Below are 72,089 nucleotides of genomic sequence, written 5' to 3'. Positions count from 1 at the left end.
TGGAAAATTATATCCCACATTATGTTTTGGAAAGAAGAAGGTGGTCTCATTTGGTTTTCCAGTATAATATGATAGAATATTACCTAGATGAACAATGGATATGGAACTACAAGTTGCCTGACTACATTAAAGACATGGCAAACAAGATAAAAATCATATGGTTTTTTGTCTTTGGGTTGCAAAATTAAGATATCTTTGATGAGTTGAGTAGTACCAAATCATTGAGAACAAATAGCATGAGTGATGCAATAAAAGCATGTTCACAAAAAGGGGATAGGACTGCAATAAAAGCATGTTCACAAAAAGGGGCTTGGGCTTTCTTGGGAACTTAAAGCTACATCAAGCTTAAAGGGAGTGTGAGTGAGTTTCAAAACGTTGAAAGCCTTCTTCTATGGCACTTAGCTAATAAAATTTATTATTACTAGAAGGTGAACAAATCTACCATAAAAGAAGATGAAAAAAGTAAAAGAATTTGCAAGCAAATTTCAGATTATATATTTATTTTTTTGATCATGAAGCTTGCAATTCTAGCATCAGTTTTGGGAAATTAGCACATAGTATTCTAGGATACATGTAGAGACAAAGCAATACTTGATGAAATACTCAATATCAGATCGTAACAAAGCATGCAACCATGCTAACCAACTAATAAATTTGAAAACCAAGTTCAGGCATGCTGTATTTAAAGGAATTAGAGCAAATTAGTGTTGTTTGATGCATGTATACTTTCATAACAGCTTCAAAATTTGAAGGAAGAAAATGGATGTTGATGAGCAGTGTTTGGGTGGAATTAATGTCCTACGGAACTATTAATTGCATACCAATTGTACATACACAGAAGCCAAGTAAAAATGGAGAACTTTTGACTCAAACTTGGTTGCTCATAAATCATTTGGGTGTGGGATCAAAGTTTTATTAACAAAAACAGCAAGCAGGAACCAAAGTTCTAGCAGTGAAGTAAGCCTTCAAATTCATGCACCCACAAAAATTATCTACATGATCATTATAGTTTGTTGCATAAGATAAGTGGAGTTCCAACGTTCTAGCAGTGCAGAAAGGGTTTAAATTCATGTACCCAACAAAATAATATGCATGACCATGATAATTTGTAGTATGAGATGAGTGGAGTTGCAACATGTAGTATTTGCTTAAATCATTTTGATGCAGTGCATTTAGCATTAAGTTACATGGAGTGCATTGAACGTCCAGATAAATATAGGTGCTTTTATGTGCCTTTAGGAAAGTGTGGGATTTTGGTGGTCCTTTAGCCTAATTTGATGAAAAATAATGCCACAAATCATACTAACCCCTCTAGCAGTGATCGGTAGGGTCCCATGGCAAAAGTCCATCATTTAGGGCTTTAAAAAGTCAAATTACTATTTTTGATAATATTTTAATCCTTTTGTAACAGATTTTATATTTATTGTAATTTCAATAATTATTGAGGCATTAAGGTTTCTTTTAGCCTCTTCTATTAAGTTTTATTTTTGCAATTGTAATGGCAGCTGTTAATGAATAAAAATTTCAAAAATTATTCTCTTTTCCTTTCAACTCTTGGCATTCGTGCCTCAATCAATAAGTATTGAAATATTGTTGTCCATATTTAATTGACTCTCATCCTTCTCATAAGCTTATGCTTTATCACATTTTAAACTCCGTTATGTTACAATATGTTTAATTAATATATAAAATTTATTAGAGAAGGTTTCCAAAGCTCACTGATAACTCTTGAAATAAGAAAGCAACATAAAGGCCAGTCTTTCCCATATTGGATGTATAATGCAATGCTTGAAAATGTGGCTTGCACAAAAATCATCCTGAGGGACATTTCACAAAATTTTGGCAAAAACATTTCTATATTCTGAATCTGAATGACTAACCCAACAATAACTTGAAAAAGAAGGCACCGATTTGTTTGAAGGTTGGCTATTAGATTAGTTTTGACCTGCATTTGTATAAATTAAGACCCAGGTAACCAAAAATTTGAGTCAGAGAGAGAGGACATGAATTTGAAAGAGACATAACACACAAGTAGAAAGGCTTCAAACCTTTTTGGAACATTTCACAGATGATGCGTTTTGACCATTTCATGTAAAAAAATTTAAAATTAAAATTTAAAATTAAAAAAACAAAAATGAACTGGGCAGTCTTGACCTTGAGGTTGATTGGATTTTTTATTTTTTTAACACACTTCTTTGCTGGGGACCGTGAGATTAATATACAAAATTTACGATGTTTTCATCAATATATATATATATATATGCATATGAACTCTCCCAAGTGTTTCCCTATATAAACTTTGAACAAATTTTAACTGCTGCTTGGCAATGAGATACAAGTCGAACTAATGACAGTTTGGATATGAACTTAGATATTTGGTATGTATATAAATGGGCCTTGAAAAATGGACCTATAGCCTTGTCAAACTTTCAATTCCTTCAACTAGAAGTACTGGATTTTCATTGGTAAAACGAAGTCCATTACAGCAAAGACCGCGAAAGGCCCTCAGATTCCTCAAATCATGCATGTCATAGATGTTTTTAAGGACAAGCTTGGATATCCGTCATTTAAGTTGCTTTCATTTGCAAGAATTACAGAAATCCTCCCTAATGGACAGAATTCAAATCATCAAAACTCTGCTAAAACATTTATATGATCAGAAACTGAATTTTCTTATCCAATATGACCTTGTAAAAGAAAGGACTTAGTTATTATTTAATTTTTTTGTATGGTTGACTAATAGAGTAAACTTGACCACAATTGTCTAAATCTAGATCCAGATAACCAACAATCTTAGTCATGGAAAGGTCACATGAAAATAGAAAGAGAACTGTAGAACAAGCCACATCATATGTCTCATTCATCATCAAGATTTTACTTACTAATATTATTTATTCAATGCGCAAAACTTTGGTCACCAATTACTTATTATTTCAAAATTGCGGCATTGATTTGTAAGTTTGAATCGCATTATGAACTTTGATCAAAGTTGAAGTATAATTCAATTCCTCAAGTATATTACTAGACCTGTCTTAAGTACTTGAGCTTTGACCAAACAACAGCTTATAGAATTTCTTTTAAGTTTCTTTAGCCAAGTTGTCTAACTGATGTTCTGTTCATATCCTGAATTGAACTTTAACTTCACAAAAAGTTCAAATATTTTCAAATTGTAAAAGGTAAGAGGACTACCTGGGAGAGGAAAATTCAGTTGAGTTACGGATTGAATTTGGTGAACCAAAAAGTTTCCCTGAGTTTATTTTCAAACATCAACTTTCTTTCTGGTTTTTCTCCCTTAGATTCAGAATCAACTGCTAGATTCTCTAGTTTAGAATACATTAACCAATTAATCATTTAAGATATACTACAAAATAACTTTTAGAAAGTGATTCTCAACAACTAAATCATCCGCCATTGTAAATTTTGAGATAAATTTCCCTTTAAATAAGGTTACTCTTGAATCACAAAGACATTATACTTTTTCCTTAACACTGAAGAGAAAAAGCATCATTTAAATGCACCCAAAGAAAGCATGTCATACATATATTAGAAAAATAAGGATATGCAAGAATATATTAATGAACTATATACAAAAACAAACAAACAAGCACAACAAAATCACAAACGAAAAAAAAAATAAAGTACTTGACAATGTATATATCCAAAGAACCTTAACTACTAGAGCTCTCTCCATTGAATTGAAAAAATAATTATAAAAATTGGTTCATCGTTTAATTTACAAATTCAACAAATTTTTTTTTGCAGTTTTATTGCCTCACGATCATCTATCCATCTCTACCACTTCAGGGCACTCCATTATACTCTCTAGAGAAGGTTTGCAACCTTCATCTTTCTGTCTGCCTCTCTCAATCTTCTCCAAAACATCTTCTAAACTATTCCCTCCTCTGTTCCTGAGCTGAAGCATCAACCACTCTAGCTCCTCTTTTGTAGCAAAAATCTTAACCCTCATGTTATTTTTGCCCAAACTGCTTTCCTTCACAAACCCACTTCTCCTCTTTCCACTTCTTCTTGTTGATTCTGCTTCCTCTGTTTTCTGACTCTGTTTCCATGCATTTCCTCTGTTTTCTGTTCCTCTTGTCTTTCTTCTTATTTAGTCATTGGATTACTTGTTTTTGTGATATCAATATGAATTTCTTCGATAACATCTATGAGCCCTTCTACAAAGATTAATTTGCGGAGAAAATTAAATAAAATAAAAGAATCTGTCTGTATGTGCTATGCAGGCACCAAACACTTTTTTTGGAATGAATGGAGAGCTGTCAATTTTGACATGAACTATGCAGTCTCGACACATTAATTTTGTCTACATGTTCTTGATGTAAAATACACTTATCTTTTCTCTGATCATGGCATTGGAATGCCTTGTTTTTGTGATAGCAGTATGAATTTCTTTAACCAGTGGGATCCAACAAAGCTTTTGTTGGAGTTGATTTATATGGTTATCTACAAAATACATGAACTGGAAATATTGGCTGCAATTTGTTCCATGTGTTCCTTCCTGCGAAATATTCTGAGTCTAGAGAAATATTCTACTGCGATATATTCTCATACTACTAAAGAATGACAATTTATTCCATGTGTTCCCTCCTGTTTCTTCTGTGTCCAAGAAGTATCCAGTTTCCTATGGAAAGAATGCCCAAAATTAAACTTAATAAAAACCAACTTCATTAATGCAAGATCTAAAAAAAGGCCTCAATTTCTTCATAATTTGTTTGTCAAACAAGTTATAAGGATGAGAACAACTAAAGCAACAATCATGAGTCTCAGCATGTTCGTTATTTCACTTGCTTTCCTTTTATACCAATTAAGCAGAAATCACATCCAACCTGAACATGAACTTGAAATCATCAAATTTCTGCACGGTCATTTCTATGATCTAAGCTTGAATTCTCAATTAAAGATTTTCCACATGTAATTGAGTAATGGAGAAAGTTCATGAAATAGAAAGAAACATATGTGACACGGACACACCACATTCATCAACACGATCATACTAAAATAAAATTATTAATTATCACCTGTCACTTTGTGTGAGAGCCGGTTTACATAATTTTCGTCATTTCTTAAGAGTTTAAACTTTTGAGCTAATGATAACTTAATATGGTATCAAAAACTAGTTGTCTAACTAATCTTCTGCTTGGATACTAGAGCTGTTTTTTCCTCTCTGTCTTCAGGAGCCTGAGTGATTCAATTTGGTGGAAAATAAGACAGATTTTCTGTGAGCTTATAAAATTAGTACCATTAAATTCCTTTCTACTAGTTACAAAATACTCTGCCTCTCTCATGCTCCCCAGAAAACAGAGATATTATTGACCATTTTCAATGTATATAAATTTAGATAATCTTAGCTTAAGCCGTGCATTTCAGGTCCATAATAGCATTTTTCTATCAAAACTCGAGTATTTTAGACTTTATTCCGAGACGATTTTATTTGCAAAAAGAATCTTAAAAAAATAAAAAAAAAATAACAATATCAATTTTCAAACAACTTGCTTGCAAAATGATTTCAACATCAAAGACTTTCATATACTTATTCCAAATTTGTTGAAGAACTTTCGGCGGAAATAGGATTCTATAAATAAATTAAAGACAGTGGGGATGATGGAAGCGTGGCTGTGAGCAAGGGTAAAGGGGAAAAAGGAAGAGAATCTTCTGCAAAAATTTCGAAACGCGTAGAAAAAGACAGGAAAAGTTGGTCATAGCTTCATTTTCTGATCCAGCTGTTATGCACACAGCTAATAAATAATGGATTTAGAAAAAGGAAGAGAATCTTCTGCAAAAATTTCGAAACGCGTGGAAAAAGGCAGGAAAAGTTGGTCATAGCTTCATTTTCTGATCCAGCTGTTATGCACACAGCTAATAAATAATGGATTTAGAAAAATTATAGATAAAATAAAATAGAGAATGTATTTTAAGTTTTTTATTTTTATTTGTTTTTAAATAGATATACTAATTTTTTAGATAATTAAGAAAAAAATTACTCCCCCCAATAACTTATCTATATACATTATATTATAAACTCTTTTAGTTAAATATAAGACATTATCTCCTTTTTTGTTGATAAAAGACATTATTTAAATTATAGACTTAATTAATTTAATTATTAGATAATATTGTAATTATATATTAAGTTATTAGTGATAACTGTCAAGAAGTGATTAGTGATAATTATTCATATTGATGTATTTATTACTCAATATTAGTTTCCAAAAAAATGTTATAGTTAAATTTTTAATGTACTTAATATTTGCAGGAGCTTCTGGCATTTCTTCCTTAAAAAAAAAAAAAAAAAGATTTGGTATTTTATTGTAAAATAAAATTAACAACTTTTTTGTGTTAGTAAATATTTAAATTAATAAAAAATAATGCCATATTATATTTTTTAAAAATAATAAATTATCGTTTGAGCCTTAACCTACTTTCCTGACTTGGCCCCCGGAATTATGATTCTGAGTTTTTTGATGAGTACTGCAGATATTGATTATGTATTAAACAATTGGCACAGACACCATAAAACGTCAACTTAAGGTGTTGTTTATTAACGTATCTAATTTTTAAAAAATTATACATAGTTTATTTATCTTATTATTATTATTATTATTTATATTGGTTAATAACAGTTAGATATCTTTATTAATTAAAAATAAATAAATACAAAATCAATCACAATATTAGTTTTTAGTTTTTTTTTTTTTCTTCTTTCATATTTGTATTATCATTAACTAATATTAACAAATAATAAAAAATAAATAAATTATATACAATTAAAAAAACTATATAAAAATTAAAAACGTTAACAACCTCAGATTTTTATCCAAATTAACTGGTCTTTGTCTGGTTTTGTAATTTATTTTATCGTTTGTATTGTACATTAAGTTTAAACCAACAAATCACAATGGTATTCCATGTTCATATAACCTTAAAAATAAATAAATGAATAAATAAATAGTGGAAATGTATAATTTTCGTCTGATCTGCCTTGGGCTCCACTTTTCATTTTATTATAATCAGAACCGCGTGACCGTGTCAACCTGTAGTACAAAAGTTGGTCTTCTTTGCGAAAGCTAAGCTCAATTATATTTTTCTCCGATCTAGTTTGTAGTAAAGTACTGTTAACTATTTTCTGATAACTATTTTCGGTGTGCATCTTCACCGAGGAGGAGAGTCTTCGATCTGTCATCTCTGAGTGTATCTTAATATACAAAAAAGCTAGCTAAGAAAACTTTAATTTTCCCATTGACATTTTTCTTTTACTTGTGGATTTTGCAGCTGGTTATAGCAAGAGAAATGGCTTCTTCCTCTCTTTCTCTTGAAGAAAAGTATGACGTGTTTCTCAGTTTCAGAGGTGAGGACACGCGCAATACATTCGCTAGCTATCTTTACGCAGCTTTATCAGCAAAGCAGATCTTAACTTTCATGGATCACGAGCTTGAGAGAGGGGATGAAATTTCACCCACACTTAGCAACGCCATCGAAGAATCTAAGATTTCGGTAATCATTTTCTCGGAAAACTATGCTTCGTCCACATGGTGTTTGGATGAACTTGTGCATATACTTGAATGCAAGAAAACAAGAGGGCAGATTGTTATGCCAATCTTCTACGGCGTAGATCCATCGGTTGTACGAAAACAGAGAGGGAGCTATGGAGCTTCATTTGCTGAACTTGAAGAACGTTTCAAAGATAGAATGGAGAAGGTGCACCAGTGGAAGGCTGCGTTGACAGAAGCATCTAATCTATGCGGGTTGGATTCGAAGGATTTCAGGTGTCTTTCTATTCAACAATCATTAACTACATCTCCCTAAATGAATGAGAGAAAATGAGAGAAAAAGAGTAAAAATTTATAAATTCCTTCTTAAGAAGATAAAAGATATTAAAATAGTATAATAATGATGAAATGCAGTCAATAAAAAAACTCTGCTTTCCTTTCAAATTTGTCATAACCATAGTGAAAATATCTAAATTGCTTGATTCAAATAAATTGATAAACATACTACTAAAGTTGCTTCATTTCTTTTTTCACATAAGACACTTTATATGTGTGTGTGTGTGTGTATATATATATATGTGTGTATGTATGTCAGTTCTATCTTTCTAACAATTATATCTTTTTGGATTATATTTGTAGGCCCGAAAACAAATTAGTTCAAAAAATTGTTGAAGACGTTTCATTAAAATTGCCTAAATATCTATCGATGGATGAGCATTTCAAGGGACGCTTTATTGGAATTGAAAAACATATCGAAAAAATTGAATTGCTATTATCCATTGGCACAAAAGATATTCGCATTATAGGCATCTGGGGAATGGCAGGTATTGGCAAGACAACACTTGCTAGTGCCATATTTCAAAGATTTTCATATTTTCAATTTGAAAGTTACTGCTTTCTTTGGAATGTTAGGGAAGAATATTTAAGACATGGACCAGATCATTTGAGAAAGAAACTTCTGTCTGAGTTATTAAGTGATGAATCTATTCTAAGGATGGATACCCCATTTGTAGCATCATCTTTTATTCTTAAAAAACTCATCCGTAAAAAGGTCCTTATTGTTCTAGATGATGTGGATAATCCAATCAAATTAGAAGCCTTAGTAGAGGGATATGATCACTTTGCACCTGGGAGTAGAATCATTATCACAACTAGAAACAGGCAAGTGCTAACTGCTAAAGAAGCTTGTCATACTTACAAGCTTGAAGGGTTGAATGAGATTGAATCTTTAGAGCTGTTCAATTTTTATGCTTTTGGAAAAAGTTCTCCTTCAGAAGATTATGAAAAGCTGGTAAGCCATGTGATATGCTACGCTGATGGAAATCCATTGGCTCTTAGAGTCTTGGGTTCTTCCCTTCGCTCTAAAAGCACAGATGTATGGGAAAGTGCATTAAGTAAATTGAAAACAATTCCCCACAAGGACATTCTAAATGTGCTGAGAATCAGTTATGAGGGACTAGATAGAGGGGAGCAAAATCTGTTTCTTGATATTGCATGTCTGATTGATCAGCCTTTTACTAGAGATGATGTAGAACACATGTTAGATGCGGGTGGCTCCTTTAAAATAGAATTGACTGTTCTTATTGATAAGTCTTTAATTGAAAGTCATAAATACAACAAGCTATGGATGCATGATTTGTTGCGGCAGATGGGTAAGACAATTGTCTGTGATGAACACGAAGAACCTGGCAAACGTAGTCGATTGTGGGATGTTAAAGATGTTTGCCATGTCTTGGAAAGAAATACAGTAAGTGCTAATGCACCATTGATTTCTTTTAAAAATGACTGGCATTTTCTTGTAAAATAAACACTAAATCCAAAATTATTTCCAAGAAACAAAAGTACCTTTGATTTTCATTAATAGATATCCTTTAATTATATTGTATCATTAAATATGTTGATGTACATTTGATTTTCAGGGAACTGAAGCGGTTGAAGGCATCTCATTCAACATGTCTGAAATTCATAAAGACATAAAATTGTGCCATGCAACCTTCTCAGAGATGTATAATCTACGAATTCTCAAAATTTGTTCTGACAATAATAAGTTCAAACTGTACCTCCCCCAAGGTCTTGGTTCTTATCTTTCTCATAAGTTAACATATCTTCAATGGGATTTATATCCTTTAAAATCTTTGCCATCAAAATTTTCTCCTGAAAATCTTGTTGAACTGGTACTACGTGGCAGCCATGTTCGAAAACTTTGGGACAATCATGAAGTTAAGGTATGCTTAATAAATATGCTGTACTATAATTAGATACTATGAACTTGCTTAATACATATGCTGTACTATAATTAGATACTATGAACTTGCATACTAATTAACATAATCGTTTTTTTCTCCTTCTGTTACAGTCTCTTCCAGTGTTAAGAAGGATCGATCTCAGTTATTCCAAGTTCCTTCTTCAACTACCAGATCTGTCACAGTCTTCAGATCTGGAAAGTATAAATCTTCAATGGTGTACAAGTTTGGTTCAGGTTCTTTCATCTCTTCAAAATCTTGAAAAGCTTACTTATCTAAATCTAAGAGGCTGCTCCAAACTCAGAGATCTTGAAGATATATCAAAGAGAACAGAGGGATACTTGGATGTTGCAAGGCTAGGAGGCGTTAAGAATCTTTGGAAGTATTTCACATATCTCAAAAGTTGCATCCAAAGTTTTACAGGCAATTTATGTCTCTACTCATCTCAAGCTCACATTTCTCAAAAGTTTGCACCCAATATAAGATATTTAGATTTGAGTTGGACAGCAATAGAAACAGTACCCCCATCAATTTGCCATCTGTCGGGTCTTAAAAAATTACATTTGAGTTGGTGCACAAGACTTAAAAGTCTTCCAACTAGCATTTGTCATTTGAAATCTCTTGAATCATTATATATACTTGGTTGTGAGAAACTGAAAACGTTTCCAGAAATCTTGGAGCCCATGGAACACTTGAGAACTCTTCGGTTATCTCTCTCGGGGATTAAAGAGTTGCCAGAATCTGTTGAAAATCTAGTATCCCTCGATTATTTATCTATAGCAGGTTGCAAGGATCTTGAGTTTCTCCCCAACAGTCTATGTAATTTAAGGAACCTTGAGAGCATATGGGTTCGCTTCTGTTCAAAAATTCAAAAATTGCCTTCCCTTCCACCGTCTTTGCGCCAATTGCTGGTGGATAATTGTGAGAGATTGAAATCTTTACCGGAGCTTCCATCGCTGTGTTTTGGTTTGTCTGCAGTTGGCTGCACATCACTGGAGAACATTTCAAAATGGAGGGCTCCACTATTACCCCATCAGGCCGATTACAGTTGGTATTCTGTTCGTTATATTGACTTTTACGGATGTGAAAAATTGGATCAGAATACACACAACACCATGATAGCTAATCGTGCAATAATTTATATTCTGGCTAGTATAAAATCTGGATGGGTATGTATATATATTTCTCTTCATGTGCCGAGATGGTTTATAATTTTTGAGCAAGTTGATTAATTTCCCATGTTCATGAAACAGGGCGTACTTTCTCACAGTTTTTTATACCCGGGAGATGAAATTCCGGACTGGTTCACCCATCAAACTTGTGGGACTTCAATCAATAATATTATGCTTCCTCCATATTGGAATGACGGTGACTTCTTGGCTTTAGCTTTCTGTATTGTTTTTCATTGGAATAAAATTGACGGAAATGAAAAGTTAGATACTAGTTGTAAACTGAATTTCAAAACCATCGATGATGGTAGTCTTTACGAACATCATGATTATATTTCGTCCGACAAGTATAACAAGTTCAGTTCAGATCACGTGTTCATTTGGCATGTACAAAGACGGTCTTTGGAATCTAGCAAAGAAATGAATGGACTAGATTGGCCCTCTACTTGTAGTACTGAGGCCTCTTTCCATGTCTGTCCTGTTTATCCATTTTTAGGCAATGTCAACAACAATGAAAGTGAGTATGGCGAGATTAAGAAGTTTGGGGTTCGGTTTGTATACAAACAAGACATGGAGAGATGTGATGCAGAAACCGAAAGAAAGAATAAGAGAAACTTCAATGAATGTTGTGAATCAAGTGGAAGTGAAGCTGTTGGCTCTCTTGAGGTAGAAGACGATGGTGAATCACATTCTAAGAAACTTAAGCTTATGTGACAGTCTTGAAAATGCAGAGCAATTGAATATTGGGGAACCGAAAAAACAGAACAATGCCATGATACAACTTCAGGACTTGCTTTTACAACATGCATTTTGTAGTATTTTAGTGGCAAGTTATTAACTAATAAGTTAATAAATGTAAGGTAATTTTTAAAGGAAAATTTTGTGATACTCGCCGAGGGAAAATAAAAATATTTTGTTATGAAAAGTATTTTGATGGATTTTTCATGTATGTATAGTGGTGAATTTTGTAGTGTCTTTTTTAGTTTCAGGCTTTGAAGAATATGGGCGTGAGCTATGCAGACACTACTGCGCGTAGCTTCAAATGAATGCTGTTTTGAGAAGTTCTCTTTTCCTATTTTGACATTGGATTACTTGCTTTTGTGTACCAATATGAATTTCTTCAAATGATCTACTTTAACCGACTTTACCTTGTGGCTGATTTCAATCGATCTAGAACCACCCAATTTTTTTTTACTTTATTTTACAGCCACATGTTTTTAACTTTGAGCCTAAGCAATTCTAGATTATTCTGGATATTCAATTTTATATTACCTCCTCCGGTTATAAAGATGTTTATAGGATATGCTTCACCATTAATTTTATCAATCCTATATGTGCAATCCGCAAAAGCTAATAGATGTTTCGAGCTAGCAAATTGATTGCGGGCTTCCCAGTTTCACAGGTGAGGACACCGACAATCAATTTGCGAGCTATATTTATGGAGCTTCTATCTGCTTATAAAATCTCAACTTTCATTGATCATCAACTTAGAGAAAGGTGATGAAATTTCAACCACACTTGGCAAAGCAATCAAGGAATGCAAAATCTTGGTAATCATTTTCTCGGAAAACTATCCTTGGTCTCCATAGTGCTTGATGAACCAGTGCAAATTATTGAATGCAATAAAAGAAATGAGGAGAGGATAACAATCTGTCCATTTCTTTTATGTATATCACTTCATCCAAACACCATGTGGATGAAGCATAGCTAGTTTCTAGAGATAGTTTTCTTTTTTTTTTTTTCTGTTTTCTTTTTTTCTGTGATGATATTGACTTTTATTATGGTTGTGAATAATTGGATCAGACTACACCCAACACCATATATACTCGCTAGCTGATCGTGCAGTAATTAAAATTCTGTCTCATATAAAATTTGGAACAACTATATTTATGTATGTCTATTTCTCTTCCCTTGCTGCGATTTTTATAATTTTTGAGCAAAGTTGACTAATTTCCCAGCTCATGAAACAGGGGCCAAATTTTCCTGATTTTCTCTGTGCAGGAGATGCAATCAATATTATGATTGTATAGCCTGATTTGGTACTAGTTTGCTTACTGGGATTCAACAAAGAGGTTTTTTTTTTTTTTTTTTCTTTTTCTTTTTCGGGGGCTTCTGTCATTTTTCCGTAAAATATACATAAGTAAGCAGACTCCACCAAATCCTTGAGGTTAATTACTAGCTAATTACAATGATGTATGAACTCTCCAAGTGCTTTTCTATACATACAATGCAAATAGGAGAGGCAAGAAGAATAATTAAAGAAGATAATATTAATTTGGAGTTAATAATTGAGACTTTAAAAAAATTTATAAGTAAAGCCATATCATAGGACTGTAAAATATAAATTTCTAATAGACTCGCACGCCCTGAAGACTGCAGTGAGAGAGTGCAATTAACCATGCGCGACCACTTTATCATTTCTCTAAGAATTCCTCAATTGAAAAGATCTTTTGCTTTTCACCCAAAATAAAATAAAAAAATAAAAAAATTGTGTTTTGCATCCGTATTTATCAACCATATATACTCATGCTACGACAATAAGACACATTTTTTAAATTAAAAGAACCAAAAATAAAAAAATATAAAAAAATTAAAAAAAAAAAAGGAAAAGAGAGAAAATTATTCATTTTGACTAAATAGCCTAGAGGGGATCCCAACATATCAAACCCCAACGGTATAAATTATATATAAAACCAACAAGCCCCTGTTTCAAGCTTCACATAGATAAAAGAATAATAATAAACAAAATAACTCTTTTGCCCTACACACATCTCCTAATTGTAGTTGAATTTGACAAGTGGTACAGAATACAGATAAAGAACAAGTCCACTTGAAAATTTTTAATTATGTATTCATATATGTGTATACATATGTATATATTGCTTCATTATATACATAAAAGATAAAATTCAATGATCATTAATGATGGAATTTTACTTAAGGTAAAATAGATCATATTTTAAACTCTGTGTTAAACCATTGGCACTCAATAGTTTAAAATTCCAATCTGGGGCCATATGGGATGCCTTAGATGTTTGAATATAACCTTGATGTGTAAAATAAAGAGGCCCATTAAAGGTCATATGGGCCTCAATAAACAAATCCCACACAACCATGTTGCGTTGAGAAAAGGTTAAAAAATAGACTTCGTATTTATATATATATATATATATATATATGTGTGTGTGTCTGTTACTTATTGCCGATGAGCCGTGCCTCCAAATTAATTTAAAAAAGACAGGGGCCTGGGGTGTGAAATGAAATGTTAAATAAAGCTGCATGGGCATAGCCGCATTGGTCTTGGATGGAATATCATTTAAGTATTGTTCATATTTCTTTTAAAAACAAGAAAAAGAAAAGTAGCGTTCACATTTCCTTAGTCTAATTAATTTAGTAGTTATATAACCTATATATATTTATTTGTATATGCCTTTTTTTTGTCATATATATATATATATGCTTAAGAATATTGTTAATTAGATAATCAAAGAAAAAATAAAGAAAAGAATATTGTAAATTAATAATTAGAGAATGAATTTGTTTAAAAAAAGAAAAAAAGAAAAGGAAATCAATTTCGGTGAGCTCCTCAAAATTTGGAGGTTAATTATATATATTTCCCATTTTTTGGGGCTTTCCACCTCCAGGAAAATTGAGGAAGACACAAGATGATGAGACATTTTTGCTCCAGTGAACTAATATATTTTTCAGATTATTATAATCACAGCCGCGTTACACGAGTCAGCAACTAGTTTAATTACACGTTGGTTTGCTAGTTTATAGAATAAATTTCCAACGTAGTTCGGTTTCACATCTAGGAAAGAGTTTAATTTGTTAGGAAATTAAAATATGGGATATACAATTACAGTTGAAATAGAATTAAAAAAAAAATTATTTGTGAAATATTTGAATAAAATACGTATAAAATAATTGACAATTATTATGATAAAAAAAATATAATAATTTTTTTTAAATAAGAAGAGCAGTTGATAATATTTTATTTTTTATAATGAGAGAAAAATATACACCTTTTTTTACAAAAGAAAAAACACAAATATTTAGAAAAGATTTTTGTATTCTTTCTCTAATACTCGCTCTTTTCCTCCCTGCTTTCTATGTTTCTCACACCAAGAATGGAAACGGCATTTTCAACGTTCACCGCCTTAGTAAAAGGGAGAGGAAGCTTGCAGCAAAGCAATAAATACCTGCACTACCAATTTGACTTTGTCAACATCATTTATGGTCAAAAAGTGGTTTTATTGCAATATATTTTTTTATTTAAAATTACTTTTGTTATGACTTTTTTATTTTATTTATTTCCGTTGATAGGATTCATATTTGTGAATAAGATGAAATTAATAAGAAGGAGGTTAAGAATTGATTTATAATTTTACATGTTGAAATGTTGTAAAATTCTTTTCAAATAATTTTTTTGAGAAAACTATATCTTTTTATTATTTCTGTTTCGATAAATTTGCATTTCTCAAATCTTATTTGTCGGTCTTAAGTTTTTCATTTCAAATTCCCTAACTAACTGTATCTTCAAGTCTTTAATGTAATCTTTGTTGGGCTCTGCTATCAACATGTCAACATACATAGCAAAATAATGAAATCATGATTACCAAGTCTCTTATAGTAAGTACAAGGATTTGAATTAAGTTTGTTTTATCTAAGGTTCATGATGAAAGAATTAAATCTCTTATACTAATATCTATGCCTGTTTAAGACTGTATAGAGATTTGTTCAACCTACAAAACAAGTTCTTCGTTTCCTTTTCTTCAAAACTTTTTGGTTGGAGCATATAAATCTCTTCTTTAAGTTTTCCATGAATAACTATAGTTTTCACATCTAATTGCTCCAAATATAAGTTAAATGTAGCACACATCGCCAAGATTACGTAAAATATTATAAGTCGAACAATAGGTGAGAATATCTCATTAAAATAATATATTTTTTCTTAGCAAATCCTTTCACCACCAATCTAGCATGATACCGCTCCATTTGATCATTACTATCTCGTTTGATGTTATAAATCCATTTGTTACCAATAGCCTTCCTTCCTTGTGGTAGTGGAACAAGATCTCATGTTTTGTTTTTATGAAGAACTTCAATTTTTTCTTGCATTGATAAATTTGTTATCAATAGCCATTTGTTACCAATAGCCTCCTAGAAAGTTGATAGTTTTCCATATTCTATTAGAAGACAGTATGCAATATTTTTTCATTAATATATTCTGAGTGCCAAGCTGGTTCTCTTTTTTCCCTAGTTGACCCCGTCAAACTTGGAGTTACAAACCCAGCTTGCTTCTGTTCTTTGTGTTACGATGCTATTTCAAAAGAATCTAGAAGTTTTTGTTCTTGGCTTTCTTTGACTTAAAATATAATAGTCTCTAGTTTCTCTTTTGAAGTGCTATCATTTTTGTTTTCTTATATTTTATCTTCTATAAATATCACATCTCTGCTGATTATCATCTTCTGGGTAGCGGAATTCCACGGACGGTACCCTTTAACTCCATCAGCATATCCTAAGAAAATACATTTTTTTAAATTTTAGATTCAGCTTTGATGTTTCTTGGCTGTTGTTCATAACATAAATAAGACTTTCAAATGTATGTAAATGAGAGCAATTAGCTAGCTTATAAGTCCACATCTCCATCAGCGTTTTTAGATCAATTGCGGTTAATGGTGGTTGATTGATAACATAATAGGCGGTCTTGACTGCTTCTGCCCAAATGACTTGGTCATTCCTGTAGCTCTCAACATTACTCTTGTCCATTCCAACAAGGTTCTATTTATTCACTTTGCTACTCCATTTTTTCATGGAGTATATGCCATCGTAAACTTCCTTTTGATACCTTCTTATTGCAGAAGCTATCAAATTCTTCACCAGTATATTCTTGTCCATTGTCCACATTCAAACATTTGATCTTCTTCTTAGATTCACGTTTCCTTCGCACTTTGAATATTTTGAAAATTGAAAATATATATGCTTTCCTCTTGATTGGATACATCCAACATATTCAGGAATAATCATCAATAAAAGATACAAAATATCTTGCACCTTCTAAAGACAATACTAGTGATTGCCAAACATCGAAATGGATCAACTCTAAGATAGTTTTGCTTTTAGCATTAGAACTGCTAAATTAATCTGTACTACTTACTAATAAAACAATGCTCATAAAAGGGCAATGAAACCTTTTTGAGCTCTGGAAGAAGTTTTCGTTTAGTTAGATTTTTCAAACCTCATTCTCACATGTGGTCAAGCTTTCAATGCCACATCATGATTGATTTTTCTGCAGAACTTGCCAATGCTATAGATACTTCTCCTTCTTGTTGTGTTTCTCATTTAAGCATGTACAGATTTGCAGCTATCTTTTCCACTTTCATCACCACAACCATTTTTCCAGCTGATCAAATAAGATCAACTTTTGCAAAGTATGTCTCTACGTTTTCATATGACTATTCGTAGACTCTTTGACATACTACCATTTATATTCCTCTTCCTTTTCCTACCTCTCACACTCTCCTCTGCCAATCTTGGAGGCAACACAGCTTTCTTCATAGTTTGTCTTGCCAACTTCAAGCTCTTAATTTTCACTTTCCATAAAGGCCCTTTATCTTCTAACAATAACATTTCAAATTCAATATCTCTCCGAGTTTCATCGCGAGTGCTTGTTTACCCATCAAAATGGATCAAAACCCACCTCCAAAACCATCCATAAAACCTCAACATCATCAATCCCTTGTGAAATACGAGACAAAAGGTCTCATTTTGGGGTTTTATAACGTTGCGTGCCACTATGATAAATACATGCACCCCGAAATTGATATTGGTTATTCATTCTATTCACACAAACTTGATATTTGAGCTCATCTTATCCATCATTGCTTCCCTGTGTCAAGTCCATCTCTGGCTTAAGCTGGAGCCATAGTTCGATGAACCATATCTCGCCATGGCACTATAGGACTTTTGGTCAAGGATATCAAACCTCATGGTCAGCAATATCCTAAGGCTCCGTGTCTACAAACCATCATTAAAGCTCTCGGTGCATGTCACCGACCGAAAGTGGGCTTCACTTCTGGCGATCATGGTAACATTTATAGTGTCGGAGATCATACATGAGATCATGTTTTACTATTTGGCGCATGTGAAGCCAATGTGGGAAGTCATCTGGTTCTCTGTTCTTCATAGGGTTTGTTTGGTGGTTGAGATTTGTTTGAAATAGGGTTTGACCCGAAAGTTCTAGTTACCGAGATTGATATCAAGGTCGTTGAACATTGGATTTGTCATGGTTACGGCTTCTTGGCTTTTCTTTCCACCTTCTCTAGCATAACGCTGATGTTACAACATATAATGAGTATGCGACGGTGGCTGCGTTTGAGAGAAAGAATGTTGGGAGTGCTTTCTCTTTGAAAAAATATTGATCATATGTATAGATCACCAAATTAAAGAATTATATGGTGGGTTATTAGAGAAAAGTTACAAATATAAATAAAAGCTATAAACATTTACCTTAATTATTGTCCACAAAAGAAATTAATTACCAATTCCCTAATTTGTTAATTTTTCAGACTCATTATTACATAAATTTATTTGTATTTTTTTAAAGAAAAAGGACAGTAATTAATTTATTAAATGGCAGCTATTTTTATTTATTTTGATGAAATAATGGGGCAGGAATTGAATAGACTACAACATATCAATTTTTATACGTTTATTTGTTCTCTCTGTAACATGGAAGGGAAATCTTAATAAAGTCAAAAACGTATAGACTTTCTTCCACATGCAAGTCGCATTAATTTCCAACCTAATCACTCTATAAATAAATATATTTTATATATATTTGATATATTCTATAGGTAAATAATTAGTTATTATCAGAACTATATATACCAGCTTCAATGTACCTTTTTCATTGGTCTCTTTCTCTCTAAAATAGAAACCCAACGTCCATCAAATTGTGCATTTTAATATGCACTTTTTAAAATTAAAATGAAAAAAAATAAAAATCAAGGTACTCCTAAAACATGAAAAGAACTAGCAGATCCTGCAGAAGAGAAACAGGGCATTCGGATAAAAGTTGTGATGACAAAAGAAGAAGCAACTCTACTACAATCAAAGTGCAAAGATGGAAGTTCTCTTGAGTTTAAGGATTTAGCCTGCTTGCTCAAATTGAAAATATCGTAGTTAAACATACTTTTTTAAAGATTTTAGACATGCTCCAAATTTGTATACTTTTGAAGTCAGAGAGATAGCAGAGGCTTCATTACCAATAAAAAAAAAAAAAAAAAGTGATAGCGGAGGCTTTTAAGAGCATGATCATGTAACAAGGATGTTTGTTTTTTTTTTTTGGATTAAAAAATCTAATCTCTCTTAGTTTTTCTCACAAATTGAAAATACTAAACATATTTTCAAAAGATTTAGAACGTTCTCAAAATATTTCTGAAGATAAAGAACATTATGCTCACAAAGGATATCTCAAAAAGCATATTAAATGACCTAGGTACACCTATACACAAATTGTCAAATGATTGATATTTAGATCCTCCACCACAATTCTACTCTGCCACCATTGAGATTGAAATTTAACTTATTTTGTGCATTAACAAAATATACTAAGCCCATCAATCTAGTTCAAGATTCAAGATACATAGTTCTAAAGTTGAATATACGGTATAAGAAATTTAATGGAGGGAAAGTAGAAATTGTAGAATTACCTCTGTTGGTTAAGTGATTCAAAGAAGTCAAAGCTTGAGTTATTTTTTTGCATAGTTGCTGTCATCAAAACTACGTCGTTTCAACCTTATATCATTAAACAAAACTGTGAGTTTTGGCTTGGTGGTTTAAAGAGAAGCTGGCAGTCACGTAAAGGCTTTCCAAGAGTCCTAACAGCAATAGAGATATGCAGCAATAGTTCTACAGCAGCAACAGTTCTGCAGCAGCAACAATTCTGCAGCAACCGTTTTCTTTGGTGTTAATATAATTTAAGTTCTTTTTCTCTTTCCCTTTAAGGTTTTCTCTTTAGTATTCTCTTGGGTGAGAGTTGTGAGGTGAGAAAGGTTGTAAAAGGGGATTTTGGGTCTGGTATATGGGTTTTAGGTGGAGCTTCTAAAACAAAGAAAGAGAACTAGATAAGCTGTAAAACACATTCAGTTATAGTGCATTTGAACTCCTTGTGGAGCTCCGAGGACGTAGATTCAATCTTGAATCGAACCTCGTAAACTCTATGGTGTTTTGATCTAGTTTATTATTTAATTTCTTAAATGTTTGTGTTGCTGAAATTGTAACAGTGGTGTCAGAGCATTTTTCAATACATTCAACGATTAGAGAAATTAATTCCTGCCTGCAACGTGTTTGATAAAATTCCTAAGAAGCAACTTATGGGTTCAAAACTTGAACTTGAAGTATTCAATGGCAAAGGGGATTTTCTTCTCTGGAGGCAAAAGATGAAGCACTAGACAATTCCTTCCCTCCAGAACTGACCGAATCACAGAAGAAGGATATGGATGAGATAGCTTATAGCACCATAATCCTCCATCTTGCAGATAGTGTTCTGAGAAAGGTAAATGATTCAGTTACTACCTTTGCTCTTTGGAAAAAATTAGAACAATTATATTCTATAAAATCTCTTCCCAACAAAATATATCTTTTAGAAAAATTCTTTGGATTCAAGATGAATCCTTCTAAGGATTTAGATGAAAATCTAGATGAGTTTAATAGGTTGTGCTTGGATTTAGCAAACTGTAATGAGAAGTTTTCAGATGAGCACCAAGCTGTGATTTTACTAAATTCAATTTCTGAAAGCTACAAGGAAGTAAAGAATGTAATTAAATATGGGAGAGAGGTTCTAACTACTGAAATTGTAATAAGTTCTTTAAGATCCAAGGAATTGGAGATGAAAATTGAAAAACAAGAAAATATACATGGAGAAGGACTTATTATAGAGGCAGAAAAGGTAGTAGAGATTCTGGAAAGTATAATAATAATTGGAGAAGCAAATCTAGAGGGAATAGTAGATCTAAGTCCAGAACAGGAGGAAAAAGGTGCTTCTATTGTTAAAAAGAAGGGCATTTTATCAAAGATTGTTACAAAAGGAAGAACAAAGAAAGCAGAGAAAATAGAGAAAGATCGGAGAAAGATGGAGATGCTACTCTAGCCAGCAATGAGAGTGAAATTAGTGATGTTCTTGCTGTATCAACTGATCAAGCAAGTCAAGAATGGATACTAGACTCAGGCTGCACCTTTCACATGTGTCCAAGAGAGGATTGGTTTAGGAACTACAAAAGGATTAGTGGTGGACAGGTTCTATTGGGAAACAATATGGCTTGCAATGTGGTTGGGATAGGCAATATCTCAATCAAAATGGCAGATGGAGTGGTTAGAATATTTAGCAATGTGAGGCATGTACCTGATTTACAAAGAAATTTGATTTCTGTTGGGGTATTGGATGAAGCTGGATACTCTTGCAAATCTGAAAATGGACAAATGAAGATTTCAAAGGGAGCTTTGACAATTATGAAAGGTATCAAGAGGAATGGACTATATGTTCTTCAAGGGCAAACAGTAATAGGCTCTACGGCAGCTGCAAGTTCAGAAAGTCATGATGAAACACAACTATGGCATAGAAGATTAGGGCACATTAGTGAAAAGGGGCTTCAAGTACTGAACAAACAAGGTTTATTTGGAACAAATAAGATCAGTAAAATAGAATTCTGTGAGTATTGCATTTTGGGGAAGCAACACAAGTTGAGTTTCAAGCTAGGCTCACACAAATCAACCTCAATCTTGGATTATGCATATGCAGATTTGTGGGGACCTTCAACAACACTAACTCATGGAGGTAATAGGTATTTTTTATCTATTGTTGATGATTTCTCTAGAAAGGTTTGAGTTTTTCTTTTAAAGCATAAAAATGAAGCTTTTACAAAATTTAGATTCTGGCATGCTTTAGTGCAAAACCAAACCAGCAAGAAACTCAAAGTTTTAAGAACTGATAATGGTCTTGAGTTTTGCAATTATGAATTTGATAATTTTTGTAAAGAAAATGGCATCTTGAGACACAAAACAATTCCATATTCCCCTCAACAAAATGGTGTTGCTGAGAGGATGAATAGAACCTTATTAGAAAAGGTTAGATGTATGCTCACTAGTTCTAGTTTACCAAAGCTTTTCTGGGGTGAGGCTATTATGACAACAGCATATTTAGTTAATAGATGCCCTTCAACAGCTATTGAGTTGAAAACTCCAGAAGAAAAGTGGAGTGGTCACCCAGGGGATTATACAAAATTGAAAGTTTTTGGATGTACAGCTTATGTACATCATAATGATGGAAAACTTGAGCCTAGGTCTATTAAATGTGTTTTTCTAGGCTATCCCGAGGGAGTTAAAGGATATAGACTATGGGTTAGAGACTCAAAAAGCTATAAAACAATTATTAGTAGAGATCTTTTGTTTAAGGAAGATATAATGCCTTGTTTGAGTGACCAAGTTGCAGATTCTAGTAAAACACCTACTAAAAATATGGTACAGTTTGAGGTGGAACCTTATAACCAGCCAAGTAGTAAAGAAACTCAACAGCCAGTAGGTGAAACAAGTGAATTTCAGCAAGTACAACCGCTGGAAGTAGTACATGTACCTCAAGGAGAGACAACACCTCAACAAAATCAAAGATCTGTCATCTCACAGCAGTATAATCCACTACAACATTACCAACTTGCTAGAGATAGAGAACGAAGGGTGGTAAGAACCCCAACCAAATTTAATCCTTCTGATTATAATATGTATGCTTTGGTTTCATATCAGGATCTTTCAGAAAATGAACCACAGTCATATACCGAGGTAGTAAGAGGTAAACAAGCTAAGCAGTGGCAAAATGCCATGTTAGAGGAGTTAGAATCTCTACATAAGAATCAGACATGGATTTTAGTTCCCAAACCAAAAGATCAGAAGTTGGTAGATTGCAAATGGATATTCAAGGTGAAAGAAGGTATGACAGATTCAGATCCTATAAGATTTAAAGCTAGACTTGTGGCCAAAGGATTCACACAAGTAGAAGGTATAGATTACAAGGAAATCTTTTCTCCTGTGATCAAGTATACAACTATTAGAGTAATACTATCTTTGGTAGCTCATTTCAATTGGGAATTGGAGCAGCTAGATGTTAAGACAGCTTTTTTACATGGAGAATTAGATGAGACAATTTATATGAAACAACCTGAAGGTTTTGAGGTGAAGAATTCGAAACAGGAGCTGGTTTGCCTATTAAAAAGGTCATTATATGGGCTGAAACAATCTCCTAGGCAATGGTACAAGAGGTTTGACACCTATGTAATTAGAATTGGTTTTAAGAGGAGTAGTTATGATAGCTGTTTGTATTACAAAGGTGAAAATATTAATTTTTCAGTTTATCTACTTCTATATGTGGATGACATGTTGCTTGCTGGTCAAAGTTTAGAGACTATCAATCAAGTTAAGGAAGCTTTGAAAGCTGAATTTGATGTGAAGGAGCTTGGACCTACAAAGAAGATTTTGGGAATGAGTATTAAAAGAAACAGAGGAAAGAATTGGTTATTTTTGAATCAGGAAGATTACATTCCAAAAATCCTTTCTAGATTTTCAATTTCAGAATCAAGATCAACAAGTGTTCCTTTGGCAAATCACTACAAGTTATCTGCAAAGCTTTGTCCTAGCACTGAAGAAGAACAAGAGGAAATGGCTGGTGTTCCATACTCCAATGCAGTTGGTTCTATCATGTACACCATGATTTGTTGTAGACCGGATTTGGCTCATACGATTAGTGTTTTGAGTAGGTATATGGCTAATCCAGGAAGAGAACATTGGGCAGCTATGAAGTGGCTGTTAAGGTATTTGAAAGGAACTTCAAATTTTGGTTTAGTATTTAATCATTGCAAAGATGGTGTGGTACTTAGAGGCTTTGTAGATGCTGATTATGGAGGAGATAATGATAGAAGAAGATCTACTTCAGCTTATATATTTACTGTGTGTGACAATTGTGTTAGTTGGAAATCACAATTACAGTCTCAGGTAGCTCTTTTTACAGCTGAGGCTGAATATGTTGCAACAACAGCAGCTATGAAGCAAGCACTTTGGTTGAAAGGCATGCTAGAAGAGTTGAAGTTGTTGGAGCAAAAGGTAGTGGTTTATTCAGATAGTCAGAGTTCTATTCAACTTTGTAATAATCCAGTTTTTCATGAGAAGACTAAGCATATTGATATTAAATATCATTTTAATAGAGATGTGGTTGAGGAAGGTTTGGTAAAGTTGGAAAAGATATCCACAGAAAGGAATCTTGCAAATATGGGAACTAAGGTGTTACCTGTGAGCAAGCTTGAGTTTTGCAAAAGTTTGCTCAAGATTGATACAGGTTGATAATGAAGAAAGTGAGCTGAGAAGCAAAGAAAGTTCAATGCACTTTATATTGCTTGACTTATTTGAATCAAGGTGGAGATTGTTGGTTATGTGATTCAAAGAAGTCAAAGCTTGAGTTATTTTTCTGCATAGTTGCTGTCATCAAAACTATGTCGTTTCAACCTTATATCATTAAACAAAATTGTGAGTTTTGGCTTGGTGGTTTAAAGAGAAGCTGGCAGTCACGTAAAGGCTTTCCAAGAGTCCTAACAGCAATAGAGATATGAAGCAATAATTCTACAGCAGCAATAGTTCTGCAGCAACAACAATTCTGCAGCAACCGTTTTCTTTGGTGTTAATATAATTTAAGTTCTTTTTCTCTTTCCCTTTAAGGTTTTCTCTTTAGTATTCTCTTGGGTGAGAGTTGTGAGGTGAGAAAGGTTGTAAAAGGGGATTTTGGGTCTGGTATATGGGTTTTAGGTGGAGCTTCTAAAACAAAGAAAGAGAACTAGATAAGCTGTAAAACACATTCAGTTATAGTGCATTTGAACTCCTTGTGGAGCTCTGAGGACGTAGATTCAATCTTGAATCGAACCTCGTAAACTCTGTGGTGTTTTGATCTAGTTTATTATTTAATTTCTTGAATGTTTGTGTTGCTGAAATTGTAACAACCTCTCAATGCATGCTCATAATCGTAGAGTCCAAGAGTTTTGAATAAGATCGAGTTCTTTGGCTCAACTCTGATTCCTTACTTGAGAGCTTCTACAATATAACGTTAATCAAACAAAAATTGTTCAAGTATGAAAATCTCTGAAGGTCATAAACATTGGCAGTGACATCTGAAATACATATTGCATTTGACTTCTGTAATTATCAATTCTATTTAAGAAACTTCTTCCTCTGTTCTTCTTCCTATGTTTGCAAATTACTGCAAGACACTGGAGAACATATCAACTTGGAGGGCTCCACTATTACACAATATGAAAATCATTCACCATCATTGGTTCTATCGAGATATTGACTTTTATGGTTGTGAAAAATTGGATTAGAATACACTCAGCAGCATACTTGCCGATCGTGCTGCACTTAAAATTCTGTACCGTATTGGGTCTGGGGCGAGTGTATGTCCATTTACCTTCCTTTTCTGTTTAACAGGATATGAGATGTTTATAATTTTTCAGCAAGTTGATTAATTTCTCATATTCATGATGCAGGGAAAAAATTCTCATGAATTTCGATATCCAGGAGATGAAATTCCAAAGTGGTTTAACCAACAAAAGTGTGGGACTTCAATCAAAATTATGCTTGACCCAAATTGGAATGATTGGAACTTCTTGGGTTTGGCTTTCTGCGTTGTTCTTGATCAAAATAAAATTGACCCTAATATATCTCTTGGTATTGATTGCAAACTCAATTTCAAAACCATGGATGATGATCATCTGCATGAATACGATGATTCTAGGGCTCTTCGGGAAAGTGAGGTTAGTTCAGATCACCTGCTCATGTGGTACGTTCCAAAACCCAGGCTGCAAAGATCAGAAAACATGGTTGGACTAATTGGCCATCTACTTGCAGTACTGAGGCTTCTTTGCATGTCTTGCCCTACAACTGTGATTTTAGAGTAATGGACAAAGTCAAAAACTTGGGAAGTGAGTATGGCCAGATTAAGAAGTTTGGTATTCGCTTTGTATATATAGCAGATTTAGAGAGCTTTGAAGCAGAAACTAAAAGTGGAAATAATGAATATTGTGAAGCAAGTGGAAGTGAAGCTAAAAGAAAAAATTAGAGATACTTTGATGAATATTATGTCTTTCAAGATGAAAAAGATGTTGAATGGCATCCTACCATTGAATCTAAGAGATTCTGATGGTTTATGTATGTCACTGTTTGCAAGTTGCAGAACAATTGGACGCTCACAAACCAAAGAATACAACAATTCCATGATGCAGCGATGAATATGATCATGAAACCGGTTAATCTAAAGTTGTTGGGTCTGATGAATGAGGAGGAAGAAAATCCCAATTCTAATTCAAAGACAACGAAGCATATTCTGTGATTGCTTAAGGCAAACCAATTTAAAATTATTTGTTTTCTTTGCGAGTTAATTTGTAGAAGTTAAAAAGAAAGAAAAAAAAAAAAGAATGTAATTGTTACAATAAGTATTTTAATGGATTTTTCATGCATATATTATATTGTTCATTTTGTTTAACCACAATCTGGCATGTCAATTTTTCTTTTCTGGTTAGGAAGGTACTGTGTGAGCTATGCAGACAATCTTTAGCTTCAGATGAATGGTCGTGTACCTTGGAAAGGTTCTCTGTTCCTCTTCAGAAGAATCATCTGTCAGTCACACAAAAGACCTTTTTGTTGTAAAATATGGTGGGGGACACTTTATTTCTTGACTTATTTCACTTTGACTGGTTTTGTTAATGGTTGTGAAAGCATGGAATGTTTTTGGTTTTTGACGCAAATGGATTCTAGTACTTAGAAAGCAAGTTTTGTGGCCTCATTTTCAAGTTTTTCTTATGTGCCAAATAAAAGTTTTAAGTATTTTTTTCCCATAGCAATGGCAATGGTGCGGTGCTTATGGTCATTTTTGGGGAAGTTAAGCTGTATTTGTTCTTCAACTTTTGTTACTAATAGTACTAAATAAGCAGAAGTAGAAATTTTTAACTATAATCTTATCTATGATTCATGTCTATATATAACTGATTTAGTAATAGATTGCTATGTTGCATTTTATTAGTAATGGGCTCCGACAAAGCTTTTGTTGTAGTCAGTTTATTTGGGTCTCTCATCTGGAATATACATGAACTGGGTAGGAAGCTATGTCTCTGCCCTTAATTATTAATGTGTATGAGTCCTCCAAGTGATTTTCTATATATAGTTTTTACAGGTTTTAACTAATGCTTGACAGAGATTTAAATCTAAAGCATGTCACTGAATATGGAGTAAGTGGTCCTATCCTATAGGCTTTTAAACTTCCCTTAATCTTTCAGATTGTGGGATTTTGTTATTCCTTGTTTTCCTTCTTGTTTCTTTCATATCCTAGAAGTTCTCAGTTTCCCAAGGAAAGAATGCCTTAGATAACAGACCCCTTAATAAAAGCCAAGTTCATTATTACAAGATCTTCAAAAACGATCAGATTCTTCAAAATTTGCCCATGAAACATGCTATGAGGATGAGCACAATTAGGCAACAATCTCCAGCCTCAGCATATTCATCATTTCATTAGCTTTCCTTTTGTACCAATTAAACAGAAATCATAACAAGAGAAAGGTCTTGAGACAAAAATGCAGATCATCAACACCCTGCAAAATCATATCTATGGTATCAGTTTGAATCTTGATCAGTAAGTTAATATGATTTGAATTGTTTGACTTCGATCATAGTTTCTAATTCAATTTCTCAAGTCCATTGCTTGATCTGTTTTGGAGTATCCGACCATATATTGAGAAGAGCTAGAGCAAATTATCTCTTGTGTTAGCTAGCTTACATAGCTTGATCCATTTGTGAAGAGCTTAATTTTTTTAGATTTTTTTTAAGGTAATAGTAACTTTTAATATGCATCAAAAACTAGTTGTCTAACTAATATTGTTTCTAATGAACCTAAACTTAACAATAGTCGAAATCTTATGAGAATGATGAGGTAAGACGAAAGTTGAGTTTTATGCTACTTTTTCTTCTCTGCCTTAAGGAGAACTGAGTTAGTCTGTCATCAACTTCCTTTCTACTTCTTGAGGGCGCATACTCTGCATCTATCAATCTCCCCATAGAAAACAGAGATCTTATTGACTATTTTAATATGTACAGGTTTTGTTAATCTTAGCGTAAGGTCCATTTTAACAACGCCTAGCTAGAACATGAGTTTTGTACTTTTGGACAAGTTTTTCTTTCAAAAACTCGAGTATTCTTAGACTTTATTCCAAATAGAGTCTTATTTAGAAAAATAATTAACAAAGTTGAACAATACCTTCAGCCTCCTCACCTCCATTCTTCAAATCCCATTTATCTGATCTCTTTCTCTCCTTCATTATTCTGAAATATTGAACTCTTTTTTCTTGCTTTCTTCAAAGAGTTTCTGTGGATGAGAGACTTGAACGTAAGAAACCCAATGCCACAGACATTAAATACAGAAAGGATCAGCTAAGAAGAAAACTACCACCAAAGACAAAGAAAGTCATGTTCATGAGTTTAAGGATTTGGCCTTGGAGATTTTATAAATCCCATCGAATCATGTTAGTATTCTGCCCCCCAGCAGTGGCAGTACTAGCTTAGTGATTAAGACTGTACCTTTTTTTTTTTTTTTTTTTTTATTTGCCCCCGGGCACCCCTTGCCTCCCTTAGACTCGAACCCAGCGTAGGTAGCGTAGTGTCACGGGCCTAACTTTTCCAACACTCCCGTGCGGCACTTAGCACCTCCCTTGCTAAGTAAGCCTTGCCCACAAGCTATGAAAATGCGGAAGCTAAGAGTAAAAGAGTAGGAAGTAGGAGAGTTTGAGAGAATATGGAGAATACTTGTATTGCTAGAATTCTTGATGTGCTTGGATATGCTTGGATGTGTTACAAATGAGAGACCAACCCCTTTATATAGAGGGCTTGGCATGTAGGAAAGTTCTAGATATGTACACATGTCACCCATCTAGTTAGGGTTCTAGATTATTCTAGGGTTATGTACAAGATATTTACATGGAGCATTCTAGAGAGATTCTCATCTACATTAGTCTAGGTTTCTCTTGAATCCTCTAGAATATTCCAGACTTCTCATGGATCTTCATGGAGAGTGTAGAACCTTCCGGTTAAACCTCAAGGGTTTTACTCCTTTTTCGCGGGACGTGACACTCTCCCCCACCTAAACTCGCGACGCCCTCGTTGCGCCTTCTTCCTTGCCCGCCGAATGTGATCTTTGAGTTGCCGTTGTGTATCTTCGTGCTCCCCACTTACTTCACCATCCGGCAGGTCCTTCCCCTTCACCAAGTATTTGGTGTAGTTGGGCATGCCTCTATGTTGACCGACTCGATCCGCAGGTGTGGCTTCAACACTCTTGGCGGGTGAGGTCACTATTGTCGAGGGTGCCATTTTTGACTTACCTTTCGCTAGGGCCTCCGTGCCCCCTTTCCTTACAATGGGAAGTGACTCTTCATAGCGTCGTGCCTTCCCGTCATGCACCTCTTTTTGTTGAGGTGATGGTTTGGCTAAGTTCCCTTCCTTAGCCTCTACGTGCTTCCTCTTGTCGTCTCCACGACTTGAAGCCAATGCACGCAAGCTCCCTTGGTGCAACTCCTTTGGCACATCTTGTACCTTAGGAGGCGTCTTGGCATGGCTTTGGGCATCCTCACTAGGCTTTTGGGCAGCAACCAAGTTGATTTGCTCCTCCCCCTCAACTTGCAGTGCTGACAAAACCTTGGCCTCCCGCTTGCTAGCTTGTTCCGTAGGCACCATGCATGTCATTCCCCCATCCATAATGCATAACTTGTTCGCAAATGGGAGTGGGAAAGGGGAGTGGGAAAGCCTTTACTTGGTTGAAGAAGTCCATACCAAGGACAACCTTGTAGTCATCCATGGACACAACCGTTAGATTCAATTGGCCCTCCCAATCGCCGATGGTGGTTTTCACACCTCGAGCAACTCCTTGGAGCGGCTTTGCGTCAGAATTTACCGCCTTGACGAAGCCCCTTCCTTGTGTTGCCTTAATCCCAAGCCTTTGTGCCTCCTCCACCGATAGGAAGTTATGTGAGGCACCCGTGTCCACCAACGCCTTGGTGGGCACCCCATTGAGTTTTGCCTCCACGAACATTAGGCCACCCTTCTTTGTCTCCTTCGGAGCAGCCTTGATAGCATTCAACAGTTGTAAGGAACCTATACTAGCTCCTTCCTCTTGCTTCTCCTCGTATTGGGTGGTCATGGCATTCAAAGCCTTCCTTTTCGGACAATCCCTAACCCAATGCGGCCCATCACACAAGAAACAAGAGTTTTTAGGTTTGGAAGCATCCTTACCTTCTCTAGGCGGCTTCCACCTTGAGCTTTTTGGCTTGTGTGCACTCTCTTCCTTTTCATCTTCTTTGGATCTACTAGGTTCTCCCCCACCTTTTCCATGGTTGTCTTTCCATTCCTTCGGCTTTGGAGAGTCTCTTTGGTTGGAGTAGTCGATGAAGCCTTCGGCATACGCAATGGCACTAGCCAAATCTTGTACTCCACGCCTCTTCAACTCCGTCTTGGCCCAAGGTTGTAGACCATCCATGAAGTAGAAAAGGGAGTCTTTATCCGATAGGTCCGGGATCTCCAACACCAAGTTGGTGAACTCCTTGATGTATTCCCGGATATGGCCTACTTGCTTGAGTCGTCGAAGGCGACTCCTTGCCTCATCTTCGGCATTCTCCGGATAGAATTGCCTTTTGAGATCTTTTTTAAAGTCATCAAAAGTATGAAAAGTGCACGTACCTCGCTCGATGTCGCTATGCCTCCTTCTCCACCATAACATTGCCGTGTCGCTAAGGTAGAGAGTGGCGGTCCTTATCTTCGAAGCATCGTCCGCAATGCCCATTGCTTCAAAGTATTGCTCCAAGCCCCAAAGGAAATTCTCGAGCTCCATCGCATTCCTTGCCCCGGAGTAGGACTTGGGCTTTGGTACATCGATTCGTGGCCCCTCGCGGATGGTGGATGTCCCCGACGCCACCGCCCTCTTGCAAAGAGCCCAATCACCCCGCATATCCTCCATTTGGGTGCGGATGACATCCAATTCTCTCTCCAACATTGCACGAAGGTCCGCTACCTCCCCCATGCATTGGTCGCGTGTCGCACGGAGCTCCCTCCTCAAGGCATCGTCTAGCCCATTGAGTAACCCCCTCACGGCTTGATTGATGGCAATGTCCTCCGACTCTAGCCCATCTAGGGGACCCTCCAGCGCCTCAAACCGTTCTTGTACTCGGGATGCATGCTCCTCCAAGCGCAACTCTACGCCGGTCATTACATCCTTGGACTTGGACTTATGCCTCTGCTTCCCCGCATTGGGGTTGCGTTGCACTTCACGACCTCGCACTTCGGTAGCTCCCTCCACATTGATGGTAACATCCGAGCTAGCCATCTTGCCTACTTCCACGTTACACCGACGATATGCTTGAGCAGCAATTGGCTCTGATACCAACTGTCACGGGCCTAACTTTTCCAACACTCCCGTGCGGCACTTAGGACCTCCCTTGCTAAGTAAGCCTTGCCCACAAGCTATGAAAATGCGGAAGCTAAGAGTAAAAGAGTAGGAAGTAGGAGAGTTTGAGAGAATATGGAGAATACTTGTATTGCTAGAATTCTTGATGTGCTTGGATATGCTTGGATGTGTTACAAATGAGAGACCAACCCCTTTATATAGAGGGCTTGGCATGTAGGAAAGTTCTAGATATGTACACATGTCACCCATCTAGTTAGGGTTCTAGATTATTCTAGGGTTATGTACAAGATATTTACATGGAGCATTCTAGAGAGATTCTCATCTACATTAGTCTAGGTTTCTCTTGAATCCTCTAGAATATTCCGGACTTCTCATGGATCTTCATGGAGAGTGTAGAACCTTCCAGTTAAACCTCAAGGGTTTTACTCCTTTTTCGCGGGACGTGACAGTAGGCTGTAGTGCTTGTACCAACTGAGCTACCACACTCGTCTGATTAAGACTGTACCAGAAGATGTTTAATTAGTTTTGTCTGTACCAGTACTTTTTGTCACTATTTGCACTCAAAAGCAACAATGCTGGATCAATTGCTAGCTGCAGAATCATTTTCAATTCTTGTTTCTATATGTATAACCTGTTTTAGTTCTAGTTTTCTTTGTTGCTTTTTTAGTAGTACTGGACTCTGTCAAACTTTCTTGATTTGTCGTTAATTTATAATTATTCTGTCAGTATTGTGTGTCAAATATGTGAACTAGACAGTCTTGACAAGTCCTCGAGGTAAATTACAATATTGGCAATTTGGCATGCCCACTTTAAACAGTATTTATTCCCAAGCAGTTTTGAACTACGTACTGCTTGTGCTTGGCAGTGAAATTAAATTCTTTAAACTTCCATTGGTCCTTCAGATTGTGGGGTTTCTTTATCTCATGTATTTTTTCTTATGTCTTTCATATTGTACTCAAGCCAAAGATAAAACAGGCCCTTGAATTTTTTTTTTAAAAAAAAAAAAAAGGAAACAAAAAATGGAAAAAAAGAAAAGACCAAGTTCATTACTGCGAGATCTGTAAAAAGGCCTTAGGGTATTCTTCAAAATATGTATGTCAAACAGAAATCATATATATGACTCATTCGTCATCAATAGGATCATAACTAGGAATTATTAATTCAATGCACAAATTTTTTGTAGCTACTTCAATATTATATTGGGATTCATATGTACACAAATAAATCGATTCTGTACCGCTTCTTTTGTTGCTTTTAGTTACCTTTTTTGGTAAAAAAAACAACTACATAATATTAACATATAATATATACAAGAAAGTTATAGTAAACACATCCATAATGTACATATCTAATCATTTACATATATATATATATCTTTTAAAAAATAAATTGGAATCCTTCAAAAAATATGCAGATAAAAAAATTTAAACACATATCATTTAAAACATAGGCTCTTTTTATAGCAAAATTCATTATATATATATATATATACACATATATATAGTTATGTTACAAAACACATACACACCTGCAATATCAAAGATGCTTTTAACTCACGCCATTAAAGATGCTTTTGAAAACGACATTATGAGATATTCTTGCTGCGGTGGGCTCGACTTTTCAGTTTATTTTAATCACAATCGCGTGACCCAGTCAACCTGTAGTATATAGTTTTTTTATTTTTATTTATTTTTATTTTTTTTAATGTTAAAAAAAAAAAAGGTAAAAAAGAGCTCCTCCCAGTGGAAATCATCTGCCAGGAGCTATTTGGGTGAGTGTATTATTGGTGGATATTTGCAACTTTATGGGAGTTCAAATCCAACAATACACAACTTTTGTCCGACTATTTACAGCTTTTGTAGCCCCCAAACACTATATGACTTGGCATATAATATTGTGCACACAAATCGCTCGTGAAGCTTATCAGGTGTTAAAATAGCAACTTTGGACCTGCAAAGTGATTAATTGTCCGGTTTCTTTCCATTACAACATCTCCTCGTGTGCAACGTTTGGTGTATAGTTGATCTATTTTATAGCGCAAATATATATATATATATTGAGAATCTTTCTTTACGGGGGCCGGCTCTACCAATTTGGTGGCGTAAGGCAGCAATGAAATGGCAAATAATAATAATAAAAAAATAATTTAAGTACTCAAAATTTGTCTTGTTTGGTTTGGTTTTTCTTTTTAAAAAATTTTTACAGGAAAAATTACTAGCTAAATGATCGAGTAACAGTTACTATCGTATTCCTAATTCATACAAAGATAACAGCTATTGTTACATCTCTTAATCCATACAAAAATTGTAAGATAATAAAAGATAGGAGAATATTTACAAGAAAGAACAATTTTTGTGGAATGAAATTAGTTTACATTTACAATATTTAGAATATGAGAGAAATTAAATTAAAAAAATTAAAAGTTAAATTTTTTTTTTAAAGAAATTCTTTAGAAATAATTATTTGTTTAAATAGTTGATTGATTTTAACGCAGAAGTTAAAAAAATATAAATATGTCTCTATAGTTCCAAAAAGATAAAAACAAAACTACTATATTTAACATAACAAATAATTTTTTTTTTATGTAAAAAATACATATAATTAATAAGGAAAATTTTTTTGGGGGGCCCTTTCATTGTTGGCCCTAGGCAGAAGCCTCATTTGTCTTACCCTTAAGTCGGCACTGTTTCTTTACTTTAACATAAAAAATAATAATAATAATAATAATAATGTTTCTTTACTTTACCTTTCTTTGCACACAGAGAGAGAGAGAGTGAGTTCGGAGTTTGGATCTGTCATCTCTAAAATTGTTATACATTCAAAAGGTAGCAAAGAAAACTTTAGTTTTCATCGATCAATTACGCTTTTACTCGTTGTTTTGGAGGTTATATTGTAAACATGGCTTCTTCTTCTCTTTCTTTGGTAATCCCCCTCAAAGAAAAGCATGAGTTTCAAGAAAAATACCATGTGTTCCTGAGTTTCAGAGGTGAGGACACTCGCAATATATTTGCTAGTTATCTTTATGAAGCTTTATGTGCAAACCAAATCTTGACTTTCATGGATGATCATGAACTTGAGAGAGGTGATGAAATTTCACCAACACTTCGCAAAGCAATTCAGGAATCCAAGATTTCAATAATCATTTTTTCGAAAAATTATGCTTCATCCACATGGTGTTTGGATGAACTTGTGCACATACTTGAATGCAAGAAAAAATTTGGACAGACTGTTGTGCCAATCTTTTACGGCATAGATCCATCGGTTGTACGAAAACAGAATGGGAGTTATGAAGTTGCATTTGCTCAACTTGAACAACCTTTCAAGGCCAAGGATGGAATGGAGAAGGTGAAACAATGGAGGGCTGCTTTAACAGAAGCGTCCAATCTATGTGGGTTGGATTAAAAGGATTTTAGGTAAGTTAATTAAGTTATAGCTAGCCTAATTATTAATCAACGCTTACGAATATAATTACATATGTGTGTGTATATATATATATATATATGTATTTAATTACAAGAGACAACCGTAATGTTTATTTAAAGCCTTGCAAAAAATTTTTAAAAATTTGTGTATCATCATTTCAATAAATTATTGTCCCAAGTTATAAAATACCAATCCTATCTGTATGCTGTCCACGTTTTCTTTGCTTGCAGATTTCTCTATATCTTTAAGTTTTGAGAACAAAAATTCTGCATTAATTTTTTATTACTAAAATCCATGTTTTTGTTTTTCTTCAAATATCCATATTCAGACGACTAATAAATCTCTAAGCTATAAATGAACTTTTTTTTTCCTTTGCTGAACAGCACTTCTCTTAGTTATGGATCTAGGGACATCTAAATTAGATATGGAGTTCAAATAGACAAAGTGAACGCCAACTGAAATCAATAAAATAATGACATACCAACAACTTTTATTTATTTATTTATCATCACTTTATATAGATATGTTAGTTCTATTTACCTTACAACTATTTTTTCTTCCATTTATGTAGGCCTGAGGCCAAGTTAGTTCAAAGAATTGTTGAAGATATTTCATTGACACTGCTGAAACATGATCTGTCTTCAAATCATCATTTCAAGAGGCATCTTGTTGGAATAGAAAAAAATATCGAGAAAATTGAACCACTATTATGCATTGACCCAACACATGCTCGCATTATAGGTATTTGGAGCATGTGAGGCATTGGGAAAACCACCCTTGCCAGTGCTGTATTTCAAAGGTTATCAAATTCTCAGTTTGAAGGTTGCTCTTTTCTTTCCAATGTGAGGGAAGAGTACGCAAGACATGGACCAGATCATTTGAGAAAGAAGCTCCTTTCTGAATTATTAAATATTGATCATGATATTTTAAAGATGGACACTCCATTTGTAGCATCACCTTATATTCTTGGCAAACTTCGTCGGAAGAAGGTTAATGGTTCTGGATGATGTGGATAGTTCGATCCAATTGGAAGCTTTAGTTGAAGGATATGATCAGGTTGCTCCTTGAAGTAGAATCATTATTACTACTAGAAATGTGCAAGTGCTCAATAAAGTTGCTGATAATATTTACAAGGTTGAGGGATTGAGCCATATTGAATCTCTTGAGCTCTTCCATTTGCATGCTTTTGGAAGAAATTCTCCTTCAATAGATGACGAAATACTATTACGAAAGGTGGTAAGTTATGCAGATGGAAATCCATTGGCTCTTAAAGTCTTGGGTTCTTTCCTTAATTCCAAAAGCAAAGAAGAGTGGGAAAGTGCATTAAATAAACTGCAAATGTTTCCAAACAAGGACATTACAAATGCTCTAAGGATCAGTTATGAGGGATTAGAAGATAAAGTGATCCAAAGTATATTTCTTGACATTGCATGTCTATTTAATCAGTCTTTCTCTAGAGATCATGCAGAAAGCATGTTAGATGTTGGTGATTCCTTTGTGAAAATACGAATAAGTGTTCTCATTGATAAGTGTTTAATTGAAAATAATGAAACTCGAAGAGACAATGAGCTACGGATGCATGATTTATTGCGCCAAATGGGTCAGACCATTGTTGGTGATGAACATAAAGACCTTGGTAACCGTAGTAGGTTGTGGGATGCTAAAGATATTTGTGATATACTGGAAAGAAATATGGTAAGTGATATTGCACTCAATATTTCTTCTAAGAACCATGTAAATCTTGTAACAAACCAAAAACTTTACATACAAAATCATTTCCAACAAGAAAAATTAGATATGTATACACCACTTTTTTTTTTAAATTGAATTTCCTTATATATATCAATTTTTATATGAATGTTAGGGAACTGAAACAGTTGAAGGGATATCATTCAATATGTCTAAAATCATCAGAGATGTAAATGTTTGTCGTGCAGCCTTCTCAAATATGTGCAATCTACGTATCCTCAAAATTTATTGTGATAATATTCATGATAGCAAGTTCAAACTGTAACACCCCTTCCTGAACCATGTTGAAAATTTTTGCACGTTGACCGAGGTTGACTGTTGACCGTTGACCAAGGGGTCAAAAGTTGACTTTTTGACCCGATTGGAATTCTAGGTTGACTGAGGTACCGTTACGAAGTACATGTAGGCACGAGTTCGTAGACTAGTAGCACGTTGAAAACAGAGCTACGGTTGTGAAGTGCTCGTCGATACGAGTCCGTAGACTAGCGGCACGTCCGATTCGGACATGTGGGTTGAAAGTTATGGACCTGTAGAGTTTTTCAAACACCGTATTATTTTAATATTATTTTTAAACGCATAACGATGTGCCACGTGTGACTTAATGAAGGTGACCATGTGTCACCATGTTGAGAAACCATATGTCAACCACGTGTAATATCATATTATTTTATTTTTATTTTGTGTAATGATATTTTTTATTTATTTTATTTTATTTTCTTTTTCTTTTTCTTTTTCTTTTCTTTTCCCCCACGTGGGAAAACACCTTCTCTTTTCTTTTCCTTTCCTTCCCTTCTTCTTCCCCGAGCCCGACAGAGACAAGAAACACGCAGCAAGGACTCTCTCTCTCTCTCCTTTGACTCTCTCCCCCGGTCTCTTTGACCGGCCTTTTGGCCTGATTTCAGTCGTCGGAAAGCCACATGCACCGGCCACCGGTGTAGCCCATCTCCTTGCGGCCTCAGCTTTCAAATTTCCCGGCCAATCGCCGCCGGACGCGCCCAGATCGGGCCGGTGAAGCCGGCGGCGGCCGGTTAAGTTTTTCCGGCGATTCTTGCCGTTTCCGACAAACCCAGCCTAACTCATACCTCTATTTCACCATTTTCGACCCCTCTGAGTCCATTTCCGGGGTTAGATTGCCCAAAATCCCCACCGTTTGAGAGATCCCTCAAGTTTAAATTCAGCTGAATCTTTCCGACCAAATTCCGGCCACCGCCGGTCGAATTGAACTCAATGGAGGTCGGTAATATGATCCTCATCTCACAAGCTTTCCATAGACATATAATTTGTCAATTTTGGATAACGTTTGTGTTTGATCCCCCGAGTATCGGGTATTATTTACCCGAATAAAATATTAATTTATTTGACTGTGTGTGAATTGTGTTCTAGGAGCACCGGTGAGTCGTGGAATTGATCCCATGGTGGATCATGGTTTAATTGCGTGCTCCAGGTGAGTGACCCACCTTTGAAAATATTTTTGGGGTAATTAATTATATTTATGTCGTGTTAATTTGATATCTGCAGTTATGCTCATGTGGTGTACTTTAGATATAATCGGGAAAAATATTATTTTATATATATTTACCCATTGGTGCTAAATGGAATTTTGGGGTCATTAAGAAATTCTCGATTCTTATTTTATTATGGTTAAATGGTATTTATTACACATGAGCAAGTATTTTCAGTAATTCGTTGTGTTTGGATTTTATATTATTTTTCGGGCATAATTGGGTTAAATATTTTATGAAAATATTTGTTTAAGTTGGTGGTTTAATTTTATAAATTATGCCCGCGGTATTTCAATTGTTGAATCTCGTATTACGAGAAAAGGTATGGTTTTATTTGTTATCGATGTTTTCGTACTGGTTTGTTAAATAAAAATATGTGGGATGGTAAGTGTGAAAATTTAATATATTTCCCACGGTAATTTTGGAAAACGGTATGGTTGGTGTAATAATAATTATTTTAGACGCACTCATACAGTATTGGTGTTCTGGTGTATGGACACATGGTAGCGTGCAAGTATTATGTGGTTTAGCGCGCAAGTATTATGTCTCCCGTGGTTGCCATTGGACCGTGGGCAGGCAAGTTTGATATTGGCCACAGCCGCCCCTCCCTTGGCCGGGATGACGGTTTTAGCAGCGGTACTGTCGGGACGCCGAAGTGCAGTTTGCAAGTTTCTCTCCTTAATCTCCCCGCTAGTCGGTGCTCGGGACGCTGGGTATCGGAGGGCATCACTGGTATATGGTGTGGTGTGTCAAGTGTAATTTTCAGATAAAGTTTCAAACCCCAAAGTTGTTCAAAAATTAATTATTATAATTTATTACATTTTAATTATATATTGGGGTATTTATTTATTTATTGTTTATCAAATGGTTTGATCCCTTGGTTTTTGGGAGGTACGAATATCGGGTTTTGTGAAAATGTTTTAAAAGGGGAACAGTTCCAACAGAGTGAATAGTGAGGGTTTTAAGAGAAATTGTTACCTCAATTGTTTATTTATTTATTTATGTAATTGTTCGGTATTGGTTAATTAAATCCCTTTATTTGGTATATTATTAATATTAAAGGTGTACAGTAGATAGGGTCACTCACTGAGATGATTAGCATCTCACGCTCTTAAATTCCGTTCCCCTAGGTCCAGGTTGGAGACGTTGATTGTCCGGGGCGAGCCCAACGTCTCAGTTCGTTGCCGAAAGTTCAAGAAGTATTTCTTCCCTTTTTCCTCTCTATCTTGTATTGCTTCTTATATGTCATTGTATAAATTCCACATTATTTGTATAATGCTCTATATACTGTATTGGACGTGTAGTTATTGTCTATGCACTGGGTTGTTGCTGTTATTATTTGAAGTGCTGAAATTTGTGGAATCAATTTGTAGTATTGTGGGAGGAATAAGGGGATGTTTATAGAAGTATGTTTTCAGTGCAGGTAATTTTCGGTTAGTCCTACCCTTAGGGGAGGTGCTGCCGGATTTTCTGTTGGAAGGTTCGGTGGTATTTCCCTGGGATCAGGGCTTGTCTAGGGTTCCGGGGAGGAATTCTGGATGGGTCCTGACAAAACTATACCTTCCACAAGGTCTTGATTCTTATCTTTGGGAGAGGTTAACCTATTTTCAGTGGGATTTGTACCTTTGAAAACGTTGCCATCAAGTTTTAATCTCAGAAATCTTGTTGAACTGATACTATGTGACAGCAATATTCAAAAACTTTGGAATCGTGAAGCTCAGGTATGCTTGGATTTTTAACTTTCTGGTAATAAGCTTAATGTTTCACTTAGTTTTTATTGTATCAAATGTCAAAGTACATGAATATATACTAAATAATTGTAGCCATCTTTCTACATCCCGTCACAGGGTCTTCCGGTGTTAAGAAGGATGGATCTTAGTTATTCCAAGCTCCTCACAAAAATACCAGATCTGTCTCAGCTGGCCCTGAATCTGGAAAGTATAAATCTTGAATGCTGTTCAAGTTTGGTTCAGGTTCTTCCATTCGTTCAAAGTCTTCACAAGCTTACTAATCTAAATTTGAACGGTTGCTCCAAACTTAGAGAATTTAAAGAGATATCAAGGAGCAGATGGTATTTGGATCTTGTAAATTGTGGAGGCATTAAGAATTTTCTGAGCAACAATTGTCAGCAGAAGTTGACATTTCTCAAAAGTTTTACAAACAATATTTTGTCTCTCTCCTCACGTGGATCCTACAGTTGCCAAAAGTTTCTAGTGAATTTAACAGTTTTACATTTGCGAAGTTTACCAATAGAAGCAGTGCCCTTATCAATTGTGAGTCTCTCTGGTCTTGTTGAATTAGATTTCGGTGAATGCAAAAGACTTAAAAGTCTTCCAACCAGCATTTGCAAGCTGGAATCTCTTGAATCACTAGATCTACGTTATTGTAGAAAACTTGAAAAGTTTCCTGAAATCTTAGAGCCTATGGAACACTTAACAAATCTTACCATATCCAGAGCAGGAATTAAAGAATTGTCGGAGTCCATTGATAATCTAATTTCCCTTAAAGCATTGACTGCACAATCTTGCAAGGAAATTGAGTTTCTCCCAAACAAGTTGTGTGATTTAAGGAAACTTACATCTTTGTACCTCGAAGGTTGTTCAAAACTTCAAAAATTGCCTCCCCTTCTATTGGATATTATATGAAAATGAAAGCTTAAATTTGAGGAGATTGAAAAAATACTTGTTTGGTAAACCAAAAGAGGGTGGCTGAGACTAATTAAAATTGAAGGAAGAGAAGACAAGAGCTAAAAAATACAGAAGGAATGCTCATTATTATTTCTTTATTTTTTAAAATTAATACAAAACAAGAGTACAAGCCTATATATAAGCTAAAAGAGGCGGTTCCAAAGTAACTACCGCCATATGCATGCTTTGCTGTTTTCTTCTCTATACAAGTAAAAATACAACTCATGAGGACACATGTCAATCTATCAATTATCTAATCAATACATATAAAGCTAGCTTACATGTGGCAACTTGCTATGGCTTTAGTAAACAATTTTGACTCCCTTTCATTAATTGCTATCATCAATTGCAACATTAATTGCAACATAAGTGTAATTTCTTGAATCTTCACCACTCAACCAACTTTGCCAAATTACAAATTATTATTATTATTATTATTATTTTAACACCCCCTCTTAATTTGTACTTTTGGCAAAGCTTTTAAAGTCTTCTAGCTTCTCTGTTATTGTCTGCTTTGTAAAAATGTCTACAAGTTGCTCAGATGTGTTGACAAATTCAAGTTTAATTTCTTCTTCTTCGATCAAATATCTGATGAAGTGATGTCAAATTTCTATGTGCTTTGTCCTGCTGTGGAACACTGGATTTTTTGTCATTGCTATTGCTGACATATTATCGCATCTGATAATTGTTGGAGCAGTTTCTTTATGTTGCATATATGATAAAAGTCTTCTAAGCCATACTGCTTCACTTGATGCATCTGTAGCGGATATATATTCTGCTTCGGCCGAAGATAATGCCACGGTCCTTTGCTTCTTTGATGACCAAGAAATTAGTTTTGTACCTAAGCAAAATAAATATCCTGAGGTGCTTTTGCAGTCATCTATGGAGCCTGCCCAATCACTATCTGTATATCCAATGAGCTTGTTATCTGCTTCTTTGGCATACTTAATTCCAAGCTTTCTGGTACCCTGTAGATAGCAAAGGATTCTCTTTACTGCAGTGTGGTGATTTTTACTTGGCTCGTGCATGAATCTGGAAACATAACTAACAGCAAAGACAATATCTAGCTTGGTATTTGTTAGATAAATGAGGCATCCAACTAAGCTTCTGTAATTTGTTGCATCAGCTTTTTCTGCACCATCATCCTTACGCAACTTCTCATTTAATGCCATTGGTGTAGACATCGGTTTACAGTCGTCCATGTGAAACCATTTGAGAACATCATTTAAGTATTTTTCTTGAGAAATAAATATTTCTCCTTTTGCCTGTTGAACTTGGATACCAAGAAAATATTTCATTAGGCCAAGATCTGTCATCTCATATTCTTTCATCATTGCTCTTTTGAATTCTTCTACCATTTTTAGGTTAGTACCAGTATAAATCAAATCATCAAACATGTAAGCAGGCAATGAGAATATCTTGCATACCTTCTTTTTTGACATATAAAAAGGGCTCACTTGGACTCTGTTGAAATCCATTTTGTTTGAAGTATGAATCAATTTTGCTATTCCAAGCTCGTGGTGCTTGCTTTAATCCATATAATGCCTTCTTTAATCGTAAGACTTTGTTTTCTTTTCCTTTGATGGTGTAACCCAAAGGTTGTTCCACATATACTTGCTCTTTAAGTTCTCCATTAAGGAATGTTGATTTGACGTCCAGTTGATAAACAGGTACCTTCATTTGAGAAGCTAATGTAAGAACTGTTCTAACAGTTTCCATTCGAGCAACTGGTGCGAATGCCTCATTGAAGTCGATTCCTGGTTGTTGTGAATGGCCTTTGGCGACTAGCCGTGCTTTATACTTTTGAAATGTTCCATCTTCTTTGTACTTGGTTTTGTAGACCCATTTAAGTCCAATAACATCTTTACCTTCAGGTAGATCCACAAGTTCCCATGTATCATTGTGCTTTCTTCCCCGTAAAAAATTACAGAATAATTTTTTCGAAGTAACTGGCCAACACTTAAGAGATTTGATGTTAAGCTAGGAACATAAAGCACATCATGGATGTGTTTAGAGTTATCTCCTTTAGAGTTTACTGCTATTACTTCTTTTCCTTTAACTTCATGGGACTTTCCATCTCCAAGCTTTACTTTAGATAAAAAGTTTTTATCCATCTTCATAAAGAGTTGTGGATCACCTGTCATATGACTACTGCATCCACTATCCAAAAACCATGTATGTTTTGATTCTTGTTTAACAGACATACATGAATAAAATACTTGACTATCTTCAACCTTTTCAGAATAATTAACTTCATTCCTTTCTTGCATGTCTTTATACCAACAATCTCTTTGTGAATGATTAGAAATTTTACACTTTGTGCATTTAACACGACAATCTTTTGACTGATGCCCAGGTTTTTGAAAAATAATGCAATAAGGTTTAGAATTACCCAGGAAATTTCTTTGTTCATAATTGTTTCTTCCTCCTTTGCCTCGGCCTTGATTACCACGTCTTCTTCTGAAGGAACCTCCTCTTCTTGTTGAGTTGCTTGTTGAGGTTGCTGAATTCCTTTCTGTGATGTTGCAATTTGATTTGAATGCTTGCTCCACAGGTTGGTTAGAAAACTTGCTCAATCTTTTTTCATGTGCTTCAAGAGAGCCAAATAGTTTATCCAAAGAGTATGTTTTCAAAGTTTTGGATTCTTCTATAGCTGCAACAATATGCTCGAATTTGCTGGCAAACATCTTAATATTTTTTCTACAATTTTTTGATCAGCAATAGTATCTCCATAACTTCTAATTTGGTTAATAATTCCATAAACTCTAGAAGAAAATTCTTAGATATTTTCGTTTTCATTCATTGCTAAATTATCGAATTCTCTCCAAAGAGTTTGAAGTTTAATGGAGATTACCTTTTCATAACCTCCAAATTGTTGTTTTAGAATTTCCCATGCAGCTCTAGATTTTGTTGCATTTGATATTCAAGGGAAGATACTTTTGCTTACCCCTTGTTGAATGAAAGGAAGTGCTCTTGCATCTCTTTGGATGTTTTACTTGTACTCCTTATTTGCTACTTCTGTCCAGGACTGCAGCTGCTCTGGACTTGCAGGCTCATCATAGCCTTTTTCAATTATATCCCACAAATCTTGTGAGATAAAAAGAGTTTTCATTTGAATGCACCAAAAATCATAATTCTCACCAGTAAAGATGGGAATTAAATTTTGGGCATAACTAAAGGTTGATTGGTTATTGGCTTCCAGGAGTATTTTATAAAGGGGGCAAGAACAAGGCTCTGATACCAAATTTGTTGGATATTATATGAAAATGAATGCTTAAATTTGAGAAGATTGAAAAAATACTTGTTTGGTAAAAGAAAAGAGGGTGGCCGAGACTAATTAAAATTGAAGGAAGAGAACAGGAGAGCTAAAAAATACAAAAGAAATGCTCGTTATAATTTCTCTATTTTTTAAAATTAATACAAAACAAGAGTGCAAGCCTATATATAAGCTGAAAGAGGCAGTGCCAAAATACTACCGCCATATGCATGCTTTGCTGTTTTCTTCTCTATACAAGTAAAAATACAACTCATGAGGACACATGTCAATCTATCAATTATCTAATCAATACATATTAAGGTAGCTTACATGTGGCAACTTGCTATGGCTTTAGTAAACAATTTTGACTCCCTTTCATCAATTTCTATCATCAATTGCAACATTAATTGCAACATAAGTGTAATTTCTTGAATCTTCACCACTCAACCGACTTTGCCAAATTACAAATTATTAGTATTATTATTTTTTTTTTAACACCTTCCACATGCTTTGTCAGTTTTGGAGGTCAAACAATGTGAGAGCTTGAAATTACTACCAGATATTCCATTATTTTGTACAGTTGTGGATGGAAGACATTGTACATCACTGAAGAGAATATCAGATTGGAGGACTGCAATCCAAAACATCACTGGAAAATATACTTCATTACTTGACTTTTTTGGTTGTGGAATGTTGGATCAGAATACACGCAATACCATCATCCCTCACAATGGAATTTATAAAATACTTCAATCTGTATGTTTATGTCTCTCCTTAACTAGTTTCTATTTAACAGGTTTTGTTATCAAGGTTCTTAGTTTCCAATTCATATATTGTACAGGTCAATTCAATTTCAGAAGCTGAACTTGGTTATCCTGGTGACCAAATTCCAAAGTGGTTCAAGAATCAAAATTCGGGGACTTCGCTGAAAATTACACTTCCTCCATTTTTGAATAATGACAACTTCTTGGGTTTGGCTTTTTGCATTGTTCTAGAAGTGAATAAAGAGATACCTTATGCAGGTGTTAGTATTAATTTTAAACTTGATTTCAAAACCATTGATGATGACTGTCCTAGTGAATTTCAGTCAAGTATGTTGGTTTTGGCAAACAAATTTTTAGATCACATGTTCATTATGTATGTCTCAAAATGGTCATTGACGTTGTCGTTGCGACTTAATAGTTGTAGCAGCGTCTTTGCATGTTTGTCATTCGTTCTATGACTATAGTGTTAAGGAAAATTTCAACTTAGGGAGTGAATATTGCGAGATAAAGAAGTGCGGGGTTTGGTTCGTAGACAAGGAAGATGTAGAGAGGTTTAATGCAGGAACTATTCAAAGTAAGAAAAAGAGTCAATGCTTTGATCATGAATATTGTTCTGAACCAAGTGGAAGCGGAAGTGATCAATTTGGTCCCTCTGGCTTTCATGATGAATCATATCCTACCATTTATTCATAGAAATTCAGGGTTATGTGATGTCACTACTCCAGTGGATTACTATTGCAAACAAACATGTGGAGTTTAGTTGGTGTGAATGGTGAAGATGCAGAGCAACTGGATGCTAAAGACACTAACATAATATCCTAAAGATTACTTTGCAGAAAATCAATCATATTCTATGACTGCTAAGGTAAATCAATTTAAAATCAAAAATTTATTTTTACAAGTTAGTATTCTTCATTTTTGAGGTATTATAATTTTATGAATTTGTATGCTAAGTTTGCAAATTATAGGATAATTTCAAAATAAAAGCTCATTTTATTTCATTTGAAATGATACTGGAAAAAGATAATGTTTATTTGTATTTTCTTTTGCTTTGAATGGATGGTGTGGTATTCTCTCTTTCTTTTGTCTTTTTCCTGATCCTGGCATTGGAATACCTATTTGGGGGATATCACAGATTCGCTGTGCTTATTAATATCATTATCATCAACAAGCACCCAAGAATGACATGTGGGTCAGCTTGGAGCTATTTTCTTTCTAATTTTGTTCCTTCAATAGGGTTGTGCAACTAATCTCCTATTTGGAACCTTTAGCCAAAGTTAAAATCTTATGAAAAATAATTAGATGAGAGGAAATTTAAGTCTCAGTTTTTTTTTTTTTTGGTTTTTCTTTTTCCCCCCTCTCTGCCAGCTTATGGAGCCCTTCATAGCTGGACAATGTTAGGCAATATAATAAAAGCCCAAATAAGAATACCAATAACTAGATGAGAGGCAAAGCCCAATAGAAGAGCACATGCGCCTCAACCCAATACTAACTCCAGGAATTATCCAGAAGAACCCATGTGATAATTACTTACGTGTAATTCTTATCTATATCTCCCTATGCAACTTCCAGGAAGCTTCTTTTTATATGTTTTATGGTAAGATTGCTAGGGCTGTAATATAAATATAATAAACAGTGAGGATAGGAATTCTCTTTTTCAAGGTTTAGACAAGTACTTTGATATTCACAGACACACGCAAATGGGCATTGACTGTTGACTTATTGTTATAAGTTAGTCCTGGTCAATATTTTTTGGATCTACTTTATAAAATTTTCACCATATTTAGCTCTGTATCTACACTATTCTTCACTAAGTAAACTTTAATTTGTAAACATGGCTTCTTCTTCTTCTTTTTCTCCTCTTTTTCTGCCAATTTCTCCTCAACAAAAGCATGAGGTTCAAAAAAAATATAATGTGTTTCTCAGTTTCAGAGGTGAAGACACCCGCAATAAATTTTTCAGCCATCTTGATTCTGCTTTATCTGCAAAGTACATCTCAACTTTCATGGATGATCATGAACTTCAGGTCGGTGATGAAATTTCACCCACACTTGGCCAAGCTATCTAGAATTCCAAAATCTGGGTTATCATTTTCTCTGAAAATTATGCTTCATCGACATGGTGTTTGAATGAGCTGGTGGAAATTCTTGAATGCAAGAAAAGAAATGAGCAGAGTGTTGTCATTCCAATCTTTTATGAGATAGACCCATCGGACGTGCGAAAACAGAAGGGGAGTTATAAAGTTGCATTTGTTGAACTTGAAGAACGTTTTAAAGATGGAATGGAGAAGGTGCGTCAATGGAGGGCTGCACTGATAGAAGCGTCTAATCTAAGTGGATTGAATTCGATGACTTTCAGGTAATTAATTTATTATTACCAGCAAGTAGTGCAAAATGGGATCCGCCTGATAATAAGGCACAACATATATATATATATATAGTCCATCTATGGTGCAGACGGTCCTCATGCGGACCACAGTATTGGTGACGGTTTTTCATAGTATTGGTGACGATTTTCTAAGAAACTGTCTTTAATACTATGAAAAACCGTTATTAATACTGCGATTCTCATGTGAACCGTCCTCACCATAGAATTTCCGTATATATATATATGTCCTTTGTCTATACTATACATGGGGAGCGTCGATGAGTTTTGGTCTTTTTCACCATTCAACGTGGTTAAAAACGACTGTACCTTGTGCGTTTTGCATTTTGTTTTGTTTTGGATTTTTTTTTAAATTTATTTACTTTGAAAATGTTGTCGTTTATAATTGAAATACCTAAATCTATCATTTTTTATCATTTTCCTTTTAAGATAGTTTGCCAAGGATATAATGATAATTTTGCTAAATCAGATACAGATTCCTAATATGGTTTTGATTATCACTGGTACTTTAACTATGCGATAACTTCCTTTTTACCGTTGACTTGTGATGCTAGATTTGACCTCTCAGTAGCATCTATTACACAAGCAACAACTAAAAAGTTTTTTTTATTTTTAAATAGGAACTAATAAGTTATAATTTTTTTTAATCTAAATTTTGATATTATAATATATTTTCATTACTTTCTAATAAAATTAATATTTCAATATCATTATTCCTAATTTTGATTTTATTCCTCTATAATATTAGCAATTGATTTTAAAAATTAATTGGAATGCAATGTGGGTCAATAAATAAATATTTTTAAATCAAAATTTTGATTAATAACTCAATATAAAATTTTTAAAGTAATTATTTTTATTAGATGTATATGTGTTAATGGAAGTTTTAAAAGAATTATGATGTATTATTTTATATTATTTGTTGAAAATTATATTGATTAATTAACACTAATAAATAAAATGTATTTGGCTTTAATTTTTTTTTTTTTTAAGATTACAAATAATATCAAACCCTTTTAACTTGTGGATCAAATGTTTTAATATCTATATAAAGTAACTGTTTTTGGAGATGTATAGATAGACACATATATACATGACTAACACTATTACACATCAACACACGTGCAAAGTGTCACGGTCTTACATTTTAAACAGCGGAAATAGACCATCTGAGTTCATCTGCGGTGTCAAGACTTTCTTGTCAAGGCCAGCTTTTTTACTATCTGAGTTCATATATCGACCCATCTGATACCAATCGCACACCCCTGAGGTTCACTAACGAGAACTACTCTCACGAATCATGCACATAGGCGACTATGATCGCTTCTCGGCATCAAATCTATTAGCTAAGATGCTCGTCCCATCTATAGGTTCTTATAGTCATCAAGGCTCATGCCGTTTAACAAGCTAGCTCGATGGCCTCACGCCCACTCGGTAGCCTATAGCTCCATCTTGTGCCAAGATCTAGCCAGTAATCTAGCTCTCCATTCGGCCCTTGGTCCATGCACATCCCCAATAACATATAACCCTGAGGCATGCACGCCAGCATCGTGCCAACATACCACCCAAGAGAGCAATACAAGATCAAAAGCCCACATACAAATACCACCCGACGGCATAGTTTTGCCCCATCCGTGACTACTTAGTTTCTAACCCTCTTGAGCGAGGCAGAACCCGAGCCTCTGCTCAATGGCACATTTGCCACAACCTTGTAACAAAGGCCTATTTGTGTCTTTGGCATAGCTGATAGTAAATAGCATAGCGAATGCTACACTCAGCCTTTGGCACAGGCGGCAGTTAATGCCCGCCCCATAGTTTGCCGTCGCCCATGGGAGGCTCGCTTAGCCTAAGCTCGAAGTTGGAGCCAGGGGCCGTGGAGAGCCAGACACGGACCACCTCCCCTCCCCCCCCCCCCCCCCCCTTAAAGAGCTTATTTAGCCATTTCCTTTTTGGCAGTTGTAAATATCACTTTGTGCGATGAGTCATAATGGGGTTTTCTCTAGTAAACCTTCATATCTTGCCCCGCCATTTGACATGCACTATCCTAGTTCTTAAAAGATTTCTATGGTCTGGGATTGAAGATCCTAACTTTCAAATGTTTACGAAATACCACTAAGCCATTCCAAAGGTGCGGACCGTCACACAAAGCAAATGGGCCAAAACCAAGTATATATATATATTGAAAAATAAAATGAGAAAATTTTATTAAATTAAAGGTAAATTTTTATTTACATGTCTTTAGATTTATCATAATGTCACCTAGATATATGCTTTTGAAAAATTATGATTTTTAAATGACTCAATTTAAAAATATCAAAAGTGGCTCAATTTTTATTAGTTAATTTTAACAATTAAATGTAATAATTGAATTTTTAAAATGTTATTTTATCATAAAATATTAATTTTTATTTTTTTTATTTTAGTTGTTAAAATTAACTAGTAAAACTGATAAAAAAGATAAATTAGTCACTTTTGATATTTAAAAAAAAAAAAAGCATAAATGAAGATTTTTTTAAAAAGTTTGAAGTGTAAAGAATATTAGGTATAAATCAACACCAGCATAACACATATATTATCATGAATAATGTCAGAGAGCTATGGATGTCCTTAAACCAGACTTAAAAATTATCATATATGCAACCTAGAATTTTTTTTATTTTTTATTTTTATTTTTTATAGACTTGGCCTATTAGTAAAACTACCAATAATATTTAAAATATATTGTAATTCTTGTTTTTAAAAAATCACTTTTAAAGGCAAATTTCATTTAGATCCATTAGGTTTCTTTTCTTAATTATACTTAGATTCTATACTTTTAAAACATTATTACTAATCTCTATTTAATTTTTTATATTTATCAAAACAAACCTAACTTCTTAATGAGAAGATAGTTCTTTTGTGTTTTTGTGTGTGTGTGTGTGTTTTTGTTTGTTAACAAAAATCAATATTGTATGATTAAATAACATTGTAAAAATATTATTTTGGCTTTTAACTATTAAAATTAACAAGTAAAAAATAATTAATAAACAGGTTTTGATAAAAATAGAAATTAGGTATTGGACGTTAGCAATAATTTTTCAAACAATATCAATTCTAATGTAATTAAAACTAAACCAAAAAAGTCTAAATGGAATTTGCTACTCTTTTAAATGTTTAAAAGAGCTCCTAATATTCTTATGTTTTAAATTTTCCATTTCTTGCAAAACAATGGAATGTGCCATCATGAACTATATTTTTGACATAATTATTCCTTTGGTATAGTTTATTTAAGTAGAATTTTTATTTGTAGAGCCTTTCATGACTATATCTTTTTATTATACATCAACTATTTTTTAATATAAGTAATGTTGGTTATTACTTATATGTGTACAATATTATTTTTTATTAAACATCAAATATTTTTTTATATAAGTAATGTTAATTAATAACCATAAAACGTTTACAAAGATTAATGTGGCAAATATTATTGTTTATAAATTATATTATTTTAATTTTATTACTTAGATTTTAGCTTATGTATAGTTCTTTAAATATATATATATATATATATATATATATAATGTTTAGGATTTAAAGGAAAATATGGTGAGGAGTGTTTTTATTAAAAAACAAAAAAATCTTTTTTTGTTAATTATGGTAAGTGAGAGAGTTTTTGCAAAAGATAAGAGCAAAGCTTTTTTAAGAAGCTTAAAATTTGGTGCAATATCTGATCTGAGAAAATATTTGAAATTTGAATTTTTGATCAAATTTGATCAAAGTTGATCAAATGGGTTCTACAGTTAATTTTTTACTATGAGAGTAATTTTGTATTGACCAAGTTACTGTGGCGAGATACCTATCGATACGAGTTCGTAGACTAGCAATACATTAAAATCTGAGCTAAGATTGGAAAGTTATGATTAAAACAAAATGCAATTCGGACTGCTCGTTAAGTCCAAGTTGATTTTTTATCTATATGGATGTTGATGTTGATTTATATACCATATGATAATGTTTGTCGATATGAGTCTGTAAATTGGTGGCATGTTTAATTTGAATTTATGGTTGAAAAGTTATGGGTCTGTAAAATTGTATCTATTTTTTCAGGGATTAATTTTACTAGATAATAAAAAATTTGAAAAATTCTTTCATTTGTACTACGTGTCACCACTTGGAAGATGTTATTTGTAATGTTTGAATAGATGCCATGTGTCACGATGAAAGAGGGTCACAAATTATTTTTGAATAAAAAACTTATTTTTTCTTTTGTATTTCTTTTTCTGTCTTTTCCTCCCCTTTCTCTCCTCCCATAAGGGTAGAAAATAGCTCCTCTCTCTCTCTCTCTCTCTATCTCTCTTCTCCGTTGAATGGCTGTTGGCCATACTTTGGCTGTCGGATGGCATACATTGGGAAGTGTGGTGACCCACGGCTGAGGGACCTCAACTATCCAATTTTGGCCATTTGGTCAGCGAATGCATCCAGATCGATGGTCTAGCACCGACGGCCAGTGTTTCTCTTGTTGGTTGATTTTTTGGAGGCCTCTGGTGTAACACCCCATCCCAAACCACATCGGAATTCGTGCATGTTGACCGAGGTTGACCGTTGACCGAGAAGGTCAAAAGTTGACTTTTTGTTCCAGTTGAAATTTCGAGTTGACTAGGGTACCGTGGCGAAGTGCATGATGCCCCGAGTTCGTAGACTAGTAGCACGTAAAAAACGGAGCTACGGTTTGAAAGTTATGGGCAAAACCAGCCGAGGTGCAAACTGTCTAGAAGGTGCCGGGAGTTGTATGGATGGATGTAAAGTACTCGTCGATATGAGTTCATAGACTAGCAGCATGCTTAAATCGGACATCTGGTTAAAAAGTTATGGACGTTTGAAGTTTACCGGATATCGTAATATTTTATTATATTTGGCTTAAGTGCATAGTAACGCCATGTGTCGGCACCTGATTGGTCCACGTGGGTGAATAGTATCACCCACGGTGGCTTTTATTTGACAAAAATCTCAGGGAGGAGAGAGAAAGAGAGAAAGGGGGAGAGAGAGAGAGAGAGAGACGATCGGCCGCCAGAATTGACAAATTTTCCGGCCGATTCTTGCTACACGCGTCGGCTAGACGGAAGCCTCTCCCCATTTTCGGCCAAACCCCAAAATTTCATGATCGCCGGCCGCCGGACGTGCCCAGATCGAGCCGGCGAAGCTCGGTGGCGATTTTCCCCTCCACCGCCGGCCACCGCCGTTTGACCCCTTTCCGGCTGTTTTCAGGCCACACATGCTAGCCACCCCTCACCACCTCCTCATTTCCGGCCAGCCCACCAAATTTCAAGGCACCGGACCTCCGATGCGCCGGGATCGGAGCGTTTTCCGGTGAGGCGCCGAAAACCTTCAAACCCCGATTTCTTCGCCGTTTGGCCTCCATTTGCCTCGCCGCCGGTCCCATTGGAACCCTCTCCCCTTGATCTACAAAACCCCCAAAAATCTCAGCCAACGGCCACCGCACGCGCCGCCACCGGCGAAGGTTGCCGGTGACCGCAGAGGCTCGCCGGAAGTCACTGTTCCGGCGAGTACCCAGTTGCACCGCCGGTCCCTCTCCACTGATTCCGACCCCCTAAATCCAAATCCGGGTTGCTTTTCTTCCAATTCACGACGGATTGAGAGGATCAAAGAGTTGAATCCCGAAAGCTTTCCGGTGAGATTCCGGCCACCATGGGCCAGATCTCCGGGAAGTAAGACCGAATTTGTAATCCTCGTCGCTCAAGCTTCAATTCGGTATATTGCTCGTCAACTTTAGTTTTCGTTTGGTGTTCGCTCTCCGGGTACCAATTTGGGAGTTACCTGATTAAAATATTAATATTTGTTGTTTGGTGTATTGTGGATGTTTAGGTGCACGTGTGAGTAGTGAAGTCGATCCTGCGGAGGATCTTGATTGAGATACGTGCTTAAGGTGAGTGACCCACCTTCAAATTAATTTCGGGAATTAAATTTGTGAATATTTGGTGTGAATTGAATATTTGAAATTTATATTCTCTGTGTCAAATATTTAATTAATTATTGTGGAAATTATTGGTGGATTTATTTTGATTAAAGAAAATATGCACTATATAAGTTTATGCCATGTGAAAATTATTTTATGGTATTGAGAATTTTGGAATTCAATTATATATGAAATTCTTGTGGTTTTAACATTATTTTGGGCATGATTTGATTTTCAAATATTTTAAGGAAAATATTTGTTTATGTTGGTGACTTCAATTTTTATAAGTATTCCCATGGAATATTATGTGATTCAATTTATTATATTTCAGAAAAATATTTATGCTATTGGAAGAATTTGAATATTTAAATTGGTGGATTTGAAAATCATGGAATTTATGACGTTGATTATAAAGAAATTGTGGAGAATTTACGGGTTTAATTGGATGGAATAAAACCGGTATATTTATGGAAAATTTGAAATTTTAAGATGTATTGATTTATGATTTTTAGATGCACCATACACGTACTGGTGTTCTGTTTATATGTGATATGGTTAGTGTGCACACGGATGTGATTAGCGCGCAGGTGGGTGTGAGTAGCGCGCAGGTGATTTTATGGGGTTGTCCTATGTTTGCCATCGGATGAGGGTAGGCCGCCCCTCTATGGCCGGGACACCTGTTTGCAGCGGTGCAGTGGGATGCCACGTGACCGTATGCCGGTTTCTCTCTATAACCTCCTGTCTGGCGGTACCTTGGGACGCTGGGTACTATTGGCGCCACTGGTATATAGTGGGTGCATCAATTGATTTTCAGAACTGGGATTTTAAAATAAATATTTTGAAATTGTATTGGAATTAAGAATATAATTAATACTGTTTTTGGTATTTATTTGAATGGGGACTTTAAATTGGTTTAATTTTTTACTTTACTTAATTATTCATAAATTAATTTCTTTTAATTATAAATTTTGGATGCTTGATTTATTATATTTTATTGGATATTTAGTTGAATAAATTGATGCATTGGTTTTCGGGGATTACGAGTAAAGGGTTTTGTGAAAATATTTTAAAAGGGGAACTTTTCCAACCGAGAGAATTGTAAGGGTTTTGAGAGAAATTATTACTTTTAATTAATTATTATTTATCTACTTAATTATCGTGGTATTATAATTGTATAGTAGATAGGGTCACTCACTGAGATGATTAGCATCTCATATTTTTAAATTCTGTTCCTCTAGGTACCAGGTTTGTCGGTATTCATCCGGAGCGGACTTGATCTTCATCGCTGTCTTAGTTCGAGAAGTACCCTGTTCTTCATTTATTGAAATTGTAATATTTCTTTCATCCATGTTGTATTCTATACTTAGTAGTACTTCATAATGCTCTGTATACTGTATTGGACACTTGTGTATTAATTATGCACTGGATTACTGTTGTTAATTTGAAGTGCTATAAATTTGTGGAATCAACTTGTAGTAATGTGGGAGGAATAAGGGGATGAATATAGAAGTGTGTTTTCAGTGCAGGAAATTTTTGGTTAGTCCTACCCTTAGGGGAGGTGCTGCCGGATTTTCCATTGGAAGGTTCGGTGGTATTTCCCTGGGATCAGAGCTTGTCTAGGGTTCCGGGGAGGAATTCTGGACGGGTCCTGACATCTGGCCATAAGATTGGTTCTTTACTCAGTTGATATTTCTCTTGTTGGCTAGTTTTCTGGTGGTCTCCAACCATAAGATCAGTCTTTCCCCCTAGTTTTTGAACCTGTATTATTAAAAATGGCCTCCATTCATTCAAATTCCAAATTGTTTGTGAGATACATTGGAGGGAAGTTTGGTTGAAACAGTTCGATTATTTTCTGGCCAACATTAGCAGTGTTGAGCTTAGCAGAGGTCAGTGGCGTGTTCTTCATCTCATTAGTTTTCTATTGGTACTTTGTCTGTGAATTATGGTGGTATATTTGAAAAGTTACTATTTTTGAATAAATTTTGTATTTAATGTGATAATTATATCAAATTGTATATGTATGTATATGTTTATGTATAGATATGTAAATGTATATTTGCAAATGCATATTTATATATATATATATATATACATGCATAAGTATATATGTGTACTCCTTTGATATGCGAATAGATGCATATATATATATATATATATAAAGGGGGTTATAATTCGGACATCCAGATGGGTAGAAAAAGGGATTAAAACATTCCTTTCTTTGTTTTTTGGCCATTGGATGGGTATGGGACAGTCAAGATTAGAAATTGTTTTCACAAGATTAGAAAAAAAATTTCTACCTACCATTTCCATCCTCTTCCACCCCATTTGACCCCATCTGCCACCTTCTTCTCTTCCATTTTTGGTAGTCATCAGCCATTGTGAGCCCAATGCGTAATGTACTCTAAACCAAACCACTAAGCAACAAATAAGTTGCAAATTTAAAATAAGCAAAAGAAACCCATCGAAGGTAGATACCTGTTTGTGAAGAACATTCCAGCACAGAACTTGCCTACACATAGCAAAAGAGTCCACTTCCTTGTTATAACATTCATCGTGGCTATCTCTCCTACCCCCATCCTCTGCTCTTCACAGACATTTTTTGCTCTTTCTATTCTTCCACTAAGCTAATTCCCATAAAAATAATTGGTAAAAAAGAAAAAGGAAAAAGGAAAATCCAAGAAGAAAAACTAAATGAGAGCCTAAATCTAAGAAACCCAGAAACAGATTTGAAATCTAGATACAAAGGTCTAATTTTTTGGCTATGTGTGCAATAGTCTCTTTTCCCTCTTGGAGAGGCAAGAGAGAGGTAGCATAGAAGACGACCACCTAACCACTCTTTTACAATAATTCCTAGTTAAGGAACTGCTCCTTCTGCAAAACATTTCTCACAATGTCCCACACTCACTCAATAGCACCAACTAACAGATTCATTTCTTCTCTCATGATCATGGTGTCGGTTATGGGTTTTGGTTCGCTTTAGATTGGTCATTTTAGCCAACACCCATTTTGCTTCACAACCATTATTAAAGTTCATAACTATTACTAATCCAAAATAAAATTGAGAATTTATATACTTACAATAAATATAAAATATTATAAGCTGTTAGAAAAATATCATAATTATAAGTTGTAAATATAAATTTTTAGAATTTGCAAACTTTTTCTTTTTTTTTTTTAATACAATTGAATCTATAGCCTGATTGGATATGTGGGTATGTCTAGTTGGGCTCACAGTAGCCAATGACTGTCGAAATGGGAGAGAAGATGGTGGCAGGTGGTGTCGAATGGGGTGGCAGAGGAAGGAAATGGGAGGGAAAAAAATTTTCTAATCTTGACCGAAAAAGAGGTGGTGTCGAATGTGGTGGAAGAGGGGTGGGTGAAGAGGAAATGGAAGGTAAAAATTTTCTAATCTTGGCCGTCCATACCCATCCAACGGCCACTAAAAAAAAAGCATGTTTTTAATCCTTTTTCTACTCATCTAGACATCCGGATTATAGCCTTTACATATATATATAAATATTTAAGAGAAAATTTTACAGTGTCGATGGTCTGCATGTTAATCTCAATATTGACAATGGTTTTTGAAAAACACCATCCTCAATATTCTTCTTTATGTGATAGTATTGATGATGGTTTCTTAAAAAATCATCGTTAATATTGAGGTCCACATGATAAAAAGGTAAAGATGTCTGCACCATAAACGAACTCTATATTTGAGTATATAAATATTTATATGTATAAATATGGAGTTCTTCTATGGTACGGATGTCTACACATTTTTATTATCCAAACTTCAGTATTAACGATAGCTTTTGAAGAAATCGTTGTTAATATTATCATACAAAGATGAGTATAGATGATGGTTTATAGATGATGGTTTTTTAAAAATCGTCGTCAATGCTTAGGTTTGCATCATAACACGGTGTGAACTATCTGCACCATAGAATTTCCTTATATACATGAACACCTATGTATGTGTGTGAATATATGTGATTACGTCTATGTATATATGAGTGTATATGAACATACATTATTTATACATATATATATATATATATATATATTTGTATAAATATGTATATGAGCATGTATATTCTTATTAAAAAGATTACGTTTATATGTATATAACTATATAGATATGTGTACAAATATATATAAATGTATGTAGATGGATACATATGCTTGTATAGATATAGTTGTGTATATATATATTTGTGTTATTGGAAATTTTGAAAAAATATTATGTATGTTTTAAAATTGAAGAAAATTGTTATTTAATTTGATTGTGTAGAATTTATGTGATTTAAATATATCTATTGCATAGAATTATGTTTATGGTTATAAAGAAATTATTATGCTAAATTATGGTGAGATTTATTGTTATATCCTCTTATTAAATTTATTATACAAAATAAAATATATATTTGTGTGTGTTTATTTTTGTGTGAAATTTCATGTGATTTAATATGATTTTTCATAAATTAATTTTAAAAATTTTAAAAAGATATTCATTTTTAATATATAAAAATATATTTTTGTATTTGAATAATGGTGAAATTGAAATTATTGTAGAAGTAATTAATTTTATAAAATTGTTGCATTTATGCAGTTGTTTAAAAGGAAATATGGAAATGTATAGATTTAGTAAAATGTATAAATTTGGTCGTATTTTATCAAATTTTGATATTTATAATATTATACAATTTTATAATTTTTAGATGTACTGGTATTCTGTATTGTATTTATGGTTTAGTGCATAGTATGTGTGATTACCTTGTGCGAGCCATGGATATGAGGGTTGGTAAATATATTTGCACAGCTAGCATCAGCCGCCCTCCTCTTTAATTGCAGGATGATTGGTTGTTATATTATGGTTATCTTATGAGAGCTATGGACCCGAGGGCTGGTAAATATTTCGTACAGTAAGGATCGGTTGCCTTCTTCTTAACAAGTATTTCACACAGCCTCCTTCGTTGACAAGTATTTCACACATCAAGTAGCAGTCGCCCCTTCCTTGACCGCAAGATGATTAGTTATTATATATAACTAGTTATTATATTATGGTCATCCTGTAGGAGTCATGGACTTGGGAATTGACAAGTACTTCGTATAATGAGCATCAATCATCTCCTTTCTTGACCTCAAGATAATTTGTTATTATATTATGGTCATCCTATAGGAGCCATGGACCAAAAGATTGGTAACTACTTTGCAAAATGAGTATCAACTGCCATTTTCTTTAGCCGAGAGATAACTGGTTATTATATGGATTAGCGCACAAGTTATATATATAGTCATCCTTTGTGAGCTATGGTGAGAGAGAATATGCAAATATATTTACGTAGTGAGCATCAATCATCTTCCTCTTCGGTCGTAGGATGGTTGATTATTATGGATTATCGTGCATGCATATATGGCTATCATTTGGGAGTTATGAGCTTGAGAATTGACAAGTATATTTTCTTAGTGAGCATCAACCATTTTCTCCTTAGTCGAAGGACGACTTGTTTAGCCATAGTAAATTATTAGCAATCAGCACCATGGGATGCTAAGGTGACTAATCGCAGGCTTTTCTGTTTAACCTCCCTATCAGAATAGTCATTGGGATGTCTAGTACTATTTGACACCATTTCTATATTTTATGGTACATCACGTGTATTTTCATGTATACATATATGTCCTTATGTATCACATCGTATGGGATAATGACTCGATTCAGCCCATGAATAACTTCGTCTTATGACTCTATTGCCTACGAGATTAGTAGATTGGATGACCATTATAGATAACCATCCCAGACTGTATTAGTAGTGGTATAATTGCAATAGATGATATCAAGAGACTGTATATTAGCATGTTATATGGTATATCGAGCATATCTCTGTTGCAAATCTAAATGTGCGAATCACGTAAAATATTTATAAATTTTAAAATTTTATTCTATTATAATTTATTTTATTTTAACTATTTATGATTATAATTCTCTATTAATATCATTATTTGTTGTTAAAATTATTATTATTACTACTTGTTATCATTTTATTATTATTATCATTTGCTATTATTATTATTTGTCATTGCTTAAATGTTAATTATTACCGTAGTTATAATTATTATTTATTATTATTATTGTTATTATTGTTTAGTTATAAATTTGTTACTGTTATTATTATCATAACTCATATCAATTGCATACTTATCGTATACATCTCATCAAGCAAATATGATAGCCTTTGAATACATATGATAGCCTTTGGACAAGTATGATAGTCCTCAGATAAATTCTACTAATATTATTACCATTATTATTATTATTATTATTATTATTCTTACTGTTATTGTTGTTGTTGTTTTGTTACCATTCTATCTACATTTATGCACTTGGTGTATTTATAAAATAGTATAGAAATATAGGATTGTATTAAGTAGGTGATGTGAGTGGACATGAATCCTAAAGGTATTTGTTTTTATTAATTTTATTTGCGGCAATTGTATTCTTATGCTTTATTACTGAAGTACTATACTTTATGGAAATATTTTGTAGTAAGGTGGTAAGAATAAGGTAGTGTGATAGCGGAGTGTTTTCTGTGCAGGAAATTTTTGGGGCACGGTTAATCCTCAGGGATAATGTTATTGAATTTTCTGAAGGACGGTCCAGTAGAGTTTCCTAGTCACAGTTAATTTAGGTTCTGATAAGGAATTTTGGATGAGTTCTGACAGTTGGCTTTTCTAAAATTGTTTAAAAAATCTACTTTTTTTGTCAATAAGTAATTGATAACTGTAGTCAAATGCTTATCTTTTTTTTTTTTTTTTTTTTTTTTGGGAAAAATTACTTTTGGCTCTCAAGTAGAACTTTTTGAATAACAAAGCTATACCAAACATAAAGCTGAATTCATAGCATTCTTGTGTTTAAGTTCCCTTTACCAACAAAAATATGAAAAGCACTATCATTAGGTATATTTTGCCACATGATTGATTCAAAAGATTAATTTATAAATTCCATATTAAAACAATAAGACAGTGAACTAATATAATAATAATAAAAAATAGTCAATAAATAATATTATTTTTATTTTTAATTGGTAACAACCTCAATAAATATAGGATTTAAAAATTGAATATGGCGAACAGCGTAGTAAAATTTAAACATTTTGCTTTTATATTAAGACTTGGTGAGTACTATTTTTCTTACAACTGTAATGCTTCATTTTTCTAGGGGTGAGAGTGAGTTAGTTCAAGAAATTGTCAAAAATATTTTGGAAAGATTGTTGCAATATCAATCATCAGATGAGCAATATTTCAAGGGGCTCATTGGAATCAAAGAAAATATAAAGAAAATTGAAAGGATATTATCCATCGACTCAAAAGATGTTTGAATTATAGGTATCTGGGGCATGGCAGGTATTGGAAAGACTCCCCTTGCCAAAGCTGTATTTCAAAAATTATCAAATTCTCAATTATTTGAAGGTTGCTATTTCCTTGAAGATGTTAGAGAAACAATTAAAGTACCTGGAGGATTAGATCATCTGAGAAAGAATCTTATATCTTGTTTATTGAATGACAAAACTATTCAAAAGATGGATACCCCACTTGAAGCTTTACCTTCTATTATTTTTCAGAGACTTCGACGTAAAAAGGTACTTATTGTTTTGGATGATGTGGATAGCTCAATCCAATTAAATGTTTTAGTTGAAGGATGTTGTGAACTTGCTCCTGGATGTAGAATCATTGTTACAACTAGAGATAAGCAAGTGCTTAGGACAGCAGCCGATAGTATTTACCAGGTTAAGAGCTTAAATGTCATTGAATCTCTTGAGCTCTTCCGATTGCATGCATTTCGTGAAAACTCTCCAACCATTGATGATGAAATGGTTTTAGAGGTAATAAGATATGCTAATGGGAACCCACTAGCTTTTAAGGTCTTGGGCTCTTTCCTTTGCTGTAGAAGTCAAATAGATTGGGAAAGTGCACTGAAGAAGCTGAAAAGGGTTCAAGATTCAGAAATTGAAAAAGTGTTGAAAGTTAGTTACGACGGGTTAGATAAAGGGACCAAGGAAATATTTCTTGACACTGCTTGCTTATTTAATTCCTTTTTTACAAGAGGCCATGTAGAAAGAATATTAGGTGGCGGTAATTCCACTATGGAAATAGAACTAAGTGTCCTCATTGAGAAGTGTTTAATTGAAAATGGTGAAAGTGACAAGCTATGGATGCATGATTTGCTACGTCAAATGGGTCGGGCAATTGTATGTGATGAAGATAAAGAACCTGGTAATCGCAGTAGGTTGTGCAATGCTGTGGAAGTTTGTGATGTATTGGAAAATTGTACAGTAAGTATAAATGAATTATTGATTTCTTCTAAAAGTGATAGAATTTCTTCTTACAAAACCATTTCAAACAAACAAAATTAGGTCCATATAAACCAACGAGTTCTTAACAAATTTCCCTTAATTTTATCCTATTTATTATAACATTGATGTGCATCTTAAATGCCAGGGAACCGCAGCAGTTGAAGTCATATCATTGGACATGTCTGAAATTAAAAAAAAATGTTATAATGGGTCATAGAGCCTTCTCCAATATGCGCAACCTACGAATTCTCAAAGTTTCTTATGGTCATGATGATACTACCAGAAATGAGTGGATCCACAAGTTAAAACTGTCCATTCCTCGATGTAACACCCCATCCCAAACCACATCGAAATTCGTGCACATTGACCGAGGTTGACCATTGACCGAGTAGGTCAAAAGTTGACTTTTTGTTCCAGTTGAAATTTCTAGTTGACCATGGTACCGTGGCGAAGTGCATGATGCCCCGAGTTCGTAGACTAGTAGCACGTCCAAAACGGAGCTACGGATTGAGAGTTATGGGCAAAACAAATCGAGGTGCAAACTGTCCAAGAGGTGCCGGGAGTTGACTTTTTATCGTTGTATAATTTTGTTTTGAATTTTGTATGGTTGTAAAGTACTCGTCGATACGAGTTCATAGACTAGCGGCACGCTTAAATTGGACATCTGGTTAAAAAGTTATGGACGTATGAAGTTCGCCGGATACTATAATATTTTATTATATCTGGCTTAAGTGCACAGTAACGCATGTGTCGGCACCTACTTGGTCCACGTGGGTGAACAGTCTCACCCACGGTGGCTTTTATTTGACAAAAACGACGGGGAGGAGAGAGAGAGGGAGAGAGAGAAACGACCGGCCACCGGAGTTGTCAAATTTTCCGGCTGATTCTTGCTACACGCGCTGGCCAAAAGGGAGTGCCTCCTCATTCCTGGCCGAACCCCAAAATTTCACGGCCAACCGACTGGCAACGAGCCCGGATTGAGGCTTTTTTCGGCGGCAGCGCCAAATCCTTTCACCGCCGAGATCTCCACATTCCAGCCTCCGTTCTTGTCACCGCCGGTACCGTTGGAACCCTCTCCCTTCAAGCTACAAAACCTCCAAAAATCACGGCCATCGATCGCCGCACGCACCGCCGGTGGCGACGGTTGCCGGTGACCGTGACGGCTTGCCGGAGAACTCCCTGTTCCGGTGAGTACCCAGCCCCATCTCCTGTCCCTCTCCACTAATTCCGACCTCCTGAATCCAAATCCGGTATCCTTTTCCTCCAATTGGCGATGGTTTGGGAGAATCGAAGAGTTGAATCCCAAAAGCTTTTCGGCGAGATTCCGGCCACCTCGGGTCCGATCTCCGAGAAGTAAGACCGGATCCGTGATCCTCGTCACTCAAGCTTTGATTCGGTATATTACTCGTCAATTTTAGATGTCATTTGTGTTCGCTCCCCGGGTACCCATTTGGGAGTTACCCGATTAAAATATTAATATATTTGGTTGGTGTACTGTGGATGTTTTAGGTGCACGTGTGTGGGTAGTGGAGTTGATCCTGTGGAGGATCTTAGCTGATATACGTGCTTAAGGTGAGTGACCCACCTTTAAAAATATTTTGGGGTAATTAATTATATTTAATTGGTGTTTAATTGATATCTGGAATTATGCTCATGTGGTGGAATTTAAATATAATCGGGAAAAAATATTATTTTATATATAAATATTTACCCATTGATGCTAAACGGAATTTTGGGTTATTAAGAAATTCTCGATTATTATATTATTGTGATTTAATTATATTTATTACACATGAGCAAGGTATTTTCATTAATGAATTGTGTTTGGATTTTTATATTATTTTTGGGCATAATTGGTTTAAATATTTTAAGGACAATATTTGTTTAATTGGTGGTTTAAATTTTATAATTATGCCCATGGAATATTATTTGTTGGACCTCGTGTTACGAGAAAATTTATTTTTATATTGTTATCGATGGTTTCGTACCGGGTATGTTAAAGGAAAATATGTGGGATAGTAAATTTGAAAACTGGTATATTTCCCACGGTAGTTTTTGGAAAATCGGTACTGTAATAATTAATTTAATAATTATTTTAGAAGCACTCATACAGTATTGGTGTTCCGGTGTATATGTGGTTAGCACGCAAGTTATTATGTCTCCCGTGAGTTGCCATTGGACCGAGGGTAGGCAAGTTTGATATTGGCCACAGCCGCCCCCCTCCTTGGCCGGGATGACGGTTTCAGCAGTAGTACTGTCAGGACACTGAAGTGCCGTATGCAAGTTTCTCTCTTAATCTCCCGCCAGTCGGTGCTCGGGACGCTGGGTATCGGAGGGCATCACTGGTATATGGTGTGGTGCGTCAAGTATAAATTTTTGGATGGAAATTTCAAACCCCAAAGTGTTCAAAATTATTTATCATATTTTATTACATTTTATTTATATTTGGGGTATTTATTTATTGTTTATTAAATTATTTGATCCCTTGGTTTTCGGGAAATACGAATATTGGGTTTTGTGAAAATGTTTTAAAAAGGGAACATTTCCAACGGAGTGAATAGTGAGGGTTTTGAGAGAAATTATTACTTTCAATTGTTTATTATTTATTTATCTATTTAATTGTCGGTATTAAATTAAATTCTCTTATTTGTTATATTATTAATATTCAAAGTGTTCAGTAGATAGGGTCACTCACTGAGATGATTAGCATCTCACGTTTTTAAGTTCCGTTCCCTTAGTTGCAAGGGGTGGTAGACGTTCTTTCGGAGCGAACCAAATCTTCGTCGCTGTCTTAGTTCGAGAAGTACCTTTGTATTTGTTCATTTCAATTGTAATATTTCTTTCATCCTTGTTGTATTCTCTGCTTAATAGTACTTCATGAAGCTCTGTATACTTTTCTGGACACTTATGTATTATTTATGCACTGGATTACTGTTATTCCTGTGAAGTACTGTAAAATTGCGGAATCAATTTGTAGTATTGTGGGAGGAATAAGGGGATGAATATAGAAGTGTGTTTTCAATGCAGGAAATTTGTGGTAAGTCCAACCCTTAGAGGAGGTTCTGCCGAACTTTCCATTGGAGGGTCCGGTAGGGTTGCCCTGGGATTAGGGCTTGTCTAGGGTTCCGGTGAGGAGTTTTGGATGGGTCTTGACACTCAAGCTCTTTACTCTTATCTTTCTTCTAAGTTACGGTTTTTACAATGGGACTTATACCCATCAAAATCGTTGCCGTCAAAATTTATTCCTGAGAATCTTGTTGAACTTGTACTTCATGGCAGCCATGTTGAAAAGCTTTGGAATAGTCACAAAGTTATGGTATGCTTAATTTAGTTATATTGATTAAGATGTTAAAGTGCATGCATATATGAAGTAAAATTAACCCCCTTTTCTCCTTTGTTTTACAGTCTCTTCCGGTGTTAAAAAGGATGGATCTTAGTTATTCTGAGTTCCTTACTCAACTACTATATTTGACACAGGCTCCTAATCTGGAAAGGATAAATCTTGAAGGCTGTACAAGCTTGGTTCAGGTTTGTTCATGTCTTCAAAATCTTGACAAGCTTACTTATCTAAATTTGAATGGCTGCTTTAAACTCAGAGATGTTAAAGAGATGTTCAAGAGAACAGAAGGATTATCTAAAAGTTGGATCCAAAATTTTACGAGCAATTTATGTCTCTACTCATCTCAGGCTCACATTTCTCAAAAGTTTGCACCCAATTTAAGATATTTAGGTTTGAATAAGACGGCAATAGAAACTGTGCCCCCATCAATTGGGTCGAGTCTTGTTGAATTAGATTTGAAGTTTTGTAAAAGACATAAAAGTCTTCCAACAAGCATTTGTCATTTGAAATCTATTGAATCATTACGTCTATGTGGTTGTAAGAAACTGAAAGGGTTTCCAGAAATCTTGGAGCCTATGGTACGGTTAATAACACTTTATCTAAGTCTGAGTGGGATTAGAGAGTTGCCAGAGTCGATTGAAAATCTAGTTTCCCTTGAAGTTGTACTTATGGATGAATGCAAGGACCTTGAGTTTCTTCCCAATGGTCTATGTAAATTAAGGAACCTTAGGCTGATATCGCTCTTCAACTGTTCAAAAATTGAAAAATTGCCTCCCATTCCACCATCTTTGAACACCTTGTGCGTGGATTATTGTCAGAGATTGAAATCTTTGCAGAGGTTCCATCTCAATATTTAAGTGTGTCTGCATGTCACTGCACATCACTGGAGAACATTTCTAATATTAGGAGTGTTTCACCATTCCTGGAAGCGGATCCCCTTGCCAAAAAACCACGTTCATGTCCTGATTACTTTGAATTTTACGGTTGTGGAAAATTGAATCAGAACACACGCAACATGCTTGCTGATGAGGCATTAATTCATATTCTTCATCGTTTGCACTTTGGATCAACTGTATGTATGTCTATTTCTCTTCCTTTGCTGACATGGTTTATAATATTTGAGAAAGTTGATTAATTTCCCGTTCATGAAACAGGCCCTAGTTGCTAGATCAGTGTATTTTTGCTATCCGGGAGATGAAATTCTAGAGTTGTTCAACCATCAAACTTGTGGGACTTCAATCGATAATATTGTTCTTCCTCCAAATCGGAATTATGACAACTTCTTGGCTTTCATTTGCTGCATTTTTCTTCATCAGAATATAAATTACAAATGTATATCACTTGAATTTCATTGGAAATCCAATTCCAAAACCTTCTGTTGTTTTAGTGAGTATGGTTTTTTTAGGTTCCAACATCTTGAGCATAGGAAGGTCAGTTCAGATCACGTGCTCATGTGGTATGAAACAAAACCGAGGCTAGAAGAAATGTTTGGAATAACTTGGCCACCTACTTGTTGGACTGAGGTGTCTCTCCGTATCTGGTTTAAATACCTTGGTTATAGAGGACACGGGCCTGACAAGATTAAGAAGTTTGGGGTTCGGTTTCTATACATTTGAGACCTAGAGACGTTATATGCAAAAACTTAGACTCCTCATTGAAGGTTGTGAATCAAGTGGAAGTGAAGCTATTGATTCTCTTGAGGAAGAAGACCATGATGAACCACATTTTAAGAAACTCAACGTTATGGGACTGTTTATAAGGTGAATCGCACGTACATTTTTCTTTTTTTTTGGCAAGTTAATTTGTATTTGTAGGAGTTAATATACTCTCTTTTGCAACTTGCATTTTGCAGAATTTTGGTTGTATTTATATATATATATATATGCTTGAGTTAAAAATGTATTATCTGATCTTCTTATAGATAATCTAGTGATCCTGCTTAATGAGACAAGTTATATAAAGTTAAAATCTTTGGTTTTTGCATGAAAATGACGTGTTAAAATGTGTTTCTGCAAAGGTTTCTAACTCTTAATTAATTGATAGTTCTTCAGCTAGATGTGTCTGATTTTTAAATTGATTAATTTAAACTCTAGCCTTCAATCGTCATCATTTTAAAAAGCAATGTAAATTTAAAAGAAACAGCCTAGTAATTTCATTTCTTGGTTTACCAATGTCAGATCACGCATCATATGACTCAAAAAAAAAAAAAAAAAAAGCAACATGAAAGGACGTTATAACCCTCCAACTACCAAATTTATAATTGAGGTAGATAAACACAAGCTATATTAAATAAAAATACAAAAATAAAAACACCCACAACCTACAACAAAATTATTAACTGAAAAAAAAAAATATATATATATATATATATCTTGCTAACGACCCACAACCTACAACAAAATTATTAACTGAAAAAAAATATATATATATATATATTTATATATATCTTGATAACGACCCACAATCTACAACAAAATTATTAATTGAAAAAATATATATATATATATATATATATATATCTTGCTAACATTATAAACATTAGGCTAAAGGCCATCTGGTGGGATGTTATTATGTGGTGGGACCATCCATGATTTCCATGTGGTGGGAACATCCAATAATAACGGAAAACTCGAATCACAATTTTCAAGTTTCACCATATTCTACCACCCTCAATGGTATATAACAAAACTAATGCATATATAATTACTGAAAACGAATATATATATATATATCTATATATTTATTTTTACCGAAGAATTGACATGAATATGACAGATGACTTAGGGAAGGGCAACTTGTACATAAAAAAAAAAAAAATGTCTGTCTTGTGTGTTAATACATTTTCTTTATATATATATATATGTTTCTTTTTTTTCTTTTTCCAAATCAAAACAAGGTAACTAAAGTCATCTTAATGATAGCTAGGTATTGTTAATTGTCTTTTTTGTTAGCTAGCTTACATAGTTTGATTCTTTTTTTTTTTTTTCAGAGTTTTTATACTTTTTGAGATTAATGATCATTTCGTTTGGTAAATCAAAAACTTGTTGCGTAACTAATTAATCTTGTCTTTGAAACCTTATGAAGACTTAAAATTAACCAAATTAAGAAGCTTATGAAAATGATGAGGTGAAAGGAAAAATTAAGTTTAAGGAGCCTTTAGTAGACTTTTCATCCCAAAAAAAAAAAGGAGTCGACACACGGAGGGCATTGACCACTGACTCATTGTTATATGTTTTTGTTCAGCAAGTTTTATATAGTCATGATATCAATATTGATCATTCCTTATCTACCATTCTTCACTAAGGAAGCTTTAATTTGCAGATATCTTTTGTTTTATCACTCTCTGAACTTGGTTTTCTTCGTTGTGATCCTTTGATCATGAAAAACGCACAAAACCAATACAGAAAAATAAAGAGAGGTAAAAGCACAAAAATTGATAAGAAAAATTGTATTATTTACTATGAAATTTATACATAAAAAACTTCTCTAAAACTCTCTCTTAAGGTCTCCAAAAACTATGTTGTCTGTAACGTGTGTTATGTGATATAAGACTGCATTTAAGTATCTATTTATAATGCTTTCTAGGGTTGAAAACCCTAATCGGCCAGCCTTCTTAGGCATTTCAAAAAACTTGATGGTCACCCCCCGTCTAAACCAACTATGTCTATACACAGCTTCAACTTTTTTGGCATGACAACTTTCGTAAACATATCTGCTGGATTCTCCTTTGTATGAATCTTCACAAATCTAAATAATTTATGCTCAGTCACATCGTGTATCCAATGATAGCGGATATCAATATGCTTTGTTCGGAAATGATACATTGAATTCTTGCTCAAATCCATAGCACTCTAGTTGTCACAACGTATCTTATAGTCATTCTACTTGATGCCCAGTTTATGGAGTAAATGCTTTAACTACATCATGTCCTTATGGGCTTCCGCTGTAGCAATGTACTCTGCTTCTGTCATGGATAAAGCTACAGACTTTTGCAATCTTGACTTCCGTGACATAGCTCCTCCAGTAAAAGTGTAAATATAACATGAAGTAGATTTTCTAGGATTACCTCTCCCACAACATAAGCATACTTTGGATACCCTTAAGATACCTGAGAATTCACTTGACTGCTTCCTAGTGTTCCTTTCTAGGATTTGAAAGAAATTTGCTCACGGTACCAACTGCATGAGCAATGTCTGCTCTGGTAGACACCATTGCATACATCAGACTTCCCACCGTTGAAGAATAAGACTGTGAAGCCATCTCCTTTATCTTTACTTTAGATAAAGGGTATGATCTCTTACTCAACTTAAAATGGTTTGCTAATGGAATGCTAACTGGTTTGGCCTTATCCACGCCGAATCTCTTTATTACTCTTTCGATGTACTTCTCCTGAGATAGCCATAACGTGTGATTCTTCCTATCTCAGACTATTTGCATTCCTAAAATCTGTTGAGCTGGTCCCAAGTCCTTCATATCAAATGACTTGGAAAGTTCCTTCTTTAGTTGACTAATTTTCATTGCATCTTATCCAACGATCAACATGTCATCAACATATAGCAAAAGTACAATTAAGTTTCCATTTAGAAATCTCTGAATATGAACACACTGATCTGCATCAATCTTCTTATATAAAAGGGTCAAACTTTTTGTACCACTATCGAGATGCTTACTTCAGGCAATACAAGCTTTTATTTTGCTTGCAAATGATGTTCTCTTTGCCTGAAACCTCAAAACCTTCTGGTTGTTCCATAAAAATCTCCTCATGTAGATCACCATGAAGGAATGCTGTTTTCAGATCCATCTGCTCAAACTCTAGATCTAGATAGGTTATTAAACCAACAATAACTCGTATCGAAGTCATTTTCTCCACTAGTGAGAAAATCTCATCAAATCAATTCCTTTCTGCTGAAGGAAACCTTTGACGACCAATCGGGCTTTGTGCTTCACCACACATCCATTGCCATCTTTCTTGAGCTTGAACACCCATTTATTCCTTAGTGCCTTCTTTTCCTTTGAAAGCTCAACCAACTTATAAGTATGGTTCTTCTGCCAAGATTCCATCTCATCTTGCATTGCATGTAGCCATTTTTCTCTGTCTTGATGGGGATTAGCTTCCTGAAAACTCTCTGGTTCTCCCTTTTCAGTAAGCAGAATATATTCAGATTCTAGATATCTCTTTGATAGAATACAGTCTCGTTCAGATATTCGAAGAGGTGTATCATCATTTGACTATTGTGATGGTCTTATAGCTTCTAGTGGTTGAGCATATCTCTACCCAATATCCTCTTCTCTCTCTTGTTCTCCTTCTAGTAATTCTCTATGCACCTCATCATCATCTATGGTGGGTTGTGCTGGTGCTGGATCAGGAACAAAATCATAGGCACTAGTACTAGAAGACTTCATTGGCTTCTCAATGTCTTTTATAGTCTGGTTTTCATAAAATACTACATCCCTACTTTTGATAACCTTATTTGCCTTTGGATCACATAATCTTATCCAAATTCTTCATCTCCATATCTAATAAAGATGCATGTAGTAGTCCTTGCTTCGAGCTTCTGTCTAAGCTCCTTGGATACATGTGCAAAAGTTAAATATCCAAATACTCTTAAATGATAGTATGAGAATTTTTATCAGACCACACTTTATCCAGAGTTTCAAAATTTAATGGTACTAATGGCAATCTGTTAATCAGATAGCAGGTAGCAAGAACAACTTCTCCTCATAATGACTTTATTAGCTTAGCCATATTGATCATACTTCTGACCTTTTCCATAATCGTTTGATTCATTCTCGTGACTACACCATTATGTTGTGGGGTGCGAGGAACTGTCTTCTCATGCTGAATGCCCTATCCTCTACAGTAGGCATCAAACTCTCAGGAAGTATACTCAGCTTCATCGTCTGAGCGAAGACATTTCAGCTTCTTTCGTGTCTCACGCTTTACCATGGCATGGAACTTTTTGAAGTGATCGAAAATTTGATCCGTCATCTTCAGGAAATAACCCACACCTTTTGAGAAGCATTATCTATAAAAGTTAAAAAATATCCATTGCTACCTAAAGATTCCTCTTCCAAAGGTCCATAAACATCAAAATGCACAGACTAAGCAATTCAAATCTTCTCATTGAAGAGGATTTAAATGAGACTCTATGTTGCTTACCATACAAACAATGATTACAAAGATCCAATATAGCATCCTTGGAAATAGTGATAAGCTTCTTATTCGTCAAGGTAGACAATCCTTTCTCACTTATGTAACCGAGTATTTGGTACCATAGATTTTGAGATACCTCTTCTATAATGTTGAGGCTATCTGCACAAATTTTCACATGAGTCTTGTAAAGTGTTCCATAAATATGTCCTTGAGCGACAACCATAGCACCTTTTATCATTTTCCATGTGTAACAGCCCGTCCTGAAGTACATCGGAATTTTTACATGTTGACCGAGGTTGATCGTTGACCAAGTGGGTCAAAAATTTGACTTTTTATTCTGGATGGAATTTGGCATTAGCTAAGGCACCGTTACAGAGTACGCATTGACCCGAGTCCATCGACTAGTAGCACATCGAAAACAGAGTTACAGTTTGAAAGTTATGACCAAAACAAGTTGAGGTCCAAATTGTCCAAGGATGCCCGAGTTGACTTTTTATTTTTGTAAAATTGAGCTTTGACTCATGCATGGTTGTGAAGTACTCATCGATACGAGTTCATAGACTAGCAGCATGCCTAATTTGGACATTTCTTTGAAAAGTTATGGACCTGCAAAGTTTTCTAAATACCATAATATTTTAATATATTTTTAAATTTAGTGAACAGTGTATGCTATGTGTCATGTTCTCAGCCAATTCCATGAGTGAACAGTGTCACCCATAGGTGACTTTTATTTTGGCCAAAACACATGTGGGCCAGGGGGAGGAGAGAGGAGAGACCACCACCACCGGCCACCACCGATTTGCCATTTTCCGGCCACCCTTTCCATACACGCTCCATCCCACCTTGAAGCCCACCTAAAAACTGGCTGGCCAGCCAAAAACCACTGCCAATGGCCACCAGTCGCGCCGCCGGCAGTGACGGTTTTCGGTGACCACTGTGGCTCGTCGGAAACTTGATTTCGGCGAGTTTCTGATCACACCGCCCACCTTTTCCCACTAATCCAAACCCCCTAAACCCAAATCGGAGGTCAGTTTCCTCCAATTCATGGCGGTTTGTGAGATCCAAGGACCTAAAT

The 72,089-nt window shown here is 34.7% G+C and overlaps 6 protein-coding genes across 10 annotated transcripts; 5 read left to right on the top strand and 1 right to left on the bottom strand.

Moving 5' to 3' along the window:
• Positions 1 to 6,954: 6,954 nt before the first annotated feature.
• Positions 6,955 to 13,599, top strand: LOC132804320 (TMV resistance protein N-like). 5 transcript variants are annotated; one of them, XR_009639457.1, is made up of 7 exons: positions 6,955 to 7,781; positions 8,145 to 9,252; positions 9,425 to 9,730; positions 9,862 to 10,917; positions 11,002 to 12,414; positions 12,721 to 12,808; positions 12,888 to 13,599. XR_009639457.1 is itself a non-coding variant. In XM_060818545.1 (5 exons), the coding sequence occupies exons 1-5, from the start codon at positions 7,306 to 7,308 to the stop codon at positions 11,629 to 11,631; spliced, it is 3,576 nt and encodes a 1,191-aa protein (XP_060674528.1). In that variant the 5' UTR covers positions 6,955 to 7,305; the 3' UTR covers positions 11,632 to 12,811. The 5 variants fall into 5 exon arrangements, 1 of the variants encoding a protein (XP_060674528.1); XR_009639455.1 differs by having other exon boundaries at positions 11,002 to 12,467; XR_009639458.1 differs by lacking the exon at positions 12,721 to 12,808.
• A 3,754-nt stretch (positions 13,600 to 17,353) lies between these two features.
• On the top strand, positions 17,354 to 18,250 carry LOC112492475 (probable long-chain-alcohol O-fatty-acyltransferase 4). Its single transcript, XM_048464114.1, has 2 exons — positions 17,354 to 17,584; positions 18,164 to 18,250. Exons 1-2 carry the CDS (start codon positions 17,354 to 17,356, stop codon positions 18,248 to 18,250), a joined length of 318 nt encoding a protein of 105 aa, XP_048320071.1.
• A 15,980-nt stretch (positions 18,251 to 34,230) lies between these two features.
• On the top strand, positions 34,231 to 34,852 carry LOC107424050 (disease resistance protein Roq1-like). The gene has a single exon (XM_016033738.2). The coding sequence runs from the start codon at positions 34,349 to 34,351 to the stop codon at positions 34,850 to 34,852; it is 504 nt and encodes a 167-aa protein (XP_015889224.2). The 5' UTR covers positions 34,231 to 34,348.
• A 1,014-nt stretch (positions 34,853 to 35,866) lies between these two features.
• On the top strand, positions 35,867 to 40,769 carry LOC107424051 (TMV resistance protein N-like). Its single transcript, XM_048464117.2, has 5 exons — positions 35,867 to 35,929; positions 36,008 to 36,568; positions 36,738 to 36,834; positions 39,736 to 39,845; positions 39,948 to 40,769. The coding sequence occupies exons 1-5, from the start codon at positions 35,867 to 35,869 to the stop codon at positions 40,767 to 40,769; spliced, it is 1,653 nt and encodes a 550-aa protein (XP_048320074.2).
• Positions 40,770 to 41,413: 644 nt separating this feature from the next.
• On the bottom strand, positions 41,414 to 42,169 carry LOC125419056 (secreted RxLR effector protein 161-like). Its single transcript, XM_048464118.2, has one exon. It carries the CDS (start codon positions 42,167 to 42,169, stop codon positions 41,414 to 41,416), a length of 756 nt encoding a protein of 251 aa, XP_048320075.2.
• Positions 42,170 to 46,665: 4,496 nt separating this feature from the next.
• On the top strand, positions 46,666 to 65,717 carry LOC107424053 (TMV resistance protein N-like). The gene is made up of 6 exons (XM_060817963.1): positions 46,666 to 46,857; positions 46,990 to 47,189; positions 60,386 to 60,393; positions 60,571 to 61,499; positions 64,708 to 64,836; positions 64,926 to 65,717. Exons 1-6 carry the CDS (start codon positions 46,666 to 46,668, stop codon positions 65,715 to 65,717), a joined length of 2,250 nt encoding a protein of 749 aa, XP_060673946.1.
• Positions 65,718 to 72,089: the final 6,372 nt, after the last annotated feature.

The sequence above is a fragment of the Ziziphus jujuba genome, chromosome 6 (assembly GCF_031755915.1).
Source record: "Ziziphus jujuba cultivar Dongzao chromosome 6, ASM3175591v1".
In the NCBI taxonomy this organism is placed as follows: domain Eukaryota; kingdom Viridiplantae; phylum Streptophyta; class Magnoliopsida; order Rosales; family Rhamnaceae; genus Ziziphus; species Ziziphus jujuba.
The sequence above is the reverse complement of the archived record's forward strand: the minus strand, read 5'-3'. Positions and strand labels throughout refer to the sequence as shown.

Bases quoted from the DNA above. Each gene is read 5' to 3' on its own strand.
- LOC125419056 (XM_048464118.2), bottom strand. From the start codon at position 42,169: ATGGTAGAAGAATTCAAAAGAGCAATGATGAAAGAATATGAGATGACA.
- LOC107424051 (XM_048464117.2), top strand. From the start codon at position 35,867: ATGGTTCTGGATGATGTGGATAGTTCGATCCAATTGGAAGCTTTAGTT. The intron at 35,930-36,007 runs GTTGCTCCTTGA...AATATTTACAAG, and splicing joins TAGTTGAAGGATATGATCAG to GTTGAGGGATTGAGCCATAT. The intron at 36,569-36,737 runs GTAAGTGATATT...TATGAATGTTAG, and splicing joins ATATACTGGAAAGAAATATG to GGAACTGAAACAGTTGAAGG.
- LOC107424050 (XM_016033738.2), top strand. From the start codon at position 34,349: ATGGCTTCTTCTTCTCTTTCTTTGGTAATCCCCCTCAAAGAAAAGCAT.
- LOC112492475 (XM_048464114.1), top strand. From the start codon at position 17,354: ATGTCTCTACGTTTTCATATGACTATTCGTAGACTCTTTGACATACTA. The intron at 17,585-18,163 runs GTGCTTGTTTAC...CGAAAGTTCTAG, and splicing joins CTCTCCGAGTTTCATCGCGA to TTACCGAGATTGATATCAAG.
- LOC107424053 (XM_060817963.1), top strand. From the start codon at position 46,666: ATGGCTTCTTCTTCTTCTTTTTCTCCTCTTTTTCTGCCAATTTCTCCT. The intron at 61,500-64,707 runs GTAAGTATAAAT...CTTTCTTCTAAG, and splicing joins ATGTATTGGAAAATTGTACA to TTACGGTTTTTACAATGGGA. The intron at 64,837-64,925 runs GTATGCTTAATT...TTTGTTTTACAG, and splicing joins GGAATAGTCACAAAGTTATG to TCTCTTCCGGTGTTAAAAAG.
- LOC132804320 (XM_060818545.1), top strand. From the start codon at position 7,306: ATGGCTTCTTCCTCTCTTTCTCTTGAAGAAAAGTATGACGTGTTTCTC. The intron at 9,253-9,424 runs GTAAGTGCTAAT...TTTGATTTTCAG, and splicing joins ATGTCTTGGAAAGAAATACA to GGAACTGAAGCGGTTGAAGG. The intron at 9,731-9,861 runs GTATGCTTAATA...CTTCTGTTACAG, and splicing joins GGGACAATCATGAAGTTAAG to TCTCTTCCAGTGTTAAGAAG.